We start from the raw sequence: 72,089 nt of genomic DNA on the forward strand, positions 1-72,089 counted from the left end.
CACCTTCCAGATAAAGATCTCAAACTTTTTCTGGAAGCTTGCTTTCCTCCTCTCCAGTATGGACATCATAAAGTGCAGGCCTATGGCATTGTCCAAGTCCAGGATAGGGGCCTTTGAAATGTGTAAAAATGCTGATGAGATCATTTTTGAGAGCTATTGCAAGTCACTGCTTTTGACTGAGCTCCACCCTGAGCAGCAGGGCCCGTGAATTTACTTATCCCTTCCTCTCTCTCTCTCGGGGACCTGCCACCCTCCAGAGACAAGACACAACCTCACTCATTACCTTTCCCAGTGACCAGCACAGTGCCCAGCAACAAGAAAGAGCACCCCAAAACGTGATGAATGGCTGGATACTAGGAGGAGGAAGAATATGTGTGCTAGAAAAAAAAATGAAATAAAGAACAAGCAAAAGAGAGGTGCATTTGACCTGAAGGAACTGGAAAAGCTTCCTGGTAAAGAAAGCAATTGACCAAAACTTTGAAAGAAGGAAGGACTGGACAGGTAGACAGTAGAGAGGATATTTCAAGTCTAGAGGAAAATGTAAACAAAAGCACAGAATAAAGAAAATGCAGGAATGTTGGCAGCTACATCCATGTTCTTTCCAACAGATCTTGAAAGACCCATGCATTGAGTGCTTGCTATGTGCCAGGCACTTGCAAGACATTTTTCCTCCTCTTTGAAGAGGAAAGAAAGGACATGAGCACTGAAGACAGCCATGGGGAAGGGATGAGGTAGGCAAGGATCAGACCCATATGTGTTCTAATCCCAGCTCCACCACCACAGAAGTGTGACTTTCCGGCAACCTAAAGAATTCCTTATAAGCCTCTTGCTCCTCATCTGCCCAGGGGAGGCAATGGTGCTTACTCAGGGAGTGTGTGATGATTAAATGATATAATGAATCATACACATGCCCAGCATTGAACACCGTTGGTGCTCAACCAGCATTTCCCTCTGTCCCTTCCACCAGATCCCAGTGATCCTGGACAGCTTTCAGGCATCTTGAGTTCTCAAGGGCTTCCTTTCATTCTCTTTGTACAGTAAGGACTGTGGGGATGCAAGTTGCCACTCCTGTGCCAAGAATGTGAGGAGCACTATTTTCCTCCCAAGTCAGGTCTTTATGGTAACCTTAAAATGGTGCAAAATTCCAGCATCTCAACTCCCTTTCCCTGCCGTTATTTTTATCTCTTCTCACTCTGTCATGTTCATAGGATGCTGCCTCTTGCTGTGGCGACAGACACGAGGCTGGGTTGGGAGCAATCAGAGACAGATGGGAAAGACCTGCTGGAAGAATCCCGGAACATAGGAGCTGGAATCCATGTCCCCTCCCTCCACTGCTTTCCACAGCCTCCTCCAAAGCCCTGCAAGGGAAGTGCAGGGGGAGGTCACACCCTCCCCTGCATCTGGGTTGGGGGACCTAAGAGGACCACCCAGAAAAGTAAAGTATTTTTAAGCAGAGTATGCTGTTATTTGAAAAATGCATACATATTTGATATTTCACTCAAAATATATCAACCTTCATTTGGCATATCCAGGTAATATTTTTAAATCACTTAATTTTTTTTTCACCAAAATCTACACGTAAAATTGACCCTCACGTATAAATCCACACTGGATATTTGTTCTGTTAGTGTCAAGTGCTGCTGAGAACATGACCCTATTTCCCAGTGAAATGTGGACTTCAGGATGGGAAACCTGAGTAGATCCCAATTTCAGATGACGGAACTAAAGCCCAGAGGTTGCAAATCAATCTTTTCTCTTCTTTTAACTTTATTTTCCACTTATCTTCATAAACATTCTTCCGTTTAATCCTCACAAGAAACCTACAAGGAAAGGAGGAAGAACAGCGTTGTTATTGTCTGCAGTTTGTAGGTGACATCCAGCAAGGTGACGGGATTTGGCTGCTGCCTCCTGGGTTGCCATGGTGAATTCCAGCCCAGAAAACAAGGTAACATACACAGCCAAGAGTGAGAACACCATGGGACGTGGTGACAGAGGGAGATGGAAGCTTTGATGGGAGCACTGAGGGGGCAGGTAACGCAGCCTAGAGATTTATGGAAGACCTGCGCTTCACTTCAATGGCAGGCAATAGTGACACACCAAAAAGAATTTGCTTGTTGCAAATTCAAGTCCAAATGGAGCAGCCTAACACAGGGCCAGCTATGTAAATGGGATGACAACTAGACCGCCCAAAGATGATCTAGTTGGCAAGATGAAGGCTCAGAAAGAAAAAAAAAAGGATCAAAATAGATAATAAAGAAGCTCTTTCCACCCTTCTCAAAAGAAGTAAGACAGCAGAATGCTGCTGCCCTCTATTTGATGCAAACGTCACTTGGATGAGTGCTAAAATGACCCAAAAAGCAGCATTCATGAGCGGAAATTCTCTGAACTCCAGCAGCTTCCAGGTAAGCTTGTGAGGATCCCAACCTCTATCCCCCTCTCCGACTCCACACCAGCCTGGAAAGCTCCCCAGCCCCCACACCCAGCCAGCAGTGGGCACTGCACTTAATGGTCCTATTTGTTCGTGAGTGGCTGTCTCCCTTCATCAGTCCCAATGCACTCTGGGGCTTAGAGAGGAGCTTTTCTAATCCTGAGGACACCTTGGGGACAGGGTGGACAGGGCCATGCCTCAGCTAGAACCTCCCTTCTGAGTAGCGGGCCCTGTCTCGCCTGAGTGTGAGTGGATATGCTTCAGGATAAATGGCCAAACTGGACTACGATGAAGGGCCAAAAACTCTAAAGGAACTAGAGCAAAGTTAATGCCAGTCCGCCTCTCTTCCAGGCCTGAGAGAGCCTCCCTTGGGCTTGGATTTCTCATTTGCAAATAAATGCGGCTCACTATCCTATGAGACCAAAGGAGCCTGCAGCCAGAATCACTATAGAAAGAGATGGCCCAGCTTAGCAGTCACATGGCCCCCATGGGTGAGCCCCTGGCCCTGCCACCTGCCATGAGAGCGCCTGAGCCCACTTCACAGGCAGATGGTCCTGTGAGCTTAACAGGCAGCCCCGACCCCATGGCGAAGACTTGCTGCAGGAGCTTAGTGTTTCAGCAGGTACCCGTAACTCACACTGCAGACCCTGTCGTTTGTCTGCCCAATAACCATGCCCCTATTTATTTAGGAAAGTTCTATGATATTTGGGGAGGGAATGAGGACAGACTCCTTATAGCAACAGTGACCATGTGACTTTGTTCTGGCCAATTAAAGTTGAGAAGTCCCTAATCTGACTGGAACTAATCTGATAAATGGATAAAGCCACACTAGAAGAAACCCTTCCTCCTTCTCTCTGTCCCTTTCTAACTACCAGAAAAGCAGCAGCCATCCTGCAACCATAAGAATAAAAGCTAAAAGGAAAGAAATATTCTGGGTCCTTGATGGCTAGTGACCCTTGCTCTGGACAGGCTACCTCCAGTAAAAATAAGCCTGTGTTTATCTGGTCACCTCTATTCGTTTGCTAGAGCTGTCTTAACAAACTATCACAGACTGGGCGGCTTCAACGACAGAAATTTATCTTCTCACAATTCTGGAGGCTAGAAGCTTGACATCAAGGTGTTGGCAGGGGCGCTCCTTCCAAGGGCAGCGAGGGAAGGATCGGTTCCAGGCCTCGTTCCTTGGCCGGTAGACTGCCGTCTTCTCCCTGCGTCCTCACATGCTCATCCCTCTGTATCTGTGTGTCTGTGTAGATGGCCATCTTCTCTCTGTGTCCTCACATGCTTGTCCCTCGTTCCTTGGCCTGTAGATGGCCATCTTCCTGTGTCCTCACATGCTCATCCCTCTGTATCTGTGTGTCTGGGTCCCGATCTCCTCGTCTTAGAAGGTCACCAGTCATACTGAATTAGGGCCCACCATAAAGACCTCATTTTAATGTAATGACCTCTTTAAAGACCCTATCTCCAAATACAGTTACATTCTCAAGTACTAGGGGTTAGGACTTCAACATGGAATTTGTGGGTTTAAGGGCAAAATTCAGCCCATAACACCATCATTGTGGGGTTGTCTGTGTTTTGCCACTATCTACATAGCTATTTACCATATTAGATCAACAGAAGGATCTTAGCTGCTGTTGGTCTAGGTGCTGTTTGGTCTATCCACATGGATATCCATACACGGTGCAGTTTGCTGCCATCCACACAGCTATTTGCCACACTAGATCAGCAGTAGGATCCTAGATTGAGGTGCCATTTGGACTAGGACTGGGCTACAAGGGCTGGCAGCCAGCCTGGTAGACACAGGTGTGTACAAAGGGCACAAACACAAGGCTTTAGGAGAAGAGGCCTGGAGGGAGGTGGGAGGAAGGCAAACTTGCCAACCAGTACTAAACCATATTTGATGAGCTGCTCTGCAGCAGACAGTGGGCAGCAGCGCCGCACAGGGGACCCCCTTCCAGGACCAGCACACACTCACTCGACCTGCCATCGTGCAACTTGCGCATATGCCCGTGATACACTCCATCAATGTTGTCCATGCCTGGTAATTTGGCACAAATGATAAGCAGCTGCTATGATAACTATTAACCCTTTGCCAGCACAAAGGAATCTGCCAATACTTTGATGAAGCTGTATGATCGATCAAGGAGCAGCACCGTGAGGGAGGACAGCATGGATTCTTAGCCAAAGCTGGGTCTGCCCCTTGCCCGCTCTGTGACCTTCAGCAATCCGTGCCCTCTCTGTGCCTGCTTCCTTATCTCTAAACAGGAATGAGAATTGCCGAACTCACCTTACTAGGTTATTGCAAGGAATAACCAATTAACATTTGTGAAACATAGAAGAGTACCTGGCACAGAGTTAGTTCCATTTAAACGTTCAGGTTTATTTTTGTTTATGTTTTTGTTTTTTGATTTCTAGCCCCAACATTTCATCCAAAATCACAGGTCCATGGGTCAATCCCTACCTTATTCTCAGCCTCTGATTTCTCTTTGTAAATATCTACTCAGCAAATTCATGAAGTACATACTATATATATGACACTAAGGCCAGCACTGTGAGCTGAAAGCTGGTAATGCTGTCCCTGTCGTCTTTAAATGGTTGTCATTGGCCAGGTGCAGTGGCTCACGCCTGTAATCCCAGCACTTTTGGAGGCCGAGGCGGGCAGATCACTTGAGGTCAGGAGTTCGAGACCAGCCTGGCCAACACTGTGAAACCCCATCTCTACTAAAAATACAAAAATTAGCTGGGGGTGTTGGCATGCACCTGTAGCCGCAGCTACTTGGGTAGCTGAGGCAGGAGAATCGCTTGAACCTGTGAAGTGGAGGTTGCAGTGAGCCAATATTGGGCCACTGCACTTTAGCCTAGGCGACAGAGTGAGACTCCATCTCAAAAAAAAAAAAAAAAAAAAATGTGGGGCAGGGTTGTTATAAGGATTAAATACAATTGTGCTTGGGAAAATGCTTTGTAAAGTATAAACCATTGTGTGTATTTTAAGAGTTGCTAGTATTATCCTGAACGTGTGTGATGACATATTTTTCAGCAGTTCTGAGTGGGCTATTCTGGTGGGGAGGGTGAAAGAGGACCCAGAGCAGCTTTAAACTGGAAGCTGAGAGAGAGAGACCAGAAGTAAGGAGGGAAGGGGCGGCCATTGGTAAGTTCCTGCCATGGGTCAGGCATTGTGCTAGGCCCCTGACATGCCTTTTCAGGTGGAGAATGTTAGGTCTCACACAGAACCAGTCCTCTGCTCCTTCGTGGTCCCCTGGAGAAGCTGTGCCTCACAGCCCCTTACTGTTAGGTGGCACCAGAGACTAATTCCGTCTGATGGGCTATGCATTGGAATGACATGCCACTTCCAGGTGGTGGCCTTGAAGAATAGACATGGGCTCTGCTCCCTTCTCTCCCGTTCATGGGGGCTTCTCTTTCCTTCCAGGTTGTGTGTCCCAGAGAGTGGCTGTAAAAGTTGAAGGAGGATGGCCTTCCCCACATCGGATATAACAGGTGCCACTAGTGCATCTGCACACTCTTGATTAGCCACTAAAATGTTGGGGTGAATTTTTTCATTTATAGATTCCCAACCGCCCTCCCCACCACCACCACTTCACACCCATCCAATAGGCTGTTCTCAGCACTGCAACCGAAACAATCCTGTTATGATGTAAATCCACAGCTCACGGCCCCCCAGAGGTTCACCTTCCCGCCAAGTAAAAGCCATAGTCCTGGCACCCTACGCCTCCACGCTTCTGCCTTGGTCTCTCTCCCCTACCACACTGCCCTGCGTGCCAGCCCCTCCAGCCCCCTAGAAGAGCTCCTCCCCCAGCAGGCATCCGCCCAGAGCCTCTGCATGGCCATCTCCCTCATCCTCATGCTTGGTCCCATTGATGGTCTCTGGCACTTTCCTTGGATCTTCGCTCAGGTGTGCCCTGCTTAGTGGGGTCTCTCCTCAACACCTCACCTAAAACTGTGCCCCGTCTTGGCCTCCTTGGCTTTGTTTTTTGGCATGGCTTTCAGCACCATCTGGTGCATCTATTTCTGTCCAGTCATCTGGACCCAGCATCATGGAATTAGATGATAACATAATCTTCATGAAGGCAAAGAGCTGGGTTTGTTTACTCCACTGCCATCTCTCCAGTACCGAGAACCATGCCTAGCACATACAGTAGCAAGCCCCCAAGAATTGTGGACCGAACAATCCTTCAGAATACAGCTGGCGGACTGAGATCCCACAACTAGAAAGTAGCAATTCCAGGATTTAACTGAGGTTTTGGTCTCAGGCCAGTTTCCTAAGCAATAGACTCTGAGATGGGGATTTGCAAACAGGAAGTTTATCAGGACAGGCTCTCAGGATCTGACTCCATGTGAGAAGGGGAGAGAACAGGATTAGGCAGAGAGAGAAACTGAAGTGCAGTGTGGGCTCCATGGGGTCCCTGTATCCACAGTGAGGTCTGGAACTAGGAGGATGGCTCTCAGCATTGTTTCACTTGAGGCCAGGGGATCTGCCCTTTACCCCGCTGGGTGGGCGAGTCACGGGCTGTGAGCTGCACCTGGGGAGGAGTGTGGACCTCCCACAAGGCACGCTTTTCCTAGGTGACTCAGAGAAGCACTGGGCTGAATGTTGGCAGCCACAGACTGACTCTCCACACTGAGTCCTGCGTGCGGCACCCCCAGGAGTCCCTTTCCTCTGAACTACAGTGCTGGGGAAACACTCCTTGAGCTCAGTGTCTGTGCTGGAGTAAAGGAAAGCAAGACAGTAGGGTGGGTTGATAGTTATTCTGGAAAACAGCTCACCAACTTCCCTGAAATGCTATAGCAGCTCAGTTTATGCTTTGGTTTTTTTGTTTGTTGTTTGCTTTTTAATTATTATTCCTGAGGTTTTCCCCCAAAATCACAGAAGAAAAGCTGAGATGTCATATAGTCTCCTACTGTTTTTAAAAAACAATAATAACTTAAAAGGAGGAAATGAAATCAACACAGTTGCTTGGAATCAAGTGACTCTTCAAACCACAATGGTGACATGGAAAAAGATTACAGAGCAGAATTCACAATTGCATTTTCCTCCTATGCTCACTCTTACTGCACACACAAGTGACATTTTAATTATGGAGCTCTGAGCTGGGGAAACACAACTGCCTGACTCTCTCCCACTTACCCAATCTGGTTTCCAGTCCAGCTGGGAGGGAAGGGGGTGAGATGAGGCCACAGCCCATGCATGAAGATGAGGATTTCTCCTCTTAGAAAGGCCCCTTCTCCGTTTCTTCTTCATCTTTCATGAGAACACTTCCTCTCTCCTGGAGTCCAAGGTCACTGCTAATAGTTCTTCACTCTGCTTTCACTGACTGCCACTTTCCTGAGGACCTGCCATGTGCCAAGTACCTACTATGTTCTCAGCATCATGGCCATCCCTGGGGCGCGGAGGTGCATGAGGCCCCCTTCAAAGGGCTGCCTGTCAGGCTTGCAGGGTGACAGGCACAGGCAGAGGTACAGCATGGAGTGGCCATGTGGTACACTGACCCAGGGGAATGGGGGCCCAAGGAGGGACACTGGACCTCACCTGCATTAGGGGAGACTTTCTGCCAGGGCACTCCTGAAGCTGAATTCCTGCTAGTTCCTGAGTCACATGGTTTCCGCTAAAAACAGGTCACTTCTCTTTTAAGAATACTGATTGTTAAGCTTTCTCTTCGATTAAAATATCTTTCTTAGCTGGGTGCAGTGGCTCCTGCCAGTAATCCCAGCACTTTGGGAGGCCAAGGCAGGCGGATTAGGAGTTCGAGACCAGCCTGGCCAACATGGCGAAAACCCATCTCTACTAAAAACACAAAAAAGTGAGCCAGGCATGGTGGCACATGCCTGTAATCCAGCTACTCGGGAGGCTGAGGCAAGAGAATCACTTGAACATGGGAGGCGGAGGTTGCAGTGAGCCAAGATCACGCCATTGTACTCCAGCCTGGGTGACAGGAAAAGACTCTATCTCAAAAAAAAAAAAAAAAAATTTTTCTCTTGGATTAAAATCTTTCAAGCTTTCTTTAATTCAAGCTTTCTCTTGGATTCAAATCCCTTGTCCATGTAGGGGTCTGGAAAGTCCTGTGCTCTCTGATTCACCTCTGGAACACACTGTGCTTTCTCTGATTCATCTCCTACTGCTGCCCCTTTTCTCATTCCCCTGTGGCCACTTCCCTGTGACATATTTGGCCTAAAACACCTCACACACTGTCCCATAGCAGGACTGTGCACTGACTGGCCCCTGTGCCTGGAAGGTTCTCCTCCAAATGTCTGCAGGTGCAACTCTCTTTTCTCAGTCACACATTCACTATGGGTTACTATCTCAAAAGACCTACCCTGAGCACACCTTATTTATTTATTTATTTATTTATTTATTTATTTATTTATTTGAGATGGAGTCTCGCTCTGTCACTCAGGCTGGAGTGCAGTGGTGCGATCTTGGCTCACTGCAAGCTCTGCCTCCCGGGTTCATGCCGTTCTCCTGCCTCAGCCTCCCAAGTAGCTGGGACTACAGGTGCCCACCACCATGCCCGGCTAATTTTTTTGTATTTTTAGTAGAGACAGGATTTCACTATGTTGGCCAGGGTGGTCTTGATCTCCTGACCTCGTGACCCTGCCTGCCTTGGCCTCCCAAAGTGCTGGGATTCCAGGTGTGAGCCACCGTGCCCGGCCCCCGAGCACACTTGAAAATTGTGTGCCTCTTCCCTGCATTCCCAGGAGCCCAAATCCCACATTACTTCTTCTTTTGCACTTATCATTTTCATTCCAATCATTGCTTATTATTGCATAGTCAAAATACTGCATATGTTTTATGTTTTTATTGGCTATCTCCCCCCACCTCCTAATATTAGCTACACATGTGCACAAGAATTGTCTTTTCTGTTCACTGGTGTCGCCTCAGTGCTTAGACCAGTGCCTGACATAAAATTTGTGCTCAGTTAATGTGATGAATAAATGGATGGATGGATGAGGGAATGAATGAATTCAGGGCTCCAAGAGTATTGGGAAAACCATAAAGAAAATATTTGGACCGGCATAGTTCCCTAAGCATTGCAATGGCATTAACACAGCGTGCCGGGAGATGGCTTGGGAAAGTGCTGCTCGCTCTGACACAGGCAGAAACGTACATAGGGTGGGGCTTGCCCTAGGGCACTCTGTACCATCACTGGATGGCTTTGCCAAATTACCTTCCTGACAATTTTATCTGAGCCTATCCCCAGATGCTGTACCCCTCGAAGACAAATTCCACCCTCAAGTGCGGTGAGCTGTTGATGTGCGGCCTCAGAAGGCACAAAACAATAAGGCCCTCCATGAGGCGTTCCTAATTGGAGCCCCGGGTTCCTTCAGCTCAGCCTGAACCAATAAAGATTTGTTGATTTATTCCTCCCAGCATGGATTGGATCTGGTGATGCCCAGCTGGGAAAGATATGTTTCCTGCCTTCGAGGAGATCCCAGGCTGTGGGGAGCGTGATGCAGGGGCGCCAGATGAACAGTAGGGTGTGTGGGCCAGCAGCAGGTCTCTGGGGCTAAGCACAAGAGCTGAGAAGCTGTATTCTGTCGTGGACTGGCTGTGGGACCCTCGGCAGCAGCTGTGATAGTTGACTGTCTCGCCTGCAAATGAAATTGACACTATCTCCCTGTCAGGATTGGTGTGAAGATGCAATAAGACAACACCATAAGATTACAGCGTTCTGCTCTTTGCCTGGCATGTAGCATGGACTCAATAAATGATACTGACAGTGCTTTCGATTCAAACTATGGTAAGCAAGAAATAGAAAAAAAAATGCATCTTTTGAAAGTTCAGAGAAGAGTACTTCTGTATTGGTTTCCCGTGGCTGCCATGAAAAATCACCATGAACTTGGTGGCTTCAAACAACACACATTCACTCTCTTAGAATTCTGGAGGTCAGCAGTGTGAACTTGGTCTTATGGGCTAGAGCTAAGATTTTGGGAGGGGCCACTCCCTTTGAATGCTGTAGGGTAAAATCGATTAACTTGCCTTTTGCATCTCCTAGAACTACATCCTTGACTCCAGGCTCCTTCCCCCATCTGCAAATCCAGCAGCGTAGCATGTTGCTTCAGTGGCCACATCTCTACTTCCATCTATGTCAAATCTCCCTTTGCCTCCCTTTTATAAAGACAATTATAATCATATTTAGGGCTCATCTAATCTCCCCATCTCAAAATCTTTCACCACATCTGCAAAGTCTCTTTGCCATGTAAGGTAACACTCACAGGTTCCAGGGCTTGGAATCTGGATCTTTGGCGGCCATTATTCAGCCTACCACAGCTTCCAACTCTTGGAAGCCTTCAGGAAAGAAGGGATGATTGGGTTATTGGGTTGAGTCTTGGAATATGAGAGGACATTCACTTTGGGAAAATTGGAGGAGAGTCATCCCAGGTGGGACATACAGCATATGCAAAGTCACGGAGGAGAAGGGAGGAAAAGATTATGAACTTTCCTCTGCGCTGTGTCAAAGAGCCAAAGGAGAATGGTTTGGGAGGAGCTTCAATCACAGGGACAAGTGGCCTGCAGCAGGGTCATCATGACCTCCAAGAAAAGTCAGGGACTACATTAAGTCAGATCCACAGAAGCCATTCTCTGCCACGTATCATCTGTGGGTCCTGCAGAAGTAACTTAAGGATGTTACAGTTCGCTGCTGTATCACTTTCAGTTCTTATAGAGGGTCAAGATGAAATTATACTTTTCAGTAGCATTTCTTAATAGAAACGCAATTGAAGACATTATTCATAATCCTAGTCACTTAGTCCCATTGTGACTGCTCCAGAGCATCTCACTTGAGTCGGGTGCTGTGGTAGGGGAAGGCATCATCCACTTGGCTCACTTCCATAAGGAAATGGCATTTCCCTGGGAGAGACAGCATTGCAGGGAATAACTTTAGTTTCTCTTCCCACCCCTCCCCATAGGAGGAAGAGTAACTCACGTCATCAGTAAACTAGATGGACCTTGACATTAAGACACATCAGCCAAGGATGTGGCCGCAGCATTCTGAGGCACAGATGCTTGGCTCTGGCCTTCTCTCTTGTGTTTCTGCTGGGTATTCTGGAAAGTGCCATGTAGACAGCAAGGAGTGGGAGTGGTTTCAGCTCTCCCCAGGGAAAGGGCCTAAGGTCTAGCTTTGGGGTAAGTAACAAGACTCACTTTTAGCCTCCAGCTTTAGCTGTGCCGTCCAACACAAAAAACAAGGAACACCATAGTTGGGTGTTATTGCTCCTGCCAAGCCAGCAACGACACCCATTCTCCACTCCGATTGTCATTACTCTCTTATTTCTGTTCTCAATTGGTTAAACACTTAAATAGGAGTAGAGCTGAGTAATTACAACCACGGAATTTCCAACCTTCTATAGGTACTCTAGTTGTGCACACCTTATCAGAATCTAATGCCTGGTGATCTGTCACTCTCTCCCATCACCCCCAGATGGGACCACCTAGTTGCAGGAAAACAAGCTCAGGGCTCCCACTGATTCTACATTATGGTGAGTTGTATAATTATGTCATTATATATTACAATGTAATCATAACAGAAATAAAGTACATGATAAATGTAATGCACTTGAATCATCCTGAAACTATATCCCCTGCCTCCCATCCATGGAAAAATTGTCTTCCACAAAACCAGTCCCTGGTGCCAAAAAGGTTAGGGACGGCTGTACTAAGAGATGGCCATGTGGTTTTTGGTTATATGTTTTCTGTCAGCTGAATATAAAGGGCAAGAAATTTGGGTTGCACAATTTCCCTTGTCTAAAAGAAATAGAGCTTCCTAGTGTAGATCCCTCGCATGCACAGTTCACAATAGAGTTTGCACTCCTATGAGAATCTAATGCCACCACTAATCTGACAGAAGGCAGAGCTCCGGTGGTAACATGAGCGATGGGGAGCGACTGTAAATACAGATGAAGCTTTGCTCGCCCACCAGCTGCTCACCTCCTGCTGCACAGCCCAGTTCCTAATGGGCCATGGACCAGTACCACCTACCAGTATCATCCACTCTGATAATCAGTGTGCAAATATGGCAGCACCCTGAAGTGGTAAGAGAGGGCTTTGCAGCCTCAGTCTCTCTCCTCTCCTCACCCCCTGGGCCCTGGTTACCAGTCTCGAGGGAAAGGTGGGGCCATTTAGTTAGCACAACAGGATGACAGACAGAGCTGCAGCAAGGGTTCATGTAAGAAACTGTAAGGAAGCGAGGGAAGTAGCACAGGGCAGGAAAGCAAAGCCATGAATTCAACAATTCAATGGCAGTCCAGCCTCAACCAGACACTGCAGGTAGCACTGGTGGCTTGTCCCACCTTGAGGCAAGAGCATCATGCATTCATCCCTGCAGCAGCCAGTCACTGGCTTATGGACATCCTCAGGGGAAGGTATATCTGGGCAAAAAAAAGCCCACAGACCAAGGGAGATTTGCTAGAGAATGGTGTCCCTTGAGCTGTGAGCAGATAACCATCGTGGCAGATGGAGGTGGGTGTGTGGGCAGGGGATGAGGGGAGGCTTCAAAGCATCTACATTAGTCCACTCCTAGTACCACTCATGTCCACTTTCTTCCCACATCAGGCCCACTCAAGGTTGTAACAACTTCTCCAGAGTTCTGATGGCTTACAATTTCTGGGTAAAGTTTAACCAGGAAGTTTAATGGGACAAGCAAAGCCCTTAAGGATGGAGTTGGTCCCAAGGCCATAAAGCACTTTCATGATCTCCCTCCTCTGCCATGTTCTCTAGATTCTTCTGTCCCTCTGTTAGTGCTTGCTCTGGTCTACATGGCTGCCCTGGTGGAGTGATCCAGAGCCTCACCCTGTGCAGACTGAGTTCCTAGTTAGCCTGCCCTTTTAAAGCCATGGTTACCATGATGCAGGGCAGGTTCTTGGCTTTGTTCAGGAAAGAATTCAAGAGCAAGTCTGTGGTGGAGGAAGGCAATTTGTTGAGGCAGCAGCAGTGTTACAGCTGTGTGACTACTCCTGGCAGAGCAGGGCTACCCCATAGGCAGTGTGTGGAGACTAGCAGTGTATGGGCAATTTGCAGTCATATTTATACCCACTTTTAATGACATGCTAATTAAGGGAAGAGTTATTAAGAAATAGCTGGAAAATAGGTGGTACCATATAGATGTTGCTGTGGCACAAGCTAGTAACTTCTGGGTGTTGCCATGGCATTGGTAAATGGTCATGGAGCTGGCAGGAGTGTCTTTGGCAGCAAGACCAATGGGGGTGCTTTGGGCACCTCTTCCCAGTTTTGGCCAACCTTCTGTTCTGGAGACCAGTCCTGCTGGCCTCCTACCTCAACTACAGAGTTAAAATTGGGCATGAGAGTACCAAGAGATTCTCCAGTCGATTACTAGAGTGCTTAACATATTCCTCCCTGCCCTAACTATCATCAATCACATCTCATAATGTCAGCATCAGTCACACCTGTCCTCTCACTAATCAACTGGCACGGGAATCTGATATGACCAAGCAGAAGCCACAGCTCTTAGTGGGACTCCTATTGCACCCCTTGGTGGAAGCTTTTGCTCTCTGGGAACCAGGAACTCTAGACCCATACAGTCTAAATTTTCAGGAACAGAAGGACATTTTTCCCAGATGGGTCATGAGGAGTGATAGTGAGCAGAACCACTCCTACCTCCACCCCTAGGTTCCCTGACCCATGGATTCTACATATTGGAGGTGCAGCATCATATCATGGCTGTTGGGTTGGGTTAAAGGTGCCATTTCTAAGCTGGTGCCTCCAATATATCTTAAGGTCACTGGAGGGCTCTATGACGTAGGCCATTTCTAGATGGCATGGCACATAACAGGACCAGTAAATTCTATGAGCCATTTACCCACTGCTCTGTCTCCTTACTGCACAGTGGACCCTTGACCCGAAGCAGTGTGGCAGGGTTCTATATTATGACTCCAGATGCCATGGGAGTTCTAGGGCAGTGAAGCTGGCTGAGGCACTGAGGGCAAAAGGCAAACACATGCTCAGAATTCATAACAACCCCACTCAGGACAGATGGCGGCCTTTATCCCTTGGAAAGGCACAATGAAATCAGTATGCCACCAAGAGGCTGACCTCATCCGTCTATGCTTTGATTGGCAGATGGCTATGGCTAATGAGTGATTTCTAAACAGTGGCAGATAGGAAATGCCAGTAGAGGTCAAGACAGTTGATTTGCAATTTTTAGAGTGCCTGTAATGTGGATTTTTCCTGCTTTGTCTGATTAATAAGTTACCTTTTGTTTTAGCAGCAGGCAGTTAGGACTGTTAGCCATGTGTTTGGAAATAGAAGACAAAGGAAAATATTCAACCCATGCATCCCAAGAATGTGGTTTAGGGATTTTGAATGGAGAACTGTATTGAAATATCCACGGATAAGGCCAGAAACGTAAGACTGTTGTACCTGACTACCCATTCAATTCAGAAACGCCCTACTACTGTTAGGTGGTTAGCAGGGGCCATCTGGTCTCTGCTGGAACATCCCCAATGGGCAGCAGCTTGTGACTGATTCCTGAAGTCACCCATTTGATCTTTGACAAGTCTGACTATTAGATTTGGGTTCAACAGAGAGAGGAACATTCTGCTTCCCTGTGGCTTTCCTGCCTTTCTCCTCTATCTGCTGCTTGGGCCTAAAAGAATGCCCAGTCCCTGTCTGGTAAACGAGCATCAGGTATATGCAGCAGGAATCACTGAGCTGAGACACTCCATTATGTCCAGCTCCTCAACTCCGGTGCCTCCAAATTATCCATGTTTGCTTAAAAGCAACCAAGTTTTCTCAGTGACCTAGAACAGATTCCAAAGTCCCTGCCTTGGCCTACCAGGCTGCAATTGACCTGCTCCAGCAGACTCTGACACCATCCCTTCCACTGCTCTCTCCTCACTCTCATCCAGCCTCTCTGGGCTCCCGTTGCTCCAGGAATCTGCAGAGCCAGCATTCAGGGCCCACAGGGCTTCTGTCCTCCCTGCCATGCTGTCCACAATCAGACCCCTGCTCAAATGTCACCTCCTCAGAGGGGCTGCCTGCCCACCTCGCAGAGGCAGCATTCTCCCTCCCCTACTCTCCACACACCCAATTCTCCATCACAGAACTTATTTCCTCCTGACATCTAACTATGTATGTGTCTATGTATGCGTGGTCCTCCTCTCACCCCAACACACTGGTATGGAACCCCAGGAGAAGGGCTTTGGTGGGTAATGAACAAATGAATCAACTGAATATGCTCACCCATCGACTGCAACCCTAGTTTCCTTCCTCCAGTCACACTCCAGGCCGTCCCTGTTCTTTTGTAAATAACGCTATCTGGAGCTGCAAAGTTCCAAGTGTGGTCTTACTTCCTTTGTGAAACTGGATAAGTCCGTCGGTCTCCCTGGGCTTTGGTTTCACCCATGTGGGAACTGAGCCCATAACGATGCCCTGGTGTCACCATGGCAGTCACAGCATTATGAGGAGCTTGTGAAGTGCTCTGCATGCTGTAAAGTGCTGTCTTTCTATAGGGTAGAGGGTATGGTATACTTATTACATCAGTACGCACATGAGGCCCTGCTCACCTCCCACTCCTGGTCACTATTCCTGGGAGAGTGATATGTAGGGACGTGCAATCTGGAATCCTGTCTACTCAGAACATGGGAGCTCCCTGTTGTACCCTCAGCCCAGCCGCTCACTTTAAGGTCATGTCAGCCTCAGAGGAGACTTGCAGAAGGGCTCTCTCTCCCCTAAAGTTGAAGGAGCGATGGCAAAGGCTTTTAGAAGCCAGCTTGGAAAATAGCTTAGCAGCGGGGTCTCCTGCTTCCCTATCTCCTTTACTCTGAAGCTGGCACTTGGGGAAATGTCCTCAGGCACCTGAGATGAGATAGTATCCAGCAGAGAAATTGAACGGCAGCTAAAAAGTAAGCTCATTAGCAAATTTCCCAGCCCTGAACCCTCCAGAAAGTACTGGCCTGGCAAAAAAAACCACACAACTTTGTCTGCTCTTAGAGAGGCAGGTGGGGTTATGCTGAGAACACAGGCTCAGTTCAGGTAGACCTGAGTTTCAGCTTGCCTTCTGCCTCCCCATGGGGTGTTGGCAACCTTTGCTCTCTTCTCTCCTATTTTTGGAGTCATGGATCTCCCCTTTGAAAATCTGTTGAAAATTGTTGATCCCCTTGCCAAGAAAACTCTCTGACCCCATTTCCTCATCTTTCAGATGGGCATAAGGAGGCCTGATATTCGTCCTCTTCCCTTTGGTAAAGTATGATGATTGTTTAAGGCTGGCACCCATTCCGATTGGTTGGTTTGTTTCATACAGGTAGTTATTGCATTTTAAATAGCATCCCTGGGGGCATCTGTGAAGACAAAATGAGGCAATGAGAGGGGAATCCCACAGTTAACCCACTCACTCAACATATGTGCCTTCCTTTAAGATAAATGATTAGCTCTGGGCCAGGTGCAGTGGCTCATGCCTGTAATCCCAGCACTTTGGTAGGCCGAGAAGGGCAGATTATTTAAGGTCAGGAGTTCGAGACCAGCCTGGCCACCATGGTGAAACTCTGTCTCTACTTAAAAAAAAATACAAAAATTAGCCAAGTGTGGTGGTGCACACCTGTAGTCTCAGCTACTCTGGAGGCTGAGGCAGGAGAATCGCTTGAACCTGGGAGGCGGAGTTTGCAGTGAGCTGAGATTGCACCACTGCACTCCAGCTTGGGCGACAGAGTGAGACTCCAGCCTGGGCGACAGAGTAAGACTCCATCTCGAAATTTAAAAAAGATAAATTATTAGCTCTGGATGGCTCACACATCATCCCTGGCAGGCATAAGTTCCGTTTACTAAATAAATTAGAAGTGGTGTGGCTGGTGGGCAGGAAGAAACTACCTTAAAGACAGTCGCATCTGAATAAGGGACCCTCCAATCACGAAAGTTCACTGAGGGTCTCATCTTGTTGAAGAAGATAATTTGTGGACCAGAAGCTTTTCAGTAAGTTGCTGAGATATGGGGATCATTTGCTATGGGAATTGCCTTTTTTTTTCTCATAGTAAAGGTAACTGCACTCTGAGGAGGTGAGGACACGAATGGAAGTGCTTCAGCTGGTTTGAAAACTCAACTTTCCAAGCTAATTGTTTAGTGTCTCTCTTTGCAGAAGTCAGTTATTACCATTAACATACCTGAGTTCCCATACAGGCTTTTCTACTAACTTGCTGTGTGATCTTGGAAAAATTGTTCATCCTCTCTGTTTTTTTAATCTCAAAGATGGCATGGCTAAAATAGATAGCATCTAAGAGCTAGAAGCAATCTTAGAAAACATCTAGTCCAATTTCTGACCTTACAGAAAATGAAGGTAAGTTCCAAAGAAGGGAAAGGGCCTGACTTCTGATTCCTGAAGCCTCTGGGCTCTAAATTCTAAACAACTCACACAGCTGCTGCAGACAGTGCCAACATTAGACAGGCGAAGATGCAACCTCACAGGTTCAGGTTCCTCCTCAGGTGCACCTGCCAATATTGAAGCTGGAGTCTGAATGAAGTGCTGCTTCAGAATCCTGTTCCCTTTCCTTGAACACATGTCTGCCAGGCCATGCAGGGTGAAGATGAAAGATAATGGAGTTGACTCTAGTCTCCCACCCAGCTGATGAAGAAGAGGCTGGTGGCAGAGATCAGTGGCCAGCACAGTACAGGGGTGGTTGGAAAGAGTTTCCACCTAGGGTGGTGAGATGTGTTCCCTTTGGGGTTATTTATTAGAGGCAAATTTTTTTTTAAAAAAAGGAAAGTATGCTTATATTTGCCTTTTCTTTTTTTAAGTGTGTTTACATTTAAGGGGTACAAGTGCAGTTTTCTTACATGGATATATTAAGTAGTGACGAAGTCTGGGCTTTTAGTACCACCGTCACCTGAGCTGTTTAGAGGAGGGAAGAGGAAAGAATAAGGGTCAAGAGAGAGGAGCCTGATGTCAGGAAATCTGGGATCAGACAAAGAGGACGTTGTTGCTGGGAGGAGCAGGAATGCTTGCCCATTTCCTTGCTCATATTTACAAAAAAAAATCATTTTAATAAATACCTCTTGGGTCAAACTTCAGCTTCCCTCATAAGCTCTCCTTGCTCCGCCTGACCCTTCAATGCTATGCCCCTCGGCTTCCAAGTTTTGCACTCTCCTCTCCTATTTCTGGCTCATGGGTCCTCCGTTGAGGATCTGATGGAAATTATTGATCCCCTCACCAAGAAAGGCCATAAATGCACATATGAAACTGCAGATCACCATCACAGGGAGTTCTAAACCCTTGGTCTGTAGACACCAGTGGTTCCCCACACTCTAGTAACATTTATGCCCTACTTACTTGCAAATTCCTATATTTAGCCCAGAATTTTTCTCAAACATGTTTCTGCAACCAAAAACATCCTCTTCCATCAGTACAATGGGGAGAATTATGACACCACCTATGCACCCCACAGGGTTTTTGTGAGTAGGAAATGAAATGCCCAGTGAAAAAGGCCATGGTGTATAGCAAGGGGCCACACAAACATCTTGGGAAGGCTGATCATGCTCTTCAGTGAAGGAGAAGGCCACCCACGTAGAAGGGTGGTCGTCTTTATCATTTTCATCCAAAGGGGCAGAATAAGAAATATCATATTGTATGATGAATGGACAGGAGAATCTTTTCACAAAGAGAGCTCACCCAAAGTAGAAGTTCAGACCAATGTGGCGAGATTCAAGTATCTGCCTCTTGGCTTCTCAGATGCATTTTAGAGGAGAGATCTTGGTTTTCAACAGCGTATTTCCAAACTCTGCGTCTAGCAGGTATGCATTTGGAAATAGGTTTCCCTTCCTTATTGCATTGTGTAATGAGGCATTTCCATGGGTTGCAAGTATATGTGCTGTTTCAAAACAGTGTGTGTCCTCTAAATACCCCATGGAGCTAATGGAAAATGAAATCTACCCTACAAAATAACTCATTAGAAAATACGCTATGGTGCTAATACTTGGTTCTACAAAATCTTTAATCCTATTTCACTCTGGAAAGAACAGAGGCCTAGGCAAAGCTAAAAGTTTGGTGTCAAAAAGATCCCAGATTTTTACATATCAGTTGAATTTAAAATCATGTTTAAGAATTCTATTTTTCTGCCACTATTTATTCTATGAGCCCTTCACTAACTTACATAAAACTATCACCAAAGCCTTCTCCATGATTTAGAATTAAGATTAATTCTAAATGTAGGCTCAAAGTTTATAAAAATGAAAGCAATGTGGAAACAGGCTTGCTGTGCAAATTATGAGAGAAAAAGAACATGTTTTATCTTCACAGTGAGATTCACAAACTATCATCATTGACTTTGCTTCAGCAATGAGTGTGCTAATTACTACTGCTGATACCTATTTGTTTATTGTCACCTTTTTCAAGATCCTCAGAGGTGTTTAATTTCATTGACTTTTTCTCTGTCCCTGATGGCTGTGATACTCCATTTACATGAGATTAATAAAATCAAGTCCTTGTTAAAATAGTAAATAATGGAAAAGGTTGAAGGTTTTAGATGAGTTTTTGAATAGGAGTTAGGAACATTGGATTTGGAGAAAGAAAAATGGTTTTAAAATTTGAAAGTTATTTTAACTTTCAATTTTCTCATCTGTAAAATCCTACCAATAATATTACCTATTTCAAAGGATCATATTAAAGATTAAATGTGATAATGTATCTGAAGTGCTTAGTGTATTGCCCAGCACATGGTAACATTTCAATTGAATACTTGTTATTAATATTTAGGGCTATTAATTTTAAGATTGTTGTTAAGATGAGATAAATTGTTTCTAAAATTATATGTGACTGCAAAAGACTTAAAATGGGAAAAAAATCTTAAAGAAGAAAAAGCTGTAGTACTCAAACTATCTAATAACAAAACTAAATATAAAGCTACAGTATTCAAGAAAGTGTGGAATTGATATAACAACAGACACATGGGCCAGGTGTGGTGGCTCATGCCTGTAATCCCAGCACTTCTCAAGGCCAAGGTGGGTGGATCACCTGAGGTAAGGAGTTCAAGATCAGCCTGGCCAACATGGTGAAATCCCGTCTCTACTAAAGATACAAAAATAAGCCAGGCATGGTGGTGCACATCTGTAGTTCCAGCTACTCGGGAGGCTGAGGCAGGAGAATTGCTTGAGCCTGGGGCAGAGGGTTGCAGTGAGCCAGGATTGTACCACTGTGCTCCAGCCTGGGCAACAGAGTGAGACTCCGTTTCAAAAAAGAAAAAAGAAAAAAATAGACACACGGATGAATGAAGGAAAAATGGAATAAGTCAAGTCATATATAACATGTTATTTGATATTCCAGTGAGGAAATACTTTTTCAACATATAGGGCAGGAAAAACGAGATAAATATAAGAAAAAAAGTATCAACTCCTTTCCTCCTGCTATATGGATAAATTATTTTAAGATGGATTGTAGACATAAACATAAGCTAAAATTATAAAGGTTCTAGAAGAATATATAGAAGAAATCTTATTAACTTGGGATAAGAAAGTATTTTGAATATGATATATGCAATCAAAAATTTTAAAAAAATTAATTGGATTAGATTTAATTTGGATTTCATTAGAATTAAAAGTTTTACCTCATCAAATACAGTGCTAATATAATGAAAATCAATAACAGATTTTAAAAAAGTATTCAAAATGCATATAGGACTTGTATCCAAAATATATAAATAACTCTTTCAAATCAATAAGACAAAAAACCTCATTTAAAAATGGGCAAACAACTGAAACAGACACCTCAAAAAAGAAGAGGTAAAAATGGCAGGCAAGCACATGAAAACGTCCAACATCATTAGTTATCATTAAAATGTGAATTAAAATCACGAGTGATATGTTTTCCTACTCACTAGAATGGTTACAATTTAATAACTGATATCACCAAATATAAGTGAGTATGTGGCACATATATTGCTGGTTAAAATATAAATGGTTTACCTACTTTGGAAAACTGTCAGTTTCTTATAACATTATGCATAGCTACCATATGATTCAGCAGTTCTACTCCTAGAACCTAAAGAAATGAAATCGTATGTTCACAAAAAGTATCTGTATAAGAGTAGTTATAGAAGCTTAATTCATTAAAGCCAATTAAATTAGCAACAACCAGAATATTCAATAAAGAGAAACATATTGTAATATATTCCTACAATGGAAAACTACTCAGCAACAAAATGTAATCACCTACTGATATATATATATATATATACACACATATATAACATGTGTTATATATATACATATATAACATGATATATATATATATATATATATATATATATATATACACACACACATATATAACAATATGAATCAATGCCACAGGTAATGTGCTCAACGAGAAGCCAGACACACAAGAAGAGTGTCTGTGGTACCATTCCATTCATATGAAGTTCAAAGTCAGCAACATAAGTCTGTGATGATAGAAATCATAACACCATTTGCCTACAGGAGATGGGCATTCACTAGATGGCAAAATAAGGGAATTTTCTGGTGTGATAAATATTTTCTGTGTCTTCACTTGTTTCATGGGTATGTACCTTTATCAAAACTCATAGAATTGCACACTTAAAATTGATTATTCCACTCCAGGCACATGATATATTGATAGAGCTTTTTAAATACCAAGAAAGTTGGAGAGATCTTTGAACAGTCAGAGCTAAGTTTCCTCATTTCATAAAAATACTCAAGATCAGAGAGGCAAAGCAACTTGCCCGAAGTCACCCAGCGCGTAGGGCACTATGAAGATTAGAAGACAGGTTCTCTGACTTCTTATCTAGTGCTCCCTCTAATATACTTTGCTGACACCCCCATCCAAAGCCACACAGCTCCTGACGATAGATCCAATACTAGGACCTAGATATTCTCATTTAAAACCTTAAATTGTCTTTAGGATTATTCAGTTTGCCAAAGAATCATGGCATGAATTATCTGAGCAATAAAACCAAAGCTATGAAGAATCACGCTAGGGAAAGCATATTTGGAATCAAGAGATGTATACTTTGCTCTTGGCTCTTCTGTATCTTACTGTGCACTCTTAGGGAAATTACTTTCCCTCTCTGTGCTCAGTAGCATCATTGGATTGAAGTAGACGTTGCTCAAGAGTCTTTCCAGCTCGAATGCCCTGCAAACAGCTGATGCCCTGAAAACATCTGCCCTTCTAAGTGTACAGAGTTGTTTCCCTGCTGACTTGTTATATGCAAAATCCAACATTTAAATTATCCATTCAGACTTGACTTGAGAATTCCACAAGGGGCTCCTCCGGGGCTCAGAGGATCACACTACCTGCCTCCAGAGTGAGACTGACCCTGGGTGTGGGTGTCCTCTGGTTATTGTGACACCATTTGCTCTCCCGTCCTGCAGGAAACACTGCAGATTCTTCTGCCTTCACTGGTGGACTCTGCAGCCTCTAGGCAAGACACCGAAAAACCACTGAGCAGGACAATTGGGCATTGAGGCAAGTTTCTTAAATGTGGAAAAATAGAAGCACTAACATTCAGCTTTCTCTTACTATGCAGGAGGCCCTGTGAAAAATGCTTCATATTCACTTGGCTTATTTTATCCTCGTAACACCCTATGAGGAAGCCACTATTATTCCTGTCATTTTTCAAATCAGGAAACAAACTTAGAAAAGGTATGTTACATGCCTAAGGTCACACAGTCAGGGGGCAGGGGCAAGATTTAATGTAGCATTTTTACCTTCCAATCTGTGTGTTTAAATACTTCCCTAGACTTCCAGTTCAGCATGGTGATCTGCAAAGATCCTAAGTAAATATCCAGCCAACGTTATCAAGCCGCTTCTCAAATTATTGTTTGCAAAGGATGAGAGGATTGGCAAGATGATTTCTAAGGTAGCTTTAGATTTGGAGAATCTGTTCTGAGATGGAAGACCTGGGTTGGACCCCAGGCCTTCCTAGACACAGCTCAGCCCCCTATGCTGAGCTGCCTCCCAGCAGAAGCTCCCTGCCCTCTGCCCTCAACTCCCTATCTCCTGGACCTCAGCTCTTGCCATTGCAAGACAGAGATGGATCTAAAAATACTGCAAAGGCTTGGCAATGTATAACATATAATCTCTTGCTCTGGCCCTGAAATCAATTAGATTTGTATTTTAAACTCCAGAAGTGTATGTAGACTATAGCCTTTCTCCAAAGTCAATAGAAAATATAAAAATGATCCCATGATCTGCCAACTTCTGGGCAACCCCAGATTGGCTATTCTGCCTTCCTGAGAAGTAGCCTTGGACCTCTCTCAACAGCAGGAACCAGAGGCAAATCCCAAATGCCAATGTCAGGGATCACCTGGCTTTTAGGTGATTTGTCATATTGTGGGAGGCTATAAAGAATTAACTGAAGAATCCAGGGCTGACCCCTAACCCTGCCTATAAGAGGTGGCAGCCCTATCTGATGAAAGAAAAAGTTAAAGTCATCATATGAAAACATGTATGATGCATGAGGCGCTGCCTGAAAAACGATGTAGAGTCAAGCAGACCTGAGACTGCCATCAAGCGTCTCCCCAGCCTTAATGCATCACTAAGGCACCCAGTGACAGGCACATGATTGTACTAGAGACAGAGGATTGCGGTCCAGAAAAGGCCAAAGAATTCATGAGGATTCTAGAAGGGGGTAACATTTAGGAAGGCATCAGGGCATGTGTCAACAGGTAACAACAGGAATGAGGACCCAGACTGAGGCCGATGGTGGATGGGATGGGAGGGACGGCTGAATCTAGCAGAGTTCAGAAATCGAAGGGTGCATCTGTTCAGTAAGATAGATACCAAACGGCAAGCTGGGGAAATGACACTCGAGCTGAAGCCTGAAGGCCTAACATGAGTTAAAGATGGAAAGAAGTACAAGAGGAAAGTCTTTAAGGGAGAGAAACTACAAGCTCAGAAGCCCTGCATTGTGTAGGCCATGGTACATGCAAGGGACTGGAGGAAGACCAGTGAGGCTAAGCAAGAGCCAGGGATGGGGGAGGCTGGAGAGTCAAGTGCTGGACCCTGGAAAGATGTCTGCTTCCTCCTACATCAATGGGAAACCACTTGAGGCTTCAATCAAGGGTCACAATGAGGTGGCAGCCCTATCTGATGGAAGAAAATAATAATGAAAGCCATCATATGAAAACATCTACAATGCATGGGGCACTGTCTGAAAAACGATGTAGAGCCAAGCCGACCTGAGATTGCCATCATGCAATCAGAGCTGCTGACTCTCCAGCCGCCCCCATCCCATTCTCTGCTGGAAGCAGTTCAGCATAGAGGTTGAGCTATGTCTAGGAAGGCCCGGGGTCCACCCAAGGCCCAGCATCTCAGAACAGATTCTCCAAATCTAAAGGTACCTTAGAAATCATCTCACCAAACCTCTCATCCTTTGTAAATAATAATTTGAGAAGGGGCTTGATAAGTTGATAATGTTGGCTGGATATTTACTTAGGATCTTTGCAGATCACCATACTGGACTGAAGTACAGGGATGTATTTAAACTCACAGATTCACTCTATGTTGTGAAATGAGACCGAAATTTGCCTTTCAAGATAAGAAATCAACAAATGCATATTGACTGTTGAAATATGCATAAATAGGATAAGCAACAAAAACGTGGGGAGAAGTGGATACTGAGTTGATTTGCGTGGCTATCTCCGTGAGATGGGATTGCAGGAGGATTTTGATTTTCCTGTGATACATTTCTATATCTTACAGATATTTTACATCAGTACATTTTGCATTTTCTGAGAAGAAAATAAAGTGTGTTTTGTTTTCCTTTTTAAAAGCAAAATCTCTGCAGATGATGCCTTCTCAGACAATAGGAATAAATTGCAAAGGAAATTGCCCTAATGTGACCCAGCCTGGAATTGGGTGTGCTTTAAACATAAATAGAAAGGCCTTTTGATGATGTCATTTTTAAAGTGTCCTTGACATTCTTGAAGGTTTTAGCGGGCCCCAAGAAAAAAAAATAGGATCGTGTCGCTGAAAGGGACCTTACAATTCAAACAATCCAACTCGCGTATTTTACCACTGCAGGAAACGAAGCCCTGAGAAATAGACACTTCAAAAGGAAATTCACTCAACAATCAATAGCATTTCTAAGCACCAATAGTAACTAATTAGACATTTACATTCTAAGAAGGCTTCAGTCATTAATAGTAACAAAACCTAGGCTAAGAGTAAATCTAACCAAAAACATGCAAGTTCATCACAAAGAAAATAAGAAAACTATTTAAAATATAAAATACCAGCGCTTTGGGAGGCTGAGGTGGGCAGATCGCAAGGTCAGGAGTTCAAGACCAGCCTAGCCAACGTGGTGAAACCTCATCTCTACTAAAAATAGAAAAATTAGCTGGGCATGGTGCTGTGCACCTAATCCCAGTTACTCGGGAGGCTGAGGCAGGAGAATTGCTTGAACCCGGGAGGTGGAGGTTGCAGTGTGCTGAGATCACACCACTGCACTCCAGCCTGGGTGACAGAGCAAGACTCCATCTCTGTCTCCGTCTCTCTCTCTCTCTCTCTCTCTATATATATATATATATATACACACACAAATGGAGATATATATATACACACACACACATATATATATATTCACACACACACATATATACATGATCAAGAATAGGAAGATTTATCATCAGGACCTGCAAAATTGTCTAACATATATAGTAGGTGCTACCTATATCTTAGATTGAATCCATTGGAAATATGTTAGTTCTTCCCACACATTAAGCATACAGTCATTGCCATTCCAGTAGTAATCCCCACAAGTTTAGTTAGGTTGGTTGTTCTTCTAAAATCAATTTTATTAAGATTTAACTTACATTAAATAAAATGTACCCATTTTTTAAGTGTGCAGTATGATGAGTTTTGACAAACATCTAGATAGGGTGTAACCATCACCCAAAATTAGACAATTTTGAGGAACAAGTTGGAGGATTTTATCTAACAGATATAAAGATTAATTTTAAAGCCATAATAACTAAGATATAAACAAATAGTCCAAAGACACAGTTTTGCATTCCAGAAATAGACACACTCAGATATAAGCACTATATATACACAAAACTAAATCTACCAAACATGGCATTTCAAGTCGGTGATGCTGGAACACAGCCATGTTGATGCATTTACAGATTGTCTGTGTCTGCTTCCATGCTGCAACTTCAGCAGAGACCATATGGCCTGCAAAGCCTCGAGTGTTTACTATCTGACCCTTTCCTGAAAGCACTGCTGTGCTCAAGATATTTGCTGAATTCTGAAGCTGTATGACTGGAGAGCTAAAATGCTAAATTATTTGCATTCTACTTCTCCATAAACAGAGAAACTTAAAATTCTCTAACTTTTCACTGTGCCCCACCTGCCACCCCCCAGCCCGTGTTTTGCAGTATTTGTTCAGGAATTTCAGTTCTACATTTATATGAAACTTTGGCTGTTCATTCTATTCTGCATTTCCATATTGCAATCTGGGATCATTTTCTTCTGCCCAAAAAGCACCCTTTGGTGTTTGGTGCAGGTATAATGATATTAAGTTAGCTCATGATTTTACCTAAGGTATTTTTATGTTGCTTTCATCTTTGAAGTTACTTTTGCTGGACTTGGAATTACAGGACAGTATTTGTTTCCTTTTAGCATTTTAATGGTTACTCCACGCATCCTTGACTTACTACAAATCTAATACAAACTATTCCTTTTCCCAGTTCCCTCATAGTGCTAGGACCTTGGGATATTCAAATTGTGATTATTACATTCATGATTTTCTGTCATTTTAGACTACAATAGATCAAGGATCCACATTCCAATCACTGGGTAACCACTAAAAGAATAGTAACAAATATATAACAACTTAATAGAGGGATAAAGAAAATAATCTAAAGGATTGTTAGTCAAAAGAAAGGCCAAGAGAAGAAGAGAAATAGGAATATACAATAAATAGATGAATCAAATAGAAAGCAAATACTAAGAAGACTGATTGAACTTCAAGTATATTCATGCTTATTTTAATTGCAAATGTATTAAATATTTCAATTAAAACCCTGAGATCATCAGATTAGATATAAAAGCAATTTGAACAACCTTTTTTCTTACAAGAGTCATATAATTATTATAAAGACACAGAAATATACCAAATACAAGGATAGAACATGCGTACCATGTCCATATTCACCAAAAGAAAACTGGTTTAGCTACATGTACTACTTATCAGGTGGAGTTTAAGGCAAAATAACACTGCTAAAGAAAAGGAACATTTACATAAAGAAAAAGGGGTCAAATTATTGGGAAGAAATAAGAATTCTGAATCTGTATATAGCTTCAAGACAGACACAGCAAAACTGACAGAGCCAAAAGAAGAAATAAAGAAATTCACGATGATAGGAACATTTCACACTTCTCACAACAGCAGATAGACCAAACAGGAAAAATAAACATCAAGAAAACCAAAACAAAATGACAAACTTAAATTAATTGACACATTGAACACTGCGCCCAGCATGGACCATATTATTGGCCAAGTGTACATGAACACGTCTCTAAATTGACCATATAATGGATTGCAAAGTCAACCTCAATGAAGTTCAGGGAATTATAACTATTCACATTGTATTCTCAGATCACAGTAAAATTCAGATAGAAAAACTTAGAAACAGAATTTTAAAATCACCAACTACCTGTGAATTAAGCAACACAATTTTAAATAATCTATGAGTCACGCAAAAAACCATCACAGCAAATAATAGAAACTTTTTGAACTGAACATTAAAGATAAGAGGTTTTGCATAACAAAATTTTTGCAGTGAAACTAAAGCAGTCCCTAGAGAGTAATATATTGCTTCAAATGCATAGATTAGAAAGGGAGAAAACTTAAAAAAATAATTTATCTAATTCTTCTCAAAAAAAAAAAAAAAAAGAAAAGCTAGAAAAATGGAAGCATAGGCCAGGCATGGTAACTCATGCCTATAATTCCAGCACTTTGGGAGGCTGAGATTGGCAGATGACTTGAGGTCAGGGGTTCAAGACCAGCCTGATCAATATGGTGAAACCCTGTCTCTACTAAAAAATATATATATATATATATATATATATTTCACAAGTAAAGCAATATGAGGCTCAGAGACCATGTTCACAAGTGTGTAGTCCCAGCTACTCAGGAGGCTGCGGCAGGAGAATCACTTGAACCCAGGAGGCAGAGGTTGCAGTGAGCTGAAATCACATAACTGCACTCCAGCCTGGGAGACAGAGTGAGACTCCATCTCAAAAAAAAGGAAGCATAGAAGAGGAAATGAAAAAATAAAGAACCAAAATCAATGAAAAAGGAAAAATTGTACAACAGTGGAGAATCAAAGCCAAAAGTTATTCTTTGGAAATATTAATAAAAGGAGGAGCAATTTTCTAGCAGCTCCAATCAGAGAAAGTAAGAGCATGAGCATGAATTACAACATCGAGAACCAAAAGGGAGGCAATAAGTACAGGTCATCACACATCATTGATGGTGGTATGAACTGGTCCATTAAAGGGCAATTTGGTCATATAGATGAAATGGGAAGATCCTGTAATTCCATGTGGAATTACATTGCTTGAGGTAATGGTTCTGAAACCTGAATGCACATTAGAATTGCCAGGCAAGCTAGAAATTAAACCAAACCAAACCAAACAAAAAACAGATTAATGAAATTAGATTGTACAGGTGTGGTGCCTGCAGGTATGTTCATTTTTAAATTCTTCCTTAATATACAGCTACTCTTGAGAAAGCTGTGCAGTGGAAACACTTACCAATGTTTATAAGGAGACAAGAATGTTCTTTGTACCAACTGTAAGAGAAAAAAAAAGTGAAAATGATGTAAATATCTACCAACAAAACATTCAACATTGGAATACTATACAATGTTTTAAAATGCATGAAATATGCCTAAACGCATTGACATGGTTGAATCTCACATAGAATGAACAGTTTGCATTAAGAAAATTATAGTATAATATCAATTTTATAGAGTTTGCAAAGATGTAAAAATCTACTACATATTTAGAGTCAGTGGGGCACAGTAGTTAAGAACTCAGGATCAATTTCAGATATCAGCTTCCCTGCCAACAAGTGAGACATTGGTGATTATGTAATTTCTCTGTACCTCATCTTCTCCCTCTACCCAATAAGGATTCTATCACTTACCTCAAACAGTTGCAAGGATTGAATGAGCTGATCAATATTTGTGAAGTGTCCAGCACATCTCAAGGGATTCATGGTTGTCTGTTCTTACTGTTGTTACTATGCAGGCTTCAACTCTATCTACAACATTTCATTTCTTTAAACTCCTTTGTAGCTAATATGGCAAGATGTTCCAATTTAACAGAACTGGCTGGCGAATATACATCTGTTTCTTAATGTTGCTTTCTGTTCTTTCCTGCACCTTTAAAATATTTCACAAGTAAAGCAATATGAGGCTCAGAGACCATGTTCCCAAGTCAGGTCCCCTGTGTGGACTCATTGCTCAAGTTCCCTCCCTGTTGATTGGCCAAGATAATTGTCAACACTAAGAGTTCTGAATCTTCATAAAGCAGTGTCCTAAATTCCAAAAGTCATCTTGCCCCAAATATCCTGCCCCTAATTTATCAACTTTGATAGTGAGAAATTAAACTCATAATGTGCATCGGAATCATTTCTATTCCAACCACTGAAACATTGGCCTGCCGAAGTCATCATTTCAAAAGCCCTTTGTGAGTCTATAATTACTTTCTTCTTGTGCTGGGTTATGTTTTTACTTTGCTCGCTTCTCCTTTGTTGACTTATGACTTAGAAAGCCAAATGGTAAAAAATCAACAACAAGAGACATTCCATTGGCTTTCCACCCCACTCAGAATAAAATGCAGAACCAAACTCCTCAATGCCGTGTGTAATAGCTCACTTCCAAATGCACTGCTTACTGTGTACTTTACCACCTGCCCCTTGTTTCCCTTTCTCTGGCCACACTCACCACAGTTGTTTTGTTTGTTTCTTTTCAGACCTGACAAGCCTCCCTTCATCTCAGAGTCCTGGTGCTTGCTCCGCCAGGCGTCTGTCTTTTGCAGATCACTCGATGATGGTTCCCTCCCTGCCTCCAGGTCTCTACTCAGAAAGAGATCCTCCCTGACCAACTTGTCTAAAATAAGTCATTTGCACCATTACTCTCTACTGGCCCTGGTGTACTTTTCCTCACAGCTCTTACCCAGGTCATCCCCCAACAGGCACTAGACCCAGAGCAAGGCTGCAAAAGAGGACCCCTGTGTCTAAGTATTTACAAATTACAAGTCAATTTACAAGTTACTTGCCCAAGTTGTTAGTAAGATGTTTCCTTTCTCCTACACTGACAAATATGCAGTCATAACCACCTACCAAGCTCCATTTGAATTTAGAATTTTCAGGTTCCTCAGTTGCCTATCAGAAAGCAGGGAGAGTGGGTCTCTGGGCCCTGCACTCTGTCTCACCCCGCTCTTTTCTACCACAGCCCCCTTCCTCTCCAGGAGTGGCTTCACACATGGTTGACCTGGCTCACCTGTCCAGAGGGTCCAAGCTCCATGCACCCTCTCCAGCTGGTCAGTACCTCTTAGACAGAGGTGTGTGGCAACCAGGATAAATAGGCCCTACCACTGAAATTCAACTGTCAAAAACAGATGTCTTTGCTAATACAAATTCACAATGAAGGAGCTCTGATCTTCTTGGTTTGACACAGCCTTCCAAGTTATTGGCCGTTCATCAGACACTGCTGCCTAACAAATGGCTCAGTGCCACTCCATACTCAGGGTTGTGGGCAGAGACAACTACCCTAAAGCAATGGAGAATTGAATAAAGAAAATGTGGTGTATAGACACACTGGAATACTATTCAGCCATAAAAAAGAATGAAGTCATGCCTTTTGCAGCGGCATGGATGGAACTGAAGGCCATTATCTTTTTTTTTTTTTTTTTGAGACAGTCTCCTTCTGTCACCGAGGCTGGATGAGGCTGGAGTGCAGTGGCATGATCTTGGCTCACTGCAACCTCCCCCTCCCAGGTTCAAGGAATTCTCATGCTTCAGCCTCCCTAGTAGCTGGGATTACAGGCATCTGCCACCCTGCCCGGCTAATTTTTGTATTTTTAGTAGAGACGGCGTTTCACCATCTTGGCCAGGCTAGTCTCGAACTCCTGACCTCAAGTGATCCACCTGCCTTGGCCTCCCAAAGTGCTGAGATTACAGGCATGAGCCACGGCGCCCGGCCTGGAGGCTATTATCTTAAGTAAAACAACTCAGACACAGAAAGACAAAGGCCACATGTTCTCGCTTATGAGGGGGAGCTAAGTAGTGTGTGGACATGGACATAGAGTGTGGAATGATAGACAGTGGAGACTTGGAAGGGTGAAGAAGGAGAAGGTGGATGATGAGAAATTACTTAATGTGTACAATGTATATTATTTGGTTGATGGTTACACTAAAAGTCCTGACTTTACCACTACACAATATATCCATGTAACAAAATTACACTTGTGCCTCATACATTTATACAAAGAAAGTTTTTATAAAGAAGTTGAGCACTACAGGCAGATTGGGATAGGCATGCCTGATACAAACCTGCAGCTCAAAGGCTTGAAGGAGCCAGCTCAAGTCATGCTGTCATGGCGGACAGTGTCAGGTCCCATGCCAGTGTGGCAGAGTTCTCAGTGTAGGCACTGCAGTCATCTGGCTCATGTTTAAATCCTGACTGTCTCTTACTAGCTTGATGACTTTGAACAAGTTATGTAACCACCCTCTGCCTGCTCCAGAGGGTGTTTGAGGTGATAGCTTGGGTTAGTTCAAGCGATTAGAACAGGGCCCAGCAGTTATTAAATCTCTGAGAGGTGTCAGGTAGCAGCAGTGGTAGTAGCCGTGAAAAAACTCACTCTTCCCTGCCACTGAATCCTGGTGGCTTATAGTAAAATGAGGGACCAATTTACAAATTAAATATCTCCTTGGAAATAAGTTCTGAATTATAGACTTTATATTTCTTAAGATTTCAGAGAAAGAAAAGGAGAGTAGGTACTGGAGTCAGAAGAGCTTCTTGGGGAGGTGGGATCAAGAGGAGTTCTGCAAATGAGACCCTTTGACTGGAGAAGAGCTTCCAAAGCCGTCCCTGCCAGGGCTGTTTCATAGGAGTAAGGGTTTTGTCCAAAGGGCAATATATGAAGGACACAATGCATCTGGGGTTTGGAGCAGAAGTTTGAAGACCAGTCATATGCTATTATAGTTGTAATGTACAATACACTTTCTCCCTGGAGTGGCACATGGCGGGTCTTCTCAGTCATTCTATTTTCTGTCCCTTGACAAGACTTTCTTTCACCGTAAGACAGTCCCCTCTTTCAAGTGGTCGTTTGTGCTTTTGCAAGTGAGCTTGATAGAAACCCTGCCTGGAATGTTAACTAAAGTTTGTCCACAGAGCAACTCAGCTTTCTTGTCTAATTGCAGTTTTCTAGCACTATGCGGATGGGCAATGGTCTCTGCACAGACACCATATTGATTTCAGTCCATCCCTGAAGCCTTGCCTACCTCATGTCCACATTATGTTTTCCAATAATTAAGCCCTGGTGTCTTTGGAGTCAAGCTGGATTCAGAAGGATCTCTCTGCTCCTTGACTTCCCCTCCCCTCATTTCCTGAAGGTTGACCTAAAGGGCAAACCCAGGACTTATGTTTGGAAAAAGGCTGTTTTAAGAACATGGTGAATTTTACTATCTCATAATTGAACCTGGGACTAAGGTTGGTTTGCAAGAAATCGAGTATTCAATTATAATATACTAATAATGTATGTTATTAGTATATAATATGATACATTATAGATTAGACATAATATGATACATCTTATTTATATTATCCTAGTGCTGCAACATGTAGCTTTTGCTTTAAAAGAATTCAGCATGATTCAATAGCTCTGTCCCAACTGATAATCATTTCCATTTGAAAGTGCTTCAGACCCTCAAAGGAAATTCCCTCCCTCTCTTCTCATCGCTTACTCCATGTTCTGGTCTTTTGTACTTGGTCTGCCTGGTAAATGCTGGTGATTATCTTGCTTTTGTTCTTTATCAGCATTTTTTTCTCATCCTTGCACTCTCCAGGGCTTAATCATGGTGCCTATCTATAGTTTCAAGAGCTACCTCTCAGCCAGTTTCTTAACTCCAGCACTACTGACACTTGGGGCTGAAGAAGTCTTTCTTGTGGAGGCAGTGCCTTGTGCATTGTAGGATGTTTAGCCACATTCCTGGCCTCTACCTTCTAGATGCAAGTTGTGTACTAGCCCCCAACAGTTGTGACAACCCCAAATGTCTCCAGACATTATCAAACGTCCTCTAAGGGGCAAACTTCAGCACCACTGATCAAAAATGATGTTTTTCCAGTCTGCACTTGCAGCTCTGAAATGAAGAAGATATAATTGGCCACTCCCTGTTCATCTCCACATGGAGCTTCCATGCAGCCTCCCGCAACTGGTCTGGACCCCACCATCTTCTTCCTGACGCTTTTCCTCTTTCTGAACCACTGGCCTCATTACCCCCCGATCCTTCCTTCTTCTTACTGGCTGTTCGGCCTGCTTCAGCATTTCCTGTGTGCAGCCTTCCCTCTTCATTTCTACCACTATTGCTCTGGGCTAGGCCTCAGCTCCTCTTGTCTCAATTACAGACTCCCGTCTTCTCTCTCTCTGCCCTGGGCAGGAGCTTCAACTCCAGCTTCCACAGGGCAGCTGGCTTGGTCTATTGAAAATGCAGATCAGTCGGGCATGGTGGCTCATGCCTGTAATCCCAGCACTTTGGGAGGCCAAGGCGGGCAGTTCACGAGGTCAGGAGATCGAGACCATCCTGGCTAACATGGTGAAACCCCGTCTCTACTAAAAATACAAAAAAGTTAGCCAGGAGTGGCAGCATGCGCCTGTAATCCCAGCTGCTGGGGAGGCTGAGGCAGGAGAACGGCGTGAACCCGGGAGGCAGAGCTTGCAGAGAGCCGAGATCGCACCACTGCATTCCAGCCTGGGCAACAGAGCAAGACTCCGTCTCAAAAAAAAAAAAAGAAAAAGAAAAAAAAAATGCAGATCATATCAGATCACCTATCACCCCACAATTTCAAAAGGGATCAGTAGCTCACTTTCTCCTGCGCCATAAAGTCAAAGCTCTGAAGCGTGGACCTCAAAGCTTTCACCTGCCTTTCTTTGCAGGGTCCCTTACTGATATAGTTAGGCTTTGTGTCTCCAGTCAAATCTCATCTGGAATTATAATCCCCATAATCCCAGTGTTTCAAAGGAGAGACCAGGTGGAGGTAATTGAATCGTGGGAGCAGTTTCACTCATGCTGTTTTCATGATAGTGAGTGAGTTCTCATGGGATCTGATGGTTTTATAAGGTGCTCTTCCCCCTTCACTCAGCACTTCTCCTTCCTGCTGCCTTGTGAAGAAGGTGTCTTGCTTCTCCTTCATTTCCACCACAATTGTAAGTTTCCTGAGTCCTCCCCAGCCATGCTGAACTATGAGGCAATTAAATCTCTTTCCTTTATAAATTACCCAGTCTCAGGCAGTTCTTTATAGCAGTATGAAAACAGACTAATACACTTGCCAATTCTTCAGCTCTATTAAAACCAAGATGTTTGCAGTTCACCTGTAAACCAGTGACAACTGAAATGAGTGACTGAGGGCTACGCCAGCTCTAGGATGCGTCTCACGAAAGATGTGAGCCACAGACACATCTGTGGCTGTTTTTCTCAAGTTTTTCAGGAGGTTTGGTATTTATACATTTCCTTTAAGGGAGAGAAGCCATTTAGGAAGAAGAGCTGGTAGGCAGTTAGGCAAATGGTAACAATCCTCTGAGACTTTAGTTAGTGCCCAGTAAATCTACATTTTATATAAGATAAGGTGAAGATAATGACACGGTTTAAAAAGAAAAAGGGAGTAAAGTAAGAGTCAATTATGCAGACGTCTCTGGGTAGGTGGAAGAAGGAGTCTTGTCTTTGTTCTGTACCTGGGAAGATAAGCTTGTAATGTATATTATCAGCGTGGAATCCAGTAGACTTGAGTTTTAGGAACTAGATGTAGATTGTAAACCTAAAGCTACAATTGGCATGTCTTTACGTATGGGAGACCTGCAAAGAATTTACTTAGGAATGATCTGCAAGGCCTCTTTCCTTTCCAAGGGGATCTAGCTGGTGAATGATGTTATAACAGCTTCCTTTGAAAGAAGGTGTGGCAGTGACTCAGTCTCTGGACTTAACCTTCCCTTTTGCATAAGAAGTTTGGGGGTCCTGATAGTTTTACTTTCCTTTACACCAAGGTTTTAGCTCACAGGCTTTAGTTCTTGACCTTTCCTCTGCTGGGAATGTCCTTTCCTCCCTTCAATATCCAGCTTGCTCCCAGACCTTTTCCAAGTCAGCAGACAACCTCTGTCTCAGGAAGCCTTGCCCAGGCCCTCAGCCAGGTCTCTCTTTTCTCTAGGCTCCTGTGGCATCTTGTAAGCACCTCCAGCTGACACTCGCCACAGTGCCACCTTCCTCACGAGACTGTGACTTTGCTCTTCTCAGGATGCCCAGCAGTCAAGCAGTGCCTGGCTCCTGCAAGACCTATCTGCCACACCCATCTTCAACCTCTGGCTAATTATTTCTCATCTTCTCAGATTCAGTTTGGGTATCTTCCGCTTTCAGAATCCCTTCTGATCCCAAGTCCTCCCTCCCTCCTCTGTGGCTGGGTGACCTTCCTCTCTGCCTTCCAAAGCACCCTCTCTGAAGAGCTGACATGAAGTCTACCACATGTCTACACAACTGCCTTTTCCTTCTGCCTCCACAATGATACTTAGGCTCCAGGAAGTCCTAGTCCATCATGGGTAGAATTCTGTCCCCCCAGAAGATATATTGAAGTTCTAACCCCCAGTGTTGTGAATGTGACTTGATTTGGAATTAGAGTTTCTGAAGATATAATCAGGTAAAAATGAAGTCATTGGGATGGATCTTAATCCAACATGAGTCATATCCTTATAGAAAGAAGAAAAGAGATACAGACAGAAACAGGGAGAATGTCATGTGGTGACAGAGGCAGAGACCAGAGTGATGCAGCTACAAGCCAAGGAATGCCAAGTATTGCCGGCACCCACCAGGAGCCAGAAGAGAGGATTGGAACCCTTTCCTGCAGAGCCCTCCCGAAGAAACCAACTTGCTGACACCTAGGTTTTGAACTTTTAGCCTCCAGAATTATAAGATAATAAATGTGTGGCTGGGTGCAGTGGCTCACGCCTGTAATCCCCAGCACATTGGGAGGCCGAGGCAGGAGGATGACCTGAGTTCGGGAGTTCAAGACCAGCCTGACCAACAGGGTGAAACCCCACCTCTACTAAAAATACAAAATTAGCTGGGTGTGGTGGCACATGCCTGTAATCCCAGCTACTCAGGAGGCTGAGGCAGGAGAATCGCTTGAACCCGGGAGGCAGAGGTGGCGGTGAGCTGAGATCACACCATTGCACTCTAGCCTGGCAACAAAAGCGAAACTTTGTCTCAAATAATAATAATAAATTTCTACTGTTTTAAGCCACCCAGTTGTTGTACTTTGCTATGCAGCCGTAGGAGACTAACGCAGGGTCGGCGTGCTTTTCAGCTTCCACACCACATGGCACAGCAGAAACATACAGGGACTTTACTGTTGACCTTGCATCCAGCTTGTCTGGAGGGGCCTCTGTGCATGTCCGTCTTCCTAGTTTTTGTGACTATTTAAACTATGTGTTAAGTTCTTCCTCCTGGATGCAAACTTCTACCATACTGTTGGATCGATTGATGTAAACTTGTCACCCACCCTGAGTTTGGCATGAAGAACCAGAAGCCTCTGGAGGAACACAGCAGCCCACCCCAGTGAGGACAAAACTGCCCAGAATTGTCCCCAAGGTGCCTACCTCATTAATCCCAACTGTCTATGCAGTCATCATTCTGAGAATGGATATTCTTTGACATCATTAATTCTTGAGATATGTCTCTTGCATCAGCATTTGTTCATTTATCCATTCAACAAATATTTATCAGAGAAACATTGTATTCCAGACATCGTTCTAACTACTGTAACCGCTGCGGACATAGCAACAAACTGAACAGGCAAAAGGCCCAGCCCTCAAAGAACTTACATTCTGGAAGGTGAAGTCAAACAAAAACACACCCAAAATTAGAAAAATATATTTAATATGTTTAGTATACTATATTAGATACACAATATAGTATAGATTCTGTGGGAAAAAATAGAAAGAGGGGAGAAATTCTGAGTAGGAGTGAGGTGGTTCCCGTTTGAGTGAGTGCTTCAGTCCACCTCTCTGCACTGATGACCAGTTGCCAAATCTCACTGACTTATGACAGCAATTACTCCTTGTTCACGTACTTAGGTCTCTAGGTCACGTGCAGGTCTGGGTTCCCCTGGGCTTAGCTGGCTCTCACTTATCTTTTCCGCTCAGAACTCAAGAGTATGAGGGCCACCTCTGGGGTGGCCTCCAGTGAGCCCAGCATCCTGCTTTCACAGCCTTGTGTAACTCCTCCCATTGAGAGGGAGATACACCTAGTCACTCACTTCTAACGAATGAAGAGGGCAAAAGTGATGGGCTGTCACTTCTAATTTCAATTATACAGAGACTGTGTCTTCTGTCTTGCTTGCTGTTTCTCATTCTCTGTGTGTGTGTGTGTGTCTTTGCTCTGAGAGAAGCCACTGCCATGTCATGGGCTGCCCTACAGAGCCCACCTGGTAAGGAGCAGATGTTGGCCAACAGCCAGCGAGGTGCCAAATGTCTGGCTCAAAATAAGCCAGCGAGTGAATACCTGTGCTCTACGGGGCAAAGGACAAGGATGAGAGGGTCCTGAGAGTGCCTCTTGCTGGGGATGGAAGGAAAGACACTCCCAGAAGGTGACATCCTGCTGCGATGGAAGAAACCATAGAAAACACGTTTTTTCCCTGGGTGCAGTGGCTCATGCCTGTAATCCCAGCACTTTGGGAGGCGAGGGGGGCAGATCACGAGGTCAGGAGTTCGAGACCAGCCTGACCAACGTGGTGAAACCCCATCTCTACTAAAAATACAAAAATTACCTGAGTCTGGTGGTGCGCGCCTGTAATCCCAGCTACTCAGGAGGCTGAGGCAGGAAAATCGCTTGAACCTGGGAGGCAGAGGATGCAGTGAGCCGAGATCACACCATTGCACTCCAGCCTGGCGACAGAGCGAGACTCCATCTCAAAGAAAAAAAAAAGAAAGAAAACACGTTTTTTCTCAAATTTATTCTAAGAAAATCTGATGTTGTTCTATTTCTTTTTTGAAAAGAGTGAAGTGCAGTGAAGACAGGAGATTTCTTTTTTAAAATTCCTCACTAAGGAGCTGTTATTATTTTGAGGGTTTTTGTTGTTGCTGTTATTTTTTATTGATCTGATATATTAGACATCTTTTTCATCACAGTTTTATTATTATTTTTCTTTCATATGGAACTAGAAACACATTTGCTACTTTCTCCAAAAATCTAGTTTTTATGATACTCAGGCACAAGATGTTTTGGGGATCTTTGCCCTTCCTCCTTTAAAGTAAATCTCTGCTGATGCTTTTCAGAGACCCTACTGGAGACAGGGAAACCTGCCCTGGAGAGGAGCCAAGACCACATGTGACTCGGGCAGGCTGACCTGGAGGTGGCAGAAAATGGTGGAGTGGCTCCACAAGCCAATACTCAGGATTTATAATACCAGAACCTGTGTCCACATCCCGGCTCTGCCACTTAACATGCATGACGCCTTTGGCAAATCCCTTCACCTCTTTGATTAAAGTTTGCTCACCTGAAGTGGAGAAACAAGATGGCACTGTTGGCATCTCAAAGTTCTGATAGACTTTGAATAACCTGGTATATGAATATAACTTAAGGCTGGGCGTGGTGGCTCATGCCTGTAATCCCAGCACTTTGGGAGACCGAGGCAGGTGGATCACCTGAGGTTAGGAGTTCAAGACCAGACTGGCCAACACGGTGAAACCCCATCTCTACTAAAAATACAAAAATTAGCTGGGCATTGTGCCATGCCCCTGTAGTCCCAGCTACTTAGGAGGCTGAGGCAGGAGAATCGCTTGAACCTGGGAGGCAGAGGTTGCAGTGAGCCAAGATTATGCCACTGCACTCCAGCCTGGGCAACAGAATGAGACTCCATCTCAAAAAATAAAATTAAAGTAAAGTAAAAAATAAAATGGAGAACTAACTAAAGGCAATGGTATCATCATTATTAAATATGAGAAGTAGGGTGACATGTTTTTGGAAAAGCATAGGATTTTGTAATTATTATTACTCTCAAATGATTGGCTCCTCTTTCCCAGGTACACAATGGCGCTGGGTGGGCAATGAGAGTTTGGACTCTTGAAGAAAAGAATGAAAGTTGATTCAAGGACTGCACAACTTTTGATATCCAACAGTGAGAGACTTCCAGGATAACCATGTGTCTAGATTATACCTAACCCTGCTCATCCCCCTTATCTTTTTCTCCCTTTTCTTTTTATTTCTTTCTCTTTTATTCTTTTGTCTCCATCCCCCTTATCCTTCTTCTCTTGGCAGCGTGGAGGTGCATAGCTCAGGTCTCCCTTGGAGAAGGACCTTGCCCATCAGTCTGGAGGAGTATGGTTGGCTGACAATATCCATCCTCCAGGCTCCTCTGTACATCTGAGCTGACAGCCCAACCCAGTGGCTGAGCCAGCAGGGCCAGCAGTCTAGCCATTTGCACCCAATGTAGGGCTCCTCTTCCAGATAATCTTTGCTCCAGACTTATCTTGGAATTGATTGAGATGCTGCCTTGAAGATGGAGGTGTTCTCAAGTCAGTTTCTTCCTCAATGTCCTCTCAGAGGTGCCACATCTGCACTGGAGTGGATCTGAAAACTTTCCTTGTTTCTTGGGTTTTCTGACCACTAACTCCATCTCAGCCTCTGCTTAGTGACCTCACCCATTTTCCTTCCCTACCTTTTTTTCCTTCCTTCTCCTTTTATTGCACATAAACTGTGGTGCCCAACACAGGTGTGGGGCATGGAAGAAAATGCAGCCCCTCCCCTAAAGGATCTCATCTTCGCTCAGGGTAGATAAGACACGTGTGTCCATATAAACCCCAAAGGCCTTTCCTCTGCAGACATAGATTTACCAGCTCTGGAGCGAACCCAGGAATTTGTGTTATAAACACATTCCCTAAGGAATTGTTATAAACAGGCAATTTGCAAAATAGTTTGTGGGGGGAGGTAAGTAACTGCTGTCTGTGGCCAATCTGGCACTCTGCCTGTTTGTGTAAATCAAGTTTGAAACACAGTGACACCCATTCATTGATGGGTTGGCCATGACTGCTGTCGTGCCATAATGGCAGAGTTGAGGAATTGCCGTGGAGACTGTATGACCCACAAAGCCTACAATATTTCCTATTTGGCTCTTTGCATAAAATGTTCTCTGACCTCTTCTCTAAGACAGTAGTTTTCAAACTTGGCAATAGAATCACCTTCACCCAGGGGAAACACTTAAGCTTCCCATGACTAAAATGGACCCAGACAATTAAATCAGAATCTTGGTAGCTGGGACCCAGGCATCAACCCTGGACATAGCATGTTTGAGATCTCAGATTAATACAGCATATGGTCAAGTGTGAGAACTGGGAAACTGAATATATGAATGGACAGTGGCCAGACCCCGCACAACAGAACTCTGACTGGCAACCTCTGCAGCAACCCCCTTGGGAAGCCAAGCCACAACATCTGAAGCAACAATCCCTAAACTGTCAGGACCACCAGATCCCCTAATTTTTGCCCCCATTTCCAACTCAGGACTGACCAGAGAAAGCCAAATATGCTCCCCAAACCAATCACACAGGATGCCCCGCTCCTGCTCAGTGGCCTCCCTCTCCCTCACACCCACAGCCTCCAGCAGGAGCACACCTGCAGCCTTCTCCTTTTCCCACGACCAAGGGTTCCCTCTCCCCTACCTGCCGAATGCAAGTGATGGTGGCCGCCTCTCTCACTCTCGCACGCTTTGGATATGCGGCCTCTGCTTGCTCTGCTCTGGGTGGTCTTCATGCGTTTCTACAGCACTGCTGTTCCAAGGGTATCCCTTAGTCCTCCAGTGCAGGGACCATGCATGCTGGAGAAGTCCTTGCTTCTAGAGAGTGAAGAGGCTCCAGGACCAGATCAAGGAAGGCTGGGACCACTGCTGAGGGACGAACTCAGAAGGGAAGTTTAAGACTTAAAGAGAAGGAGCAAGGTGTCCTTCCCCCATTGCCTGGCCCAGAATTTCAAAGTGTCAGGAAACAAGCTCAAGAATATCCCTTCAAGGCCAGGTGCAGTGGCTCACGCCTGTAATCCCAGCACAGCACTTTGGGAGGCCAAGGCAAGTGGATCACTTGAGGTCAGGAGTTCAAGACCAGCCTGGCCAACATAGTGAAACCCCGTCTCTACTAAAAATACAAAAAAAAAAAAAAAAAATTAGCCAAGCATGGTGGCATGTACCTGTGGTCCCGGCTACTCAGGAGGCTGAGGCATGAGAATTGCTTGAACCTGGAAGGTGGAGGTTGCAGTGCAGTGAGCCAAGATAGCGCCACTGCAACTCCAGCCTGGGTGTCAGAGCAAGACTCTGTCTCAAAAAAAAACAAACGAATATTTCTTCTACTGGGGTCAGGGAGGACTAATGACCTGGGCCAGCACTGTGAAGAAAGCCCACCATGTTCTGCATCTTTATCCCAGTGCAGAAGCAGAGTGATGTAGGCAGAAGAGAGAGCAGCAACTCTAGGTTGGGCATCCCTCACAGGAGGATCAGCACCTCCAGGTTGGGCATTCAGCACAGGAGGATCAGTTACACCGTCGGATGGGGGAAGGGCTGGTCAGCTGGGACCTCAGGGAGGGGTGGAGACATCATCTCAGGATGGAAAATGAGACCAGGCACAGATCACCTAGCAGTGGGAGGCTGCCCGGCATTCCTTTGCCAACTTCCTTTCCCAAGGGGATGATGATACTCTAGGTACCGAAGTCACTTTCTCAGAATTTAATCTGGACCACAGAGTCTCCAGAGGGTGACTTGGTCAGTGTCCAGGAAGCCAGGGAGAAATGGAATGGGAAGATGCTTAAAAAGCAGCAGCCAGGTGTTTGCAGGAACAGGATCCAGGAGCAACAGAGCAGGTGCAGAACTCTGGCTGCAGGCATGTATTTTTCTCACCTCCTGTCCCTTAGCTTTCCCCAGGCCCAAACCCCTGGGGAGTTCATAGCCCCCCTCCACCCCAACCATTCGGTGCGTTTTGATCTCAACTCCCTGGAGAGAGACTGATGAACAGGCTGTGGCTATAGTGCCAAGACTCAGCAGCTTTAGGAATTTCTTGAGTGAAAACTGAACTTGCCCAGAAGGCATGTGCATGTTAACAAGGGTGGAAGACAATGCCTTGAGCCAAATAAAAGAATTGTAAGTAGTCTGAGTCCAGGTCTTATGGATGAGAGGGTTTTGTTGTGCAGCATTTTACAATGCTCAGATCACCTTGATTATTCACCAACAGCTCTACCTGTCAAGAGGGCAGGAGGCTGGCGCTCACTGACTACTTGCCCTGTGGGTGGCACGGCGCTAAGCTTTTAAACATATACGATTAGCAAGATTTATCTTATTCAAACTTTACAACAGTCTTCTGAGGCAAATATTAAGGAATCCCGATATTCAGATGAGAAGCAAGCATTGGTGGGTAAGTGACTTTCCTGGAGTCACCGGGCCATAGTGGAACTGGAATTGGGCCCCAGGTCTGGCTTCCAGGGCGCCCATGCTTTCTGCTTTCTAAGCTTGCTGCAAACCTTCCTGAACTCAGAGATGCAGAACAGAAATGCAAGTTCTGGAGGCTCCACCCCTGGGGCTCTGATTCCAGTCGGGGAGTGATGAGCACCAGCCAGCTGCCTCCGGGCGGCTGCTTAGGTCCAGCTCCTGGAAGCAGAAGCGGGCTCAGGTGGAAACAGGTGAGGAGACTTACCGGCGAGAGTTCTCAGGGCTATCACCTAGGACGAGGATAGGAAGCAGGTCAGGCTGTAAGTCACGGCAAGTTCTCAGTGGCAATTAATGGAAGCTCTGAAGCTGAGGCCACCCTTCAGAATTGGCCTGAGTTGAAAGGAGGGAGCCAGAGCTCTATACAGCTCCCTGAGCAACCACCGGGTTGAGTCGCCCTGGAAGGTGGGAGATAAGACGCACAGCCAGGTAGCTCTCTTCAGCGGAGGCAGTCCCCAGAGGGGCTAAGGGTGGAGAGCTGTTAGCCACCTGCCTCCCAGCAGCTGGTGAAATACACCGTTGCATGCTGACCCTTTAATGATGAAGAGCCATTAATGCTGTGGATACACAGCGTTCACAACAGGAGCGCTGTATAAAATCCACAGAAACCATGTCTGAAGTCACGAATTTCCCCGAACAACTGTTCACAGATCCACCTTCATGGTTCTCACCGGTGGTTTATGAGTACCAGTAGGGGGCAGCAAAGAGCTTCTCAGGTGCTGTTACCCTACAGTACTGAGTTGCTGAAGCAGGAGCCTGGTGCAAGCATCACCTGGGAAGGAATTGCTGGGTGCCAGAGATGCAAGCGAGCCCAAGACTCCACCATCATTAGCAAAATCTGACAGTAAATAGGTAGGTGGGACCCAGATCACAAGGAACGTATGTCATGCAAAGAAGCTGGGTGTTACTCTAGAGCTGATGGGAAGAGCCTGAGTGGTTTTCAGCCTGGGAAGTGATGCATTTGATGTGTTTTTTAGGAAGCTTGTTCTGTCCTCAGGAAGGATGCAGGCAATGGGAATGCAGAGGATGCCTTATTAGGGGGTGCCACTTCTTTGCAGCCATGCAACAAATTACTTAACCTCATTATCCAGGCCTGAAAAATTGCGAGGAGGTAACAGTGTCCACATGACAGAGTTCCCATGCCAATTAAAAGGAATAAACTATATAAAATGCTTAGAACAATTCTTGATAAATAATGCCTACTCACTAAACCTTGTTAGAGTTATTATTTTCATTACATTTAAGGAGGCATTTGTGATTTAATCAAGAGGCTGTGGTTACAGATTGGATGTAAGGGGAGGAGGATGGCAAGGCCATTCATGGACACCAGACATGAAAGTGGAGGTTTGCAGGGAGAGGAGGAACCCCAGGAGGCAGACAAGTCTGGGGCCCCCTGCCTGAGTGAGGATGGAGATATTGAGATCTGAGAGCCAACAGTGTAGTGGAAGAAACTATACCAAGGGGGATGCGTGAGGTCCCCCCAGGAAATAACCAGACAAAAGAGTAAGCATGCACTCCAAACAGCTTCAGAACAGAAAAGGACTGAAGAAGAAATTGCAGGCGACGCTGACATTTTAAGGGTGTTAAGGCATGAGAGGAGCAGCCCCCGGTGGAGAATATAAAGGAGGCCAGGCCGGTATAAGAACAACAGGGGAGGGCAACAGCCCAGGTGCCAGGAGAGCTGGGTTTTCAAGGAGAAAGTAGCTGGGTTTTCAAGGAGAAAGTAGCTGGGTTTTCCAGGAGAAAGTGCAGCACAGATGCCAGGCAAGATGGGTCTGGGGAGGGGAAGGAATGGACGGCTTTTCTGGAACAACCCTGGTGTGGGCAGAGGGCCAACCACAGTGAGCCCAGGAGCTCAAGCAGGGAGAGGCAGCAGACAGTCATATGCGGGTGGTAAGGTGGGCAGCCTACAGGTTTTATTAAGTAGGCAGTGTAGAAGGACAAACATGGATAAATCGAGATATGTGATTGATAGATGATAGATAGATAGATGATAGATAGATGATAGATAGATGATAGATAGATAGATAGATAGATAGATAGATAGATAGATAGATGATAGATAGATAGATAGATCAGACTACAGCTTAAGTCCCACTTGTCAATTCTCTCTTCTAAGCACTTACCTGTATTATCTCATTTAATCATTTGAGATGTGTATTGCTATCCCTGTTTTAACAACAAGGAGAGTCTGGGTCCAGAAAGATTACAGAAGTTGCCCAAGATTACCCGCTAGGAAGCAGTAGACCCAGGCATCAAATCCAGGCAGTCTGACTCCCTTTTAAGATACCTGAAGGCTTTATCTTAGGAAGAATTATTTAGTGATGGCATGTAAGGAGGACTGGTAGTGAGTAACCTAGAGATGGGGAGATGAGAGGGAGTGAAGGGACTGAAGAAAGAGGCAAAGGCCAGAATTTGAAGTGGTCACCAGAGCAAAGTAGATGTTACTCAAGAACAGGCAGCCTGGGATGATTGAGTGTGTTTATTCTGCCGGGCTAAGTGTTGTTAAAAAATTGTAATGGAATAAATAAAATATTTAGAAAAGCATTGAGGCAAGAAACAATCCATATAGCATGATTTATTTTGTAAGTAAATGTGAGCATATATAAATATGCAACCACATAGTTGCTTATATAGAGAGAATACTCCTGAAAAGAAACAAGAACTGGCTAGGTGTGGTGGCTCACGCCTATAATCCCAGCACTTTGGGAGACCAAGGTGGGCGGATCACCTGAGGTCAGGAATTCGAGACCAGCCTGGCCAAAACATGGAGAAACCCCATCTCTACTAAAAATACAAAAATTAGCCAGGCATGGTGGTGGGCGCCTGTAGTCCCAGCTACTCGGGAGGCTGAGGCAGGAGAATTGCTTGAACCCGGGAGGCGGAGGTTGCAGTGAGCGAAGATCCTTTGCACCACTGCACTTCAGCCTGGCTACAAGAGCAAAACTCCTTCTCAAAAAAAAAAAGATAAAACGATAAAAAAGAAAAGATACAAGGAACTGAAGAGAGGAACTGGGATTAGGAATCAGAAGGAGGAAACCTCACTTTCTACTACATCAACTCTTAAGTTTTTGATATTTTAGAATCATGAGTATAGGCTGGGTGCGGTGGCTCACGCCTGTAATCCCAGCACTTTGGGAGGCCAAGGAGGGCAGATTACGAAGTCAGGAGATTGAGACCAGCCTGGCCAACATGGTGAAATCCCATCTCTACTAAAAATACAAAAATTAGCTGGGTGTTATGGCACGTGCCTGTAATCCCAGCTACTCGGGAGGCTGAGGCAGGAGAATCGCTTGAACCAGGGAGTCGGAGGTCGCAGTGAGCTGAGATCGCGCCACTGCACTCCAGCCTGGCAACAGAGTGAGACTCCATCTCAAAAAAAAAAAAAAAAAAAAAAGAATCATGACTATATATCAATATTTTAACATAAAATTTTAAACATAAATATAGAAAATAATAAAATAATAAATTCATATGTCCATCAGCCAGCTTTACCAAATATCTGCATTTGTGGGTATATACATTGTTTCATATGTTAAAAAATGAAACAGACAGAACAGAACTTTCCTTTGTATCTTCTCCATATTCTGATTTTATACCCCCCCATCTGTCAGTAAGTCATTATCCTATATTTGATCCTTATCATTCCCATGTATTTTTCATACTAAGTCTTTCTATATTATAGCTATGACTATATATGTGTATCTATATATCAGCATGGTTTAAAGCTTTATAAAGTAGTATCTTATAGATCCTGTCATTCTGTTACTTGCTATTTTCATTCAAAAAAAGTGTTTGCAATATATCCAAGTGGATACATGTAGATCTAATTCACTCTTCATGGCTGTATGATATTCTATTTTATGAGTATATTATACAATTATATAATTATACATTTCCTGGTTTTGGCTTTCAGGTTGTCATTTTTCAAAAATAAAAATAATCATGCATACTCTTCTCTATGTCTCCATATGCACGTGTGTCCCTGTGATTTATACACAGTTACAGAATTGGTGATGTGAAATTATGGGCATCTTCAACCTTACTATACAGCTCCAGGTTTTCTCCCATCAACTGTGATGAGAGTTGACTTTGCTACAGATCCTTGCAACACATTGTTGTGTCTTTCCAGCTTTATTAGTTTTTGCCAATCTGACTGCTGTGAAATCATATCTCAGTGTGGCTTTTTTTTTTTTTTTTATGGAGTCTCGCTCTGTCACCCAGGCTGGAGTGCAGTGATGCGATCTCGGCTCACTCCAACCTCTGCCTCTTGGGTTCAAGTGATTCTCCCGCCTCAGCCTCCTGAGTAGCTGAGATTACAGGCATGTGGCACCATGCCTGGCTACTTTTTTTTGTATTTTAGTAGAGATGGGGTTTCACCATGTTGCCCAGGCTGGTCTTGAACTCCTGAACTCAGACGATTCACCCGCCTCGGCCTCCAAAAGTGTGGCTTTAATTCACTTTTCTCTGATTACCGGTAAAGTTGTGTACCTTGTTTCATAAGCTTCTTGTCATCTAGTGAATTGCTAGTGAATTGTCATCTAGTGATATTGCTTGCTTATATCTTTTTATCATTTTTCTCCATTCAGTATTTGTCTTTCTCACATTGATTTGAAGGAGGTATTTATTCATCCTAGGTACTAATACTTCTACCACATACATCTTCTCCCAGTTGGTAACTTGCCTTTATTTTTTTAATTTTCTTTATGGTTTCATATTACACAAAAAACCTTTTAAGTTTAATTTGCTAAAGTTTATTAATCTTTTCCTTCATAATCTGTATTTGTTTATTGTCTTTTTTAAGACTCTTTTTCTTATCTATAGAGTTACAAATATATTTTCCTAAATGTTATTCTAGAAGTTTTTTTGACTTTTTATTTGGGTCTTTCACATACTTTTAATTAATTTCTGGACATGCTGCAAATAATCTATTTCTTGCATGTATAAAAGTAATAACTTTAGCACCACCTTTTCTTAATACATTTTTAATGATAGCTCTCTGATATATCAAATATATCTCTATTCTGATTCTTTGGCCTATTTTCCTATCCCTATGCTAATAGCACATCATCCTGATTGCCCCATCTTTGTAATAAGATTTGATATCTGACACTTTGGGCCTTCTCTTTCATCTATATTTTAGATGCAGCTTAAATTAAAAGGGGAAAAAGTTTAGTTATTTGTAGTGGAATTTTATGAAAATTTTAGATCAGTGATGACAGGAATCTTTATTATAGTCAATCTACTCTTCCATGAACATAGTACATATCACCATTTATTCTCTTATCCTATATCCTTTAATAATGTGTCAGAATTTTCTACATGAAGGCCTTGAATATTTTGTTAGATTTTCCATATTGTCTAACCAAATGGGTAGGGTTTTTTTTGTTGCCATTACAGCTTCTAAATAATTATTATAGTTATGCCATTGATTTATGAGAGTTTATATTGAATCCAACAACCATGATCCAGTAAACTTGCATCCAGCACCTCTTTGATTTTCCTATTTTTCTGTATATTCATATTCTCTTAGATCCTCTATGTAGATAACCTTATTAATATTTGTAAATATGGATAATTTTCTCTCTTCCTTTGTAATTCTCATGTATCCCAATTTTTATTCTGCTTGTTTTACTGTGCTAATTAGGACCTCTAGTAAAATGTAAATTAGATATGTTCATAAGAAGTATTTAGTTCTGTTTTTAATATAATTGAAATGCTTCTAATGGCTCACCACGAGTACGATCCTTACTATAATAAATTCTTCTTTCTTTCTTTCTTTCTTCCTTCTTTCCTTTCTTTCTTTCTTTTTCTTCCTTCCTTCCTCTTTCTTTCTTTCCCTTCCTTCCTTCCTTCTTTCTTTCTTTCTTCCTTCCTTCTTTCCTTTCTTTCTTTTTCTTCCTTCCTTCCTCTTTCTTTCTTTTCCTTCCTTCCTTCCTTCCTCTTTCTTTCTTTCTTTCTTTCTTTCTTTCTTTCTTTCTTTCTTTCTTTCTTTCTTCCTTTCTTTTTTCAGGTTCTCACTCTATCACCCAGGCTGGAGTGCAGTGGTACAATCATGGCTCACTGCAAGCTCACCCTCCTCCTGGGCTCAAGCAATCCTTCCACCTCAGCCATTTGAGTAGCTGGAACTACAGGTGGATGCCACCATGACTGGATAGTTTTTATAAATTTTTTTTTTTTTTTGAGATGGAGTCTTGCTCTGTTGCCCAGGCTGGAGTGCAGTGGTGCAATCTTAGCTCACTGCAACCTCTGCCACCCAGGTTCAAGCGATTCTCCTGCCTCAGCCTCCTGAGTAGTTGGGATTGCAGGTGTGTGCCACCACACTGGCTAATTTTTTTGTGTGTGTATTTTTAGTAAAGTCTGGGTTTCAGCATCTTGGCCAGGCTAGTCTTGAACTCCTGACCTCATGATCCACCCATCTTGGCCTCCCAAAGTGCTGGGATTACAGGTGTGAGCCAAAAATTTTTTGTACAGATGGGGTCTCACATTGTTGCTTGGGCTGATCTTGAACTCCTTGCCTCAAGTGATTATCCTGCCTTGACCCCCCAAAGTGATGGGATTATAAGTGTGAGCCACCACACCTAGCCAGTTAGTACTTTTTAGCCAACAGGGGCTTCCTTTTGTTACTATTTTTTTCAAAGAGTTGTTATCATAAATTAATGTTGAATAAAATTCAGCACTTTTTTAATGCCAAATGATATAACCAAATCTTTTCCGGGCTTAGATATATTAAGGTGTAGAATTACTTTAATGAATGTTCTAGTTCCAGTGTTAAACCATTTTTGTATTTCTGGAATAAGATGTTGCCACTTAAGATTTATTTAAAATAATTACAGCCAATTATCTTAATCTATTAATATATAGGGTTATATCAATAGCCTTTCTATATAAGTGTTTTCTAAGAAGTATCATTTGTCTTCAGGATAAAACTGCATATCTAATCATCTCCTTCCGTGATTTAAAATATTTCAGTGGCTCTCTATAGTTACAATAGAAAAGATTATTTCCTGTACATGCAAAGTTCTTCATGACTTGATCCCACATTGTATCTCTGAATTTTCTGCTTATCTCTGGCTCCTTTTCTTTGCTCATTGAATCTAACCTGTCACTAAAGCCTGTTACCTTTCCCTTATAATATATCATTTCAATATAATTGTGTGTGTGTGTGTGCGGGTGTGTGTCCTCCTCTGTCTAGATCTACAATCAGTTGTTTAGTTTCACCTCAAGAATCTGTCATCCAGATTGTTTTGATGGGCTTCTAAATGATTACCCAGAGTGATGCTCTAAAGCACAGATCGGTTTATGTCACTCACATTTTCAAAATCCTTCAATTGACTGTGTGCTGACATTTGCTCCTACTGGCTTCAGAGAGTCAATTGTTAATATATTCAGGAATTTTTCAACCCAGTTGTTAAATTGATGTTAGCCTGAAATTGGCTGTGGTGAGACAATTTAGGAAAAAAAAATAACAAATTCTGCAAATCAGTGATTTCTTTTTTTGTTTGTTTGGTTTTTTTTGAGAGGCAGTTTTCTAGCTCACCATTTACTCACGAGATGAAGGACATAGCCCGTAAACAAGTTTCTACTTTGTGTCCTGGCCAACGTACAGTTTCCAGAGCTTTTCTAATTCCTTATTTTGCACTATCTCACTTCTGGTTGTAATTCACTTCCTTTCTCCATCTCATATGCTCCCTTGCCTGAACCCAGTTCAATGTTCATCCCCTGCAGAAACACCTACAAGATCCCTTTCTCCTGCACTTCTACAACAAGCACTTATTCTACAAAAGCCTAGTCATTGGTTTCTGGTTCTGTATAGTCCTTAATATGCAGGCTCCACAAAGGCACACACTCCTATTCTTCATCTATTTGTTGCCCCATAGTTAACACACTGTCTGGAACATGACAAGTGGTACATAAATGTTGGCCAAATAAGAAAGGAATAAAAAATAGTATCTTCCCACTTTCAGCCAGGCATGATGGCTCATGCCTGTAATCCCAGCACTTTGGGAGGCCGAGGAGGGTGGATCATGAGGTCAGGATTTCAAGATCAGCCTGGCCAACATGGTGAAACCCCATCTCTACTAAAAATACAAAAATTAGCTGGGTGTGGTGGTGGGCACCTGTAATCCCTGCTACTCGGGAGGCTGAGGCAGCATAATCATTTGAACCTGGGAAGTGGAGGTTGCAGTGAGCCAAGATCACACCATTGCACTCCAGCCTGGGCGACAGGGCAAGGCTCCATCTCAAAAAATGTATATATATCTTCCCGCTTTTTAAAGTATTTATATTTCCTTCATGCACATAAGGAGAACTGTAGCATGGTGCAACTTCTAATTCTGTCCTCAGCCACAAAGCAGAACTGGTCAATCAACCCCAAATCCAGAGAACATTCGCGCATCCAGAAGGAACCAAACAAAACAGGAATTCTTATCTTTCTTCCCATCTGACTGGAGAGTGCTGGAAAAAGTTACTGGAACAAAATTGTTGAAAGTGGTTGCTTTTGTTATCTGTTGCTGCATCACAAACTACCCAAAATGTGGTGGTTTAAAAGAACCATTTTGTTTGTTCACAATCCTGTGGGTCAAGATCAGGAAACTGCTTGGCTGAGCAGTTTGACACTCATCCATGTGGTCTCCAGAGGGCGAGCCGGTGTTGGGGGACCCACTTCCAAGATGGATTCTCCACTCAAATGTTTAGCATCCTGTGTTCTTTGGTCTCCCTATCTCCATGTGGCATGTCATCTGCCAGGGAATCTCTGCATGGCTTGGGCTTTGCACAGTATGATGATCTCGGGATGCATGTCCTTTTATACGTGACAGCTATCTTCCAGCAGAATGAGCCAGAAGCTGCCAATCTGCCTAAAGCGTAGCCCAGAGCAAGCATAAGATTACTTCTCACATACTCTATTGGTCAAAACAGTCCCAGGCCAGCCCAGATTCAAGGATAGGAAGAGTAGACTCTGTTTTCCATGGAAAAAATATCAAATACTTTGTGACCATCTTTAATCAGCCACAGAGGTGACTCATTGTTGTCTCTCTCTGATGGGAATGAGGATAGAAAAGCTACAGTGAGAGGAAAATATGAAGTCCAAAGATATCCCCCACGGAATTAGTTAACTATCTCCAGCAAGGTGCAGTGACACCCGGCACCAGACATTAAATGAAATCCCACAGGAAACTGCTAAACTCATTTTTTTCTAGCATTGACCCTAAATCCATTCCAGCTGACATAACACCCTCTTAGCTAAACTCTAGCAATTTCCTAAGTCAGAAGAGTAGATAGAATATGTTCTTAAACTGTAGCTATTAGAGAAAAAGTGTTGCCTCACATATGATGAGCGGTGAGTCAAGAAGTCATCCTCACTACAGCAGAGAAAATAGAAAGGATTGAGCCTTCTAAAGATCAAAAGGAAAAGTAATTGTGTGTAAACCACCTAACCACACCGCAGAGAAGGGAAGCCAGCAGAAATGTGCGCGCGCGCGCGCACACACACACACACAAAGCAAGTAAAACTAGCTTCCCACCCCCCCACCCAGACATCTAGATGTCAAGGCTTGAATATGTTTCCTGAGCAATATAAACTGTAATCATTAAGGGCTTTTGATGCTTCTAGATCACTGTATCCATTACGGTTAAGCAGAACACAGACACCATACTCAATAAGGGTGATTGAAAATTATGGAGCAAATTGCCTATTAACCAAGGTGAGGGGAGCATTGAGGGAAATCAACATGAGAAGGTGAAGCACAAGGGTGCAAACAAGAGAAGAATGAAGACCCTGGGCTTGAGAGGACAGGGAAGAAGCTAATGCTGGAAGCCAACAAGGAAGGACTGAAGCTACAGGAAGGGCTGCATGAAAGGAGATGGGCATAGGTAGAAGAAAGCCACTGTAAAACCTTAGAGCAGAAGGGAAGGAAGTTTGGTAACAAATGCCCTGATCTCCTTCTGCTTCTTGCTCCTCTTCTTCTACCAAGGCCACTCGTGGCTGAATGCAACTAGAAGGAGAAACCAAGCAAAGGCAGCCTTTTTGATAAGGTCCTCGGAGCCCAGCACTGGAGCACAAGACAGAGCAGGGATGTGTGGAAATTGGGCCTGGAGAGACGGTGCAGATTCTGCAACTGAGATGGCCTGGTAACCACATGCAACCTAATTTCTGTAATACGTGAATATATGTTAACAGCAATACCTCTTTTGAAGAAGAATCTTAGAATTATCTGTATCTCCCCTCTTAGTCTACAGAGCTTTTAAGGATCTGGATCCATTTGGTTTCTTATCTTAAACAATGCATATGGAAGATTTATTTAAGTTGACATTATAGAACTAATAAGCTCTGATTAAGCAGAATAAACATTGCTGACGATTGCTGTAGAAGATAGGTTTAAAATAGTGATATACATATATTTTTAGACGGAGGCTCACTCTGTCACCCAGGCTGGAGTGCACTGTCGTGATCTCGGCTCACTGCAACCTGTGTCTCCTGGGTTCAAGTGATTCTCATGCCTTAGCCTCCTGAGTAGCTGGGATTACAGGCATGCACCACCACCCCCGGCTAATTTTCATATTCTTAGTAGAGAAGGGGTTTTGCCGTACTGGCCAGGCTGGTCTCGAACTCCTGACCTCAAGTGATCTGCCCACCTTGGCCTCCCAAAGTGCTGGGATTTAAAATAGTGATTTCTGATGAAAAAGAGAAATAGTGAAATGATGAAGGAGAAACTAACAGATAAGTAGGGCAAAAAGAAGACAAACTAAGCATAATTAATGGCTCTAAAGTAAAAAAAAAAAAAATCCACAAAGGATGCAGATGACACATTTAAGGTAAAATACAAGAAAAATTTCTAAAATATAAAAATGATAAAGACTGAAATAATAACCCAGGAAAAAATTGTTTCAAATCCCTCAACTCCATGACACATTCTAACTGATATATTGAACACAACAATAAAAATACTTTTCAGGCAGAAAAAGCAAAACACATTCTAAAGAAGGCAAAATATGAGACAGGACACATACATCTCCAGATCAATATTAAATATCAGAAAAGAGTAATGCTACAAAATTTCACAATAAAAAAGTTTAAGCCAATAATATGATTAAATTAAACCTAAGGTGGCCCAACTGACAGCCACCCCTGTTATTCCTGGTAACAGACTTCAAATTTCTTTTTCTGGCACCAGGATACGCATCTACCCGGGATGCGAATCACCGTTTGTGTAAGGCAGGCATGGCAATGTACATGGCTGATATAGTAGTGAGAATGGGCCCACTTCTGGCCACTGAAAACTGAGAATTCTGATTGGGATTCCAAGAAAAGTTTTCCCCAAATGACTGGAGAGAGAAAAGTTATTTTATGCTGCACCTTTGATTCCTGCCTGGGTAGCTATGATTTGAGGATGCATAGCTTAGAATTCCAGCAGCCATCTTGAAACCATGATGTCGCATCACCACGCAGGAATGGCACAGCACAGCTCCTGAAGGAGCCTCAGAGTTTAGGCCGGGCGCAGTGGCTCACTCCAGTAATCCCAGCATTTTGGGAGGCCGAGGCGGGCGGATCACGAGGTCAGGGGATCGAGACCATCCTGGCTAACACAGTAAAACCCCGTCTCTACTAAAAATACAAAAAATTAGCTGGGCGTGGTGGCGGGCGCCTGTAGTCCCAGCTACAGCTACTCGGGAGGCTGAGGCAGGAGAATGGTGAGAACCCGGGAGGCGGAGCTTGCAGTGAGCCGAGATCGCGCTACTGCACTCCAGCCTGGAGGACAGTGAGACTCCGTCTCAAAAAAGACACAAAATCAGGAGCCTCAGAGTTTAATGACATCCTTCAAACATTATCATCAATACTGGCACTACTCGCTTCTGGGCTTCTTAAGTAACTCAGAAGAGTCTTGATCTTAAGCTGCTATTAGTCTGATATCCATTTATTTACTATTGAAATTATCCTAAGAACACTCTTTCCATTAAAATCTTTTGCATTGCAATTAAATCTAAGCTCCTTGGGGGCAGAAATTTTTGTTGGTTTTGTTTACTGATGTCTCTTCATTGCTTAAAAGAGCTCAGTGGCATAGCAGGTATAAAATAAATATTTGTCGAATAAATTACAATAAAAAGCAAAACAAAACAAACTCGTTATACTAGGAGTCTAAACATTATAAGCATTCCAACAGCAGAATTGCCCTAAAATGTCTTTAGAATGACCACTTTAAAAACAAATAGACACAACCCTGATTTACCGATGCAAAATCCATTGTCTGTAGTCCATGGCACATGGCCAGGATGTGTCAGGAAAGCTGTGAGTGATTGGTTAACAATGTTCCATCCTTGCAAGGCAGACTGCATGGGTCAGAGCACAGAAAACCAATGCAATGGCACTGACTATTGAATATTCCATAAGAGTTGTGACTGTTCAAATCATTTACATGTTTCAGTAGGTAACCATTCTAAGGTATTAATTTATAATGAATATGTGTATATGCATTATATATACATATATACATATATGTGCAGTATATGTAATGCATATGTGTGTGTGTGTGTGTGTATATATATATATCCCATTTTAAAATTTATGTAGTAGAAGGAAAATTCAGATTATGTGGGACTAGATTAAATAATCTAATTTAATTTTTAGATAATTAAACCCTTTTTTGAATTGATTGGTCTAACCTCCAGAAATATTATTTGCCCAGAACAGAGCAGGCCACAGGAATTCCAGGAAAATTATCTTCTAATGCATCTTCTCAGATATTCCTCATAATCTAGAAGAACAGTTCCCAAATATGGTGTCTACTCTCTGATGTATCTCAGGGAGCAAAGAGATGTGTCACAAGTAATCTGAGGCTAATAACCATTAAAGAACTGAGGTACTTCAAATGATGTGCTTTATAAATAACTCTGAGAAAACTCCAGGTTACCTCTATGAAAGCATCCCTCTTGCTTGCACTCTGACGTTTTCCCGAAGTGTTATGCCAGATATCACCCCTTTCCTGGACCTTGCTCTCTGCCCCAGGGACTGATCTGAATTGACTACATCAATGAAATCTATGGGTGATTGCAAGTGATAGCCACAAATTCCTCCCTTCTCTATATCCATCCCTTTTGCAAATGTGGCTTTGCTGTTCTTTCCACAAAGAGGCAGAGTCTATTTATGCATTTCCCCCTACTCCTTCAGGCCCCAGAATCTGCGCCAGCTTGTAACTTACTTTGACCTAGAGAATGTAGCAAAAGTAAGTTGTGGGATGTCTGAGCCTGACCCCGAAGAAATCCCACAGCTTCTGCCCTCTCTTGGAACCTGAGACCACCATATGAGACAGCCTGGGCTACCCTCCTGGAGGATGAGAGACCATATAGAGAGAGGCCAAGCTGAGAGCCGACACCAACTGCCAGACACATGATTGAGGCCATTGTAGACCCTCCCATCCTAGGTGAACATCCAGACAACTGTAACTGCATAAGTGGACTCAGGAAAAACAGCATATGAGCCCACTCCAAACTGCTGACCCACAGAATCTTAAATTCAAAGAAAATTCAGTGACATTGCTAATGAGTCCAGTGGCCTGGGGCATGTTAATGTATCCTTTCCAAGGTGAAGTACAGCTCGCTGTATCTGGTGGCTCCTATTACTATGTTAAAAGGCTAAATGCTGTAGGAGGCAAAGGAAAAACTTCCCCCTTCACCCTCGGAAGATTCGCTGAAAAATCAACTCACGAAAGGCAGGTTAATAAGCGAAGAGGCATACCAATTTATTAGTGTGCACAGGAGAGAATCACAGAGTTAGTACCCAATATCTCAATAGAGTACAGATGCTTATATAGCCTACTTCTTAGGGGAAAGGAAGATGGGGAAGTGTGGATGATTTTAGGGGGATAGTAAATGATTTTTAGGGGAATTCAATGGGCTTGAAGAATATACAGTAGCCTGGAACAAAGTCTGTTGGGCCTACAGAACAAACACTGATTTGTGACAAAAGTCTGTCCTGGCTTGTTGCCAAACCTCAGCCTCCTTTCCTATGAAATGGGTTGAGTTAATGAATACTCAGGGAAGGGACCGAGGGTGATTTTTTTTTTTTTGTAATCCCAAACTTCAGGCAGATAAGGGAACTTTAGAGAACAGCTTCATCCTGTGCTTTGAGAGAGGTAGAGGATTCAAAGAAGGAATGGGGAGGGAAGGAAAAACAATTGTTCTCCTCAATGAGTTCGTCTGGTCTTTACGAAGAGAGGGGAAATCTCTTCCAGCACCTGTTCATCTCAAAGGGTCTTTAATTCAAAACACTCATTATATCTGGGAGTCATATTTTGGAGTGAAGTTCCCTGTGTTCCTTCAATACCTAATGGGTCTCTGGGTTTTAGAAACAATGTATATCTCACTTGGTTAAGCTACTCTGACCCATTTTCCAAGCAGCATAAAGGCTGCCCATTTTGATTAAGAACCAGAGGGGGAAAAAATGCATGGATCAGGTCAAAACTGTCATTCAAACTGCTCTGGCACTTAGGTGGTATAACCCAGAAGATCTGATCATGTTTGATGTGTCTGTGGCAGATAGAAATGATTTGTAGAGCCCTTGGCAGGCCCCTAGAGAAGAATCACAGCAAACTCCATGAAGAATTTAGAGTGAAGCTGTGCCGCCCTCTTCAGATACTATTCTTTCCAAAGTTTTTAGCCTGCTATAGGCCCTAGTAGACAGCAGATGCTTTATCATAATATACCAACTTACTAGGCAACCTGAGCTACCCTATCATGAACTGGATGTTGTCTGATTCTGCAAGTTACAGAGCTGGTCATGCACCACAGCACTCCATTGTTGAGTGGAAACGGTGGCTACAAGATTTGGCTAACAGGACCCAGAGGCTCAAATAAGTGGTGTGATCAAGTAGTCCTGATTCCCATGCTCCTACTCCTGCTACTTTGCCTTCACTCTCTCTATTTAGCACACATTGCTTCATGGAAAATTCTCTGTGACTAGTTAACTGAGGAAGAAAAACTGCAAAATTGGTTTACTGTTGGTTCGGCAGAAGATTCTGGCAGTATCTACAAACAGAGAGCTGCAACACTTCAGCCACATTCAGGAGTAGACCCAAAGGAAAATAATGTCAATACAGTGAAATATTTGCAGAACTTCAAGCAATGCACCTCTGGCTACTAAATGTGCCTTTAAAAAAGATGATTCAATGTTTATATCTGTATACTGATTCATGAACATTGACTAAAAGTTTGGTTGGAAAGATGGAGACTTGAAAGTAAGATGATGGGAAATTTGGTGTCAGGGTGGTCTGGGGAAAAGCTATGTGGATAGACCTCTCTTAATGGGCACAAGTGTGAAAATTATTTGTGTCATGTGTGAACGTTCACTGAAGAGCAGCCTTGGTTAAGGAGAATCTTTTTTAAAATTTTTATTTTATTTTATTTTTCCATAAGTAATTGGGGTACAGGTGGTATTTGGTTACATGAGTAAGTCCTTTATTGGTGATTTGTGAGATTTTGGTGCATCCGTCACCCAAATTGTGTGGAGATTCCTTAAAGAATTAAAAGTAGAACTATCATTTGATCCAGCAATCCCACTACTGGGTATCTACCCGGAGGAAAATAAATCATTATTCAAAAAAGATACTTGCACACGCATGTTTATAGCAGCACAATTCACAACTGCAAAATCGTGGAACCAACCCAAATGCCCATCAATCAATGAGTGGATAAAGAAAACTGTGGTATATACATACAATGGAATACTACTCCATTAAGGCGAATCTTAATAGTCAGGTGGATACAATGATGAATGCTGTGGATGTCAGTTAATCTCGTTCCCCAGTCAACCCTGTCTTTAACCAATGGGCTCATGAACAGAGAGCATGGTGGCAGGGATGGGAATTATGCAACATCAAAGCCATTTTGGCTACAGCTACCACTGAACACACAGGCTGCCAACAGCAGGGACCAGCAATGAACGTGCACAACATGTATCCATTAATTTCATCATCTTACATGGCCGGGGTTCATGGTACCCCAAAAAATTATAGTAGTAACAATATAATCACGATTACAGACCCCCATAACAGACATAACAATAATGAAACAGTTGGACTTGAGAATTACTAAAATGTGACCTAGAGACACAAAGTGAGAAGAAGCTGTTGGAAAAATGGCAATGGTAGATTTGCTAGACACAGGGTTGCCATGAAACCTTCAGTTTGTAAAAAATGCAATTATCTGTAAAGCACAATGAAGTGAAGTGCAATAAACAAGGTGCACCTGTACTAAGAACCACTTCCATCATGAAAGAAGCAGTGCTTGGTTCTCAGGAACAGAAACTTCCCTGGATATGGACTGATTTTTTCTGTCCACAATGCTTCTGTCAAAACCAGCATCTCTGGGCTTCTTAGTGATCTTATTCACCATCATGGTAATCCACACTTCATTACTTCTATCCAAGAAAGAAGATTTTATAGCAAATGAAGTATAACAGCAGGTTCATGCTCATGTGATTTACTGGGGTTACCATGGTTCCATGAATTAGCTGGCTCTATGAAATGGTGGAATGGCTTTTTGAAGCCTCAGTTTTGGTAGCAGTGAGGTGGCAACCCTTTGACACAACAAGTTATATGTGCCAAATAAGCAATTGATACATAGGAGCTTCTTTCTTGCCAGGGTTCCCAGGGTCAAGTATCATGATGGATTAGTAGCAGTTCTTCATATTTTCCCTTCTTGTTCCACTAGCAACATTTTTATAATCAATTCCTGCAACTTTACACTTTTCTGCCTTAGACAGCTTAGTTCCTAAGAGAGAAATGTTTCCACCAAGGGACACAGCAGTCATTCCATTAAACTGGGAGTCAGATTGCCACCTGGACACTTTGAGCTCCTCAGTCTCTGATAATCAGGCAAATCTAGTATAATTGCACTGGCTGGTATAGTTGATTCTGACTATCAAGGGGATTGGGGGTTGCTATTAAACAACAGGGTCAAGGAGGAATGTGTCCAGAATGCAGGAGACCTTCTCTGCACCTGTCAGTACTCCCACATTCTGTAATAAAAGCCAATGAAAAATTACAGCAACACAACACAGACAGACTGAAAATGGAACATACACTTCAGGAATTTAGAGTTTGTATCATGTGTGAACATTCACTGAAGAGCAGCCTTAGGTAAGGAGAATCACCTCACCAATCCAAGAGGCCTCAACCACCTGAGGTGCTTGCTGAGGGCAAAGGAAACATGTGACGGGTTGTGGATGATGAAAATGTGTAAATACCTGCAATGAACATGTGACCAGTTGCAGACATAAAGGTAATAGTGTTCTGAGCATTTATTTCTTGCTTTTCTGTGAATATATTTGTATAATATTAACCAAGTATTTTTTGTGTCTCCTGTTTTCAAACTCTCTACCATTTTCAAACTATCTAGCATAAGATATATTATTAGTGGTTACCTTTATCGCTCAGGAATTGAGTTACAGGCTATCGGGGGAAATGTGATTCAGCTAAAAGGGAAACAAATACCATCAAATGGATGAAGTGAACATGGGGGACTTCATATTCTCCTTCGGGGGGACGGTTCATGTACTTTCACTTACGTAAGGAATTGTTGCCTTATGTTAGGCAGAAGCACGATTTTGCTTGTGTTTTGTTTAGAAGATACATGTGGTTTAAAAGGCACGTGTGGGGGTCAAATAGATGAGGAATGGACAGTGTCAAATTGTGCTGTATCGACTTGGCTGAGGTGGGGGTAGAATTTTCCTAGAATTTCCTTCCCTGAATGATTCCAGATTATAGTCATCCAAAAGAGGAAAATACTCCAAATTTGGAAGGCAGAAGTAAATCCGTCACCATTACACTCCGAAGGTTCTTGAGGTCAGATGCAGTAACAGAGAGATGCAGGAGTGCCCATTTGTTCCACATTGTTCACGCTCACTCCAAGCCACATCCAGCTCTTCTCCCAGGCTGCTTGTTCTGTTGACCCACAGGGATCCCAGATCCACCTCCAGGAGCTTGGCTGTGGATCCACAGAGGAGGTCAATCCATGAACCCTTCCAGCACCACTTTGAAAGCTGGACACCTTATCAGGTTGACTGGTTAGTACCTCCTTTTCTGACCCTCTTATTCTTTCTTTCAAACTTTCATTCCCTGCCTCCTTCAACAAATGAGTCAGGTCTAGTTCTAATAATGAATTCCTTATTCCCTAATCTCACAATGACTCAGCTCCCTGAATAAATCCTGATAGATACAGGTTTATTGTTGTCGTTGTCATTGTCACATCCTGGCTTCTCAGTGGGTTCGGCTAATGGGGATTAGCTGACAAGACTAGAGAAAGGAGAGGTTGGCCAAGGAACTAATTCCCCTAGTTCTCCCCACGTGCTGCTGACCCTGTCTGGCTAGGCAGTGTTCCTCAACCAAAGACCACAGCTCCTGCGACAGTCAGGCTTGCCCACAGAACTCATTCTATGTCCAGTTGCCTGTCATCGTTTCTTCTCCTTATCCCTTCAGGTCTTGGAATCCACAAAGCTTCATCCTATCACTAGCCCAAGGGGACCGTACCAGCCCTTCTGTTTCCCTTCATCCTGCCCACACTTTGTCAGTATTCACTTCAGTAAACACTCCTCAAGCTTAAGTGTGCCTCATAGACCTAAATGTAAGGGCTAAAATGATAAAACACTTAGAAGAAAACGCAGGAGTGACTCTTCATGACCTTAGGCAATGGTTTCTTAGATATGATAAAAGCACAGGTGACAAAGGAAAAAAACTGATAAATTGGGCTTCAACATTTTAAACATTTGTGTTTCAAAGGACAACATTTAAAAGGTGAAAACACAACTCACAGAATGGAAGAAAAGATTTGCAAATCATAAGGATCTAATATCTAAAATATATATACATATATATATTTAAAATCTCTTGCTACTCAACAACAAGAAGATAAACAATCCAATTAAAAAATAGATAAAGATTTGAATAGAAATTTCTCTAAAGAAGATAGAGGGGTGGCCAATAAGCACGTGAAAAGAGGCTCAACATCATTAGCCATTAGGGAAATGCAAAATGCAACCATAATGAGACATCACTTCACACTCACTGGAATAATTAACATGAAAGATGATGGACAATAGCAAGTGTTGACAAAAATGTGGAGAAACTGGAGCTCTCATACATTGCTGGTGGGAATGGCAAGTGTTGTACCTACTTTGGTAAACGGTTTCATAGTTCCTCAAAATGCTAAACAAAGAGTTACCATGGGACCTAGCAATTCTACTCCTAGGTATATATCCAAGATAAGTGAAAACATACACCAACAAACCAGGCACAGTGGTTCACACCTGGGCCAGTGACTTGGGAGGCTAAGACAGGAGGATCGCTCAAGCCCAGGAGTTCAAGGCTGTGGTAAGCTGTGATGGCACCACAGCCCTCCAGCCTGGGAGTCAGAACAAGACCCCTATCTCAAAAAAGAAAATAAAAAAGAAAGAAAAGAAAAGATATACCAATACAGACACTTTTGCATGGTTGTCTATAGCAGCATTATCCATAAGCCAAAAAGTGGGGACAATGCAAATGTCCATCGCCTGATGAATAGGTGAGCAAAGGTGGCCTATTCTCACAATGAAATACTGGCAATGAAAAGCAGTGAAGGGCTGGGTGCAGTGGCTCACACCCGTAATCCTAGCATTTTGGAAGGCCAAGGCAGGCAGATCACCTGAGCTCAGGAGTTCGAGACCAGCCTGGCCAACAGTGTGAAAGCCTGTGTCTACTAAAAATACAAACATTAGCTGGGTGTGGTGGGGGCACCTGTAATTCCAGCTACTCGGGAGGCTGAGGCAGGAGAATTACTTGAACCCGGGAGGCAGAGGTTGCAGTGAGCTGAGATCGCGCCACTGCACTCCAGCCACTGCACTGCAAAGCAAGACTCAGTCTCAAAAAAAAAAAAAACAGTGAAGTACTGATCCATGCGACAACACAGATACATCTTGAAAAATTATGCTAAGTGAAAGAATCCAGTTAGAAAAGACCACATATTATATGCTTTCATTTATATAAATGACCAGAATCGGTCAATACATTGAGTGGCTGCCAGGGGTTAGAGGCAGGAGAAAATGAAAAGTGATTGCTAATGGGTATGGGATAGCTTTTGGGAGTGACGAAAATCTTCTAACATTAAATAATGGTGATGGTTGAGCAACTCTGAATATACTAAAACCCACTAAATTATACACTTTGGAAGGATAAATTTTATGGAATGTAAATTACATTTCAATAAGCCTGTTATTTGAAAAATTAAGCGTGCTATCTGCTTCCTGCTAGGACCCTGACTGACAAAGTTTGAAATAATATGTATCCCAGCCCATTTTATTTTAAAATCTGGTTTCACCCACACTGGTCAGTACTGAACCCAGCACCATACATCATGAATGTCGTGAAAGAAAAAAAATGTTGTCTAAAGGGTAAAAGTCTAAATTCTCCACCGCGCCCTATGAGGCACTTCAGAAATAACAATGACTTTTAATAATACCACCTGGCCACAACCAGACAACGGAATGTCAGCTTGGGAAAGAACCTTAGCACTGTCAATACTGCCCCATCTGGGTTCAGTCGGCAAAGCTGGGCTTCTAGATAGGAAACCACTATTCCAAGAGCACAAGAGTTGGGTCAAAACACTGTGGATGGGACTTTTCAGAATTTAATGGAGAGAATTATGAACTAGGAATGAGGAGTTTAGGGTTTCCATTTATTCTCTCAACAAACAAAATTGAGGTGAGGATGCAGGAAGGAGTTGAAGTTGCAGTCAAGGGCCGAGGTCTGTGGACCACGGTAGGCAGCCCCCAACAGCGGGACCTCAGAGCATTCTGGGAGGCAGTGAAGCTGTCTCTCGTTCATCAGTCAGTAGTTGTGCGCGATCTTGGCAAGTTCCTGGTCCTCTCAGAACCTCAATATCCTTGTCTGTCAAATGACATAAATAAAGTCGCTATTGCAGAGCTGCCTAGGAGGATTAAACGGGAGATACGTAACACACGCGAGACACTTGGCTCAGTGTGGGTGCTGCTGTGCTGTGATGTCCTGGGCGAGTCTCCTCGCCTCGTCTCTAGGTCTCGCAAAGGCTGATGTCAAACTAGGCCCCTGACTTCTTAGCTGAACAGGCAACAGAACCATCCAGGAACCTGGTTAAAATAAAGAGTGAAGTATCCTTCTGCCCTGGGGCCAAACCCAGGTCTGCTAGCCTGGGATATGCCAGGGCAGGAACTGGGAAACTGTATTTTCAAGTAGGCTCACACCTACTTGGGGATTCTAATCCTCAGATGGCTCCATGGACCAGGCTTGGAAACTGCTGCACGAGATGCTCTCTGGGGCCCTGGAGCCCACAGGGCCTCCAGCTCTGGGCTGTGTCAAGTGTGACCCCCCCTGGAGGTCACCCCTGCACACAGTCTATTTTCAGATCCACCTCTCTGGCTTCTGGCAGAGCCTGCAGACTGCATTGGCTGCTGTTCTGTCTCCATCTCTCCGCTTCCTAATCTAATTATCACAACAACCAGATGTGACAGTCTCCCTCTCAAAGCCATTTAAACATCTCCAAAGGCACCTCTCACTATTTGGGTCTTCTGTAATTCTCCCCTCCCTCCTTCAGCCGGACACCTTGGCTCCCGACGCTCTCCTTCCTGTACCAATTAGCGGTGAAGTATCCTTCTGCAAAAATAATCCAATTATGGAGCACTGAATAGCAGCCATGATCTGGCACAATCAAATCCTTGTCCACAGAGACAAGAAAGCCCAGCATCTTAGCATCCTAAGGGGTCAGCTTCCTGGACTAGGATGCCATCTTCCTCTGACAGCTGCACTTCTGAACACTTTTGTGAATCTGTGCCTCTCTCCATGCCTTTGAAAATGGGAGAGATGAAGAGATGTCTTTCCCAGAAAAATGTGCATGTGTGCATTGATTTCTATCCAATTTCCAGAGTCCATGCCCTCTTGGAGACCATCTTTGGACCCCTGGCCTACCATGTCTCCTCAACAGCTGACATGACTGTACACTAAAAATAAAATCCTAAGCCCCTGATCAACTGAATAGACCCTTCTCTTGGCCAAGGGGACCTCAGAAAAACCCCAAAAACTGAACTCCTGGCCATGATTAAAAGGGAGGTCAGGCATACCTCATTACACCCCTTCCCTTTAGGAGTTTAAGCATAACTGCCCAGCACTAATATTCAACAAGAGAACATAAGACTAACAAAACGGGCCCTTTGTGACAGTAAGATATCAAATTATTAACAGGACCTAAGGCCATGCCAGACAAGGGTTAAATTGCACACTTCTGCAAGTCTCTTTGACCCAGTGTATTGGTTAATGGACTTGCTTGTCTTCTCTTCAAACCTTCCTTTCTGCACACCCCCAATTTTTGGACAAAGCTTTGCTTTCTTAACCAATTGCAAATTAAAGAACCTCTGAATCACCTATAATCTGTAAGCTTCTGCCTCAAGATATCCCGTCTTTTTGAGCTAAGCCAGTGTATCCCTCCATGTAGTGATTTACGTCTTTGCCTGTCACTCCTGTCTCCCTAAAATGTATAAAAACAAACTGTAATCTGGCTGCCGCAGGTGCACTTTCTCAGGACCTCTTGAGACTGTGTTCCCCTGGCCGTGGTCACTTGTATTGACTCAGAATAAACCTCTTTAAAATGTTTTGCAGAATCTGTCCTTTCTGTTAACATGACCCAGGCCAGGCCTGTTACTCACTGTGTATACCTTCTGAGCTCCCTTCCAGACCTTGATACTGAATTTTCTTTTCTTTCTAAAATAGTGAGACCTTACTATGCCCATCATTCCTCATGAGTGCTCTTTTCACTTAACAGTACATCCTGGCCATATTCCCATGTCAGTAACATCTCTCTGTTACTGTTAATACTGTACCAATTCCATGGTATGGATTTTCCTTAACTACTGATGTACGTTTAAACTGTTCCCCTCAACTTTAAGGCAAATAACGCATCGCTAGAATACAGAGAATTTAGAAATCATCATAAACAATATTGATCAGAAATGGCTTCAGGGAAGAGAAAACAATATTTTAAAACACTACTAAACACAGGTCAAATCATGTTCTAACAAACAGACCTGCCCTAGGCCCCCATTGCCTGGCAGATAGATGCACAGTCCTTAGCATGGCCTGATTAAGGCTACCGCCATCTGGCCCTAACTCCATTTCAGGCCCCGCCACCCATCCTCCCGCCTGCAAGCCCTCTCTGGGTTATTTATGATTTCCAGAGCAGGCTGTGCCTTTGCTCCTGCTAGTTCCTGCCTGGAACGCTCCCTCGCCCTCTCCTCTCCCCTTTTTGCAGGCTCAGACTCCCTCCAGGAGAGCCACTAGACACATTTACATATTAAAGGCTTAGAGAGGAGCTGCAGGCCAGGCACAGATTTAACTTCCATTCACATAGTCATCTATTTCTTCATTCAGCCATTCTTCTTTCGCAGGATTCTTCAGTTTGCCTCCCTCTGTGCCAGCTCCAGGTACAGAAGAGGGGACAAAGCAGATCTGGCTCCCTTTAGGGGACCCTCTGGTGGAGAGGCCACCGTTCAAAGTATTTCAACCAGGTCTTCTTGTAACTGCGCAGTGGCCATCCTGTGTCATGGATTTTCTCAGATCTGTAGTGTCCTGGACTGTAGCGGTGATTCGTTTCTATTTGTCCAGCAAGCTTGACCGTCCTCCTTTTTAGAGGACACAGCTGACCTCCCTCCCTTCCTCCCCCATCAGCCCTGGCTCAGGTGCCTTAGCAAAGCTTCTTCCCTGACACCTGGAAGCTGCGGTTTGGCCAAGGGAAGGTCACATGATCCAGATAAGGCCAATCAGCATTCATCCCTGGAGCTGCTATCATGGACTCTGGAAGAAAGAAGTTCTTTCCACCGGAGATGCGAAGCTGGGACTGGCCTGGTAGCGAGGTAGAGAGGCTGGGAGACATGAGGCCAGCTTGCCAAAAAAAAAAAAAAAAAAAAAAAAAAAAAAAAAAAAAAAAAACAAGCTTCAGAGATGGGCAGAGAGAAAGGGCCACGTGGTGTTCTGTCCTCAAATCTAGTCCCGAGGCAAGGCTGCAGAAACTCACTCTCATCCTCCAAGCAGCTCCAGCCTGCTTTCCACCAGCGGGGGACAGTAAAATCCTTTTTTTTTTTTTCAATTTAACTCATTTTGACCTGGGGTTCCACCCCTTGAAAATAAGTGTTGTGACAAATATACAAACAGTTTAGCAGCTAGCCTGGTCCTTCGTATGAAAAGGCTCTGCGTTCACTGGTGTTTCCGCCTCTCTGAACTCACCTTGCTCACCTAAATCCAGAATCAGCCTTTTTTCTGCTGCTCGTGATGTGCACAAGGACTTCCGCAGGTACCACCATTTAGCTTGAAATTATCTTTGCCCGGATCTTCTTCTTCTTCAAATGTGAGTTCACAGATCACCTTCACAGAAAAGCCTTCCCCAACATCAAAGGTAGCTTGCTGTGATTCTCACGGGCAGTATCCCAGGTCATGATCCAGATGACGTTCTATGTTTACTAACCTCACTGTTTGCACTGTTTCGGAAGGTGAGCTCCAGGAGAGCAGGTAGTTTGCACATCTTGTTCCAGTTGTGTCTCCAGCATCCAGGATAGTGACTAGCACATGGCATGAAGCCAGTAAGTATCTATCAAATGAATGAACCAGAAAAGTAACAAAGGAAGGAATTAATATAAAGCAAGGAGCTTAGACTTTGAAACGGATGACCTATCTTACTTAGTTCGGGAAGCTGAAGAGAATGCCACAAACTGGGTGGCTTAGAAACAACAGAAGTTTATTTCTCACAGTCCGGGAGACTGTAAGTCCGAGATCAGGGTGCCAGCGTGGTCAGGTTCCCGCAAGGACCCTGTTTCGTGTTGCAAACTGATGACTTCTCCTTGTGTCCTCACACGACAGAAAGGGAGGGTGAGTGAGCTCTCTGGGCTCCTTCTTATAAGGACACTAATCCCGTTCGTAAAGGCTCTGTCCTCAGGCCCTAATTACCTCCTAAAGGCTCACCTCTTAATACTATCACTTTGGGGATTGGGCTTCAACATATGAATTTGGAGGGGACACAAACATTCAGTCCGTTGCATGACCTTAAGATTAAATACAAGCTCTACCACAGATCACCTTACTTTCTCTGGGGAAAAGTTTTCATTTTCTGAGACTCAGTAGCACCACTTACAATGGGGAAAATATTAATGCACAGTATAGTTGTATGTATTTATATATTTATTTAACCCCCAACAAGACTGGAATACATGAATGTTCTATGTAAACTATGAAGTCTGACCACACGATGATGATGATGATGCTCAGCAGCTAACAATTATTAAGCACCTACTGTATTTCAGACATTGTGCTAATGGTTTTATGACGTTAATTAATTAAACTCTGCTGTGACTGTTAAGTAGGTATTAACATACTTATTTTAACAATGAAAAGGTGAAACTGAAGCTCAGAGGTATAACTAGTATCCAGAGATCAGCTGAGAAGGTGAAGTCTGGGATTTGAACACGCTGAGCAAATGAGCCAGGGAGCTGGTGGGAGAGTTGGCTTAAGTTAAAGATACTGTTGAACTCTAGGATTCTGCAGACTTTCGAGTCAACCAGCTGCCAATCTATTCCTCCAGTGCAGCTGTGCTTCCTCTTGGCTGCTATTTAATCAGCACGCTCCCAACTCTGCACTCCAGACACCCGTGACCCTGACACTTCTGGTGAATTCCGGACACTCCATTACTGGATAAAGAGTGCTGTGGGGTTTAACTTGTGAGCTCTGGACCCAGAATGGCTGAACTTGAACCAGCTCTGCCTCTAGCTAGCTAAATGACCTTGAGCAGGTTGATAGCCTCTCTTTGCCTCAGTTTCCCCTGGATAAAAGGGGCCATAGCAAGTCTCTCCTCATAGGGAATGTATAAGGATTACATGAGCCAACATAACTGAAGCACATTGACTAGCGTCTGACCCAGAGTGAGCGTTCAATAAACATTCACTATTTTAAACTGAACTATGAGGAAAGGGGGAGAAAGCAAGTTGGAATTAGCAAAACATTCTGGGTTATAGGACACCTTTTGGGAAATAAACAAAGTAATCTCAAGGCCAACTCCCATAGTATAATATTCTTTTGAATACTTGCATTCATCTACATCATTTCTGAATGAATGCATGCATTCATTCAGAAAAAAAAATCTTATTGAGTGTGGAGAACACTCTTGTCCTTCCCCTTTTCCCGCCTGAGACACATACAATTATTAGCCTGATGAATCAAGATGGAGGAAATGTGATTCCTCAGAGTTCCTCTCGTGAAAGAGTGATACGGCACTGTGTCAGGACAAACCCCACAGGAGCCTCCCGGGGCAGGGATGACTCTCCAAAGGCTCTTTGTAAAAATGGCCTCCTAAGAAAGGGATGCCTTGTGCAGATGTGAACCCTTTGTTTGCACAGAACCAGATGGGTTCGTACGGGTATCTACAGGGAAAAGTGATCAAGCAGAGCTCATCCCTGCATAATGGAGGGGGAGACTTTGATCGTGGAATTGGGGATGGAGTCTACAAAGAGAGAGGAGTGTGCATGCTGGATGTTTGCGAGGGAACAGGTGGACGGGACAAAGGGAAAACACTTGACTCAACCGTCCATCCCAACACAAAGGCAGGGGTCAGAAGAAGACACACCCTCCATGCTTCTTCAAAGGGTGGGCTCCAAGGAACTGGGTGAATCTTTCAAGATACCATTTGTTTTCCATATAAGGAAGATTTATTATTTATTTATTATTTTTTTCTTTTTTTGAGATGGAATCTCACTCTGTTGCCCAGGCTGGAGTGCAATGGTGTGATCTTGCCTTATGCACTCAAATGTTCAAAAGTGAAAATGGCTTTTTTGAGAGGTGGTGAGTTCTCCAGCAAGGGGGGGCGTTTAAGCAGGAATGGGATGCTCTCTGAGTGAATAATTTGCTTCTGATTCACCTATTTGGAAGAGAGAAAAGTTGACTTGTGGTTATAATTGTGTGTAAATTGTGTGTACAATTTACAGCACTTTGTCCATCTGCCCTGTGAAATCTTCAAGCCAGGCTTTTCAGCAGGCAGATTATTTTAGCCCAGCATGAAGATGCACCTAGCTCTGTGTCCTGGTTAGTGATGGGATGAACACCAGAACAGTTCATGTAGACAAAAAAATAATCTGAGGGTAGAAGGATATTATAGACTGGATTGTGTCACCCCAAATTTCATATGTGGAAAGCCTAACCTTCAGTAACTCAGAATGTGATTTTATTTGGATTTAGGGCCTTTAAAGAGATAGTTAAGTTAAAATAAGACCTTTAGGATGGCTCTAGTTTAATCTGACAGGGGTCTTTACAAAAAGAAGAGATTAGGATATATATGTAGAGACATCTAGGATGTGCTTACACAGCAAGCAAAGGAGAGAGGCCTCGAAAGAAACCAGACCTGCTGACACCTTAATCTTGGACTTCCAGCCTGCAGTACTGTGAGGCTATTAAAATTAAATTAAAATTTAAATAAAATATTTAATAGTTTCTATTGTTTAAACCAGCCACTCTATTGTATTTTGTTATGAAAACCCTGGCAAACTAATGCAGAGAAGGCCACCTCTATTTTATAGACAGGGAGTCTAAGGTTTGGTGAGATTAAGTGATTTGCCCCAAGGTAAATGAACAAGGAGGATTTTAAGCCAGGCGTGTCTGATTCCAATAATACAGTGCCTGTATTATTTCTGCTCTCCTGCACTACTTCTTAATGTAGGATATCATGCTCAACACTATATGAAATAAAAATAGGTGAATCCCAAGTATATTATTCCCCCAGAAAGCATCTCATCCCGGCTTAAATACCTCCATTGCTAGAGAGCTCACCATCGCTCAAGCCATTTCCATTTTTGAACATCTGAGTGCATAAAAATAAATCTTCTTTATATGGAAAACAAATGTGAATTTTAGAAGATTCACCCAGTTCTTTTGGCTGTCTCTTTGGAGCAGCATGGGAGAAGTATTTCTTTCTATCCCCAGAATGTCCTTCAAGTTCTCTTAGAGGGCAGTCATGTCCACATTCTGCCTTTTCTTCTCAGACAAAGCAACCACACTATTATGAAAGCATCCTTATATGACAATAATTCCAAATTTCCTCCTTGTTATACTCAAATTAGGTTAACCAAGAGTTGCCTAGTCTAATTAGTAAAACTATCCTTAAAAAATGGAAAAGCATGATTTGAAATGAGTATAACTTGGCATCTGTACCAATTCATAGGCACAGGAAATTATTCACCAACAGTTTGCCTCCTCCCTGAGCCAAAGACATATTGGGAGTGACCGGGAGCATGGGCTTGGGCTGTCAGTGTATAAAGCGATGAAGTGAAAACCACCATCTGTCACATGGAAATGAGAGCTCCTGAGAGGTACCTGGAGAAAGCATCTTGTCTCAAAGCAGAATGACGAGTCAGGTGGCCACAAAATCGATGGGAAGAAGAGTCTAATCAAAGCCCCTGTGGCCGCCCCACCCTCCAGCACATGGTGAAGACAGGGAAGCATGCAACGCAGCGCTCGAATTCCTGGGGAAGCTGGCTCTGGCTGGTGAGTTGGAACACGGTGAGGACAGGTGCCTCCCTCTGTGTCTTTCTCTTTCCCTGGCTGTCATCCCCTCACCCCAGGGTTCAAGTCATTCCAAATCATTGTCAGGCCACTTCAAGGTCCCTGCCAAGGAGAGGAAGGAAAGGTGGTGTGCCATGAGCCATGTTGGAGCCCAAAGAGAGACCAGTGACTACAGGGGTTATGGAAAAGTCACTGAAAATTTGAAGTGGTTTCAGCAAAAGGGCCAGAAGGTACAACTGGCACCACAGGACGTACTGACAATGGTCACAAGTGCCAAGCGGAAAAGACAAGTTTGGGTGATAAATCTGTGGGCGTCTAAGGGGCATAATATAGCTGTGGCTATTTAATGAGAAGACCAGTGGAAGATGTG

At 43.6% G+C, this 72,089-nt stretch overlaps 1 long non-coding RNA gene across 1 annotated transcript; it reads right to left on the reverse strand.

Annotated features, from left to right (window-relative positions):
• Positions 1-1,773: 1,773 nt before the first annotated feature.
• Positions 1,774-38,573, reverse strand: LOC134737178 (uncharacterized). Its single transcript, XR_010121824.1, has 3 exons — positions 38,439-38,573; positions 29,155-29,192; positions 1,774-1,820 (listed from the first exon to the last, which is right to left on the reverse strand). It is a non-coding gene; the product is annotated as an uncharacterized lncRNA (long non-coding RNA).
• Between the last annotated feature and the right edge of the window lie 33,516 nt (positions 38,574-72,089).

The sequence above is a fragment of the Symphalangus syndactylus genome, chromosome 7 (genome assembly GCF_028878055.3).
Source record: "Symphalangus syndactylus isolate Jambi chromosome 7, NHGRI_mSymSyn1-v2.1_pri, whole genome shotgun sequence".
Lineage (NCBI taxonomy): Eukaryota > Metazoa > Chordata > Mammalia > Primates > Hylobatidae > Symphalangus > Symphalangus syndactylus.